Raw genomic sequence first — 53632 nt, forward strand, 5'->3', positions numbered from 1 at the left:
ACACACACACACACACACACACACACACACACACACACACACACACACACACACACACACACACACACACACACACACACACATTTATACACATACAGTACATCACTGGACTAATTAATCGAATCTCCCGTTTTAATCAGGATTAAAATCAGTTGCTCTGGGAACGCTGCCTCCATGGAAGCTTAAGGTAAAGACTGACTCCCTGTGCTGCTGCTGCTGCCTGTTATGACTCTTGCGGGAAGCTGACGGAGGGGGACAGATTCATAATACCTACAATGATTCAGCCGGCTGCTTTTCTCCCATTGCCTTTTTCACAGACGGACACATTTTTCTAGGGGAAGGCCTGAGGTGCCAGATCTGAACTTCAATTTGGGGCACGGTCATAAAGAGGAGCACACAAAAATCGGTGTTGGAAAAAAAACTTGGAATTGTGAAGGCTACTACCTTACTATGAAAAGGGCACATGTGTCTGCTCCAAAGGGGAGGTTCATGAATTGCATAGGCTCGTCCAATCGATCCCTCACGCAGGCCTGGCCATTTCGCTCTGAAAGTTTTCATGTGGCGGGGCGTGTAAAGGCACTTTTGCACAGTTCTCAAAGGCCGATTATGCTCGCTATTACCACAGCCTTGCAATTTGAGCCGAGCAATGGCTATTGTGCTCGCCTCGCACCATTGCTGCTACAGTATGTCTGGTGCAAGGAACACCATGCAAAGTGTCGTCACAAGAGCTCCATTAGTGATCAATAGGATATGTTTGTGAGAACCAGCTTAGTGCTTTCACTTTCTATCTGACTTCTCTTAGAGAAAGCCAGAGGAATCAATACGCCAACATTTCTGTTCATTTAAATCTGTCTGAGGAAATTATTATTCGTCCGACTGTAGAACTAGGAGTTTTTCCTTTTCACATTTCGATGATCAACCCTAAGTTTACCGTTAGAAGATGAGGACGAGACAGCTCTTAACTGCAGCAAACCTACAGAGCCTTTTCGTCTGCCCCTGAGTGTCTTAATATCAGCTCAGGTGAAGGCTGGACTTGATGAATTAAAGTAGGAGAGGATGCCAAGTTAAGCCATTAGGATACAGGAAACCCAGGCGTGTGTCTGGCTCGCTGGTTGTCATGGTTGCGGTGTTTATCACCTCTTTTCTGCCGACAGAAGCCCAGGGGCAAATCAGATTGGCTTCAGACTGAGAGACGAGAGAGAGAGAGAGAGAGAGAGAGAGAGAGAGAGAGTTGGTGAGTGAGGGGGAGGACATATTGGCACAGCGGAGGGGTGAAATGCCAACAGGCTGCAGAGGAGAGGCCGAGGAAGGGCACTGGACAAATGTCAACGGGGCTTATTAATGATAAGATTTTTCTTTTTAACCATTTGATTGTGATGTGAGGCTTGATGTGCAGTAGGCTACATTAGGCAACATATAGCCTATTTGTCAGTCTAATTGGGTACTTGTTTTCTCATCTGTACTGCTTTTAATGATTGTTATTTTGAAGAAAAGCTGAGCCTTTTTTCTAACTGTCTTACTTGGATGTCTCAGTGGATCACTAATAAAAGATTTGAGAGCATTAAAACACTTTAACTATTTTTTTAGAAGGCCTTGAAATTACAGGAAGAAATAGGCTACACTTTGGCAACACTTTAATCGGAGCATCTAAATCACAGCCCACCCTCAAAAATAATGTGTTAAATGTTGCCCTACATCCCTCGTGGCCTACTCCTGCCACCTAGCGGCTCTAGACTAATCATCCCTGTTAGGGGTCTTGCACAGGTGCATTAAGAGATGTGTGGGGGGTGCAATACCCATGGAGTACGGTGGCAGCCATATGGCAAGATGACAAGACAGTTCACATCCAATGCAATGCTTACCTGTTATATTGGCTGACGAGATTATAAAAATAAATAAAAGAACAATTGTGACACTTACAGGCAATGACAAGTGTTCGCTTGAACATCAATCTAGCAGTCATGATCATAAACAGATGGCTAGCAGATGCCCGGTACATCCAGGTGGCTATTTGTCTCCATCCCTGCAGCTTTCTCAACGTAACCACTTCTGACTCCTCACTGCCCACATGTAAGCACGCCAACCACGCCTGTTTAACTCTCCAGCCAATCAGAGGGCAGCATGGTGAAGTGGCTGAGAATTCTCAGCGAATCACAGCACTTGTTGTTGCGGGGATGCTCGTGTGCACATTTGAGGCCGCCTCGAGCTGTCAGCAGGGAGGAAGGTATGGATGCTACTTTCCTAACGCTACCGGCTTCACAAAGTACTTTTAAAAGTTTCGTTTGGGCTTTTCCTTGAATCACTAAACACGAAATTAACCTGCTAAATCTCAGTTTATTCGGATATTTTTAATTTGCTGACACGACATTCCTCTTGTAGCTTGTAGCAAACACTTTTGTATCTTTATGTGTGTGTAAATGTTGTCATTTCTTCGGGCTGTTTTTTTTTAAACTGGTCCCTTATTGTGGTGTCTATATTGCTGTGAGGAGTCTCGCTTTGAAAATTAGAGGTTCGGGTTTTGGTTTTGGTTGTTGTGGTGGTTTGGCCGGGTCTCTTTTTTTAGCTGACATCTGTGTGAATATAGTCGAAACCACCAGACACAGCCTGTATGAATAGCTGCATTGTGGCCAATTCAGGTTCAAACGTATAGGCCTCTCCCATAGACGGGGGCCTTGGGTAAATACCGTCTGGTTGTTGTTAACCTCACCAATCGGTTTTCTGAGCTTTATTTCTGCCCCGCTCGTCTGTCAGAAAGGGTCTTCATCATAGCTGTGTTCAGGCTGACACGGTGCGTCGCCGTGCTCGCGAGTAAATTACCGGTGACAGGGAGCTGTCCTGTTGTTTATGGTCGCGCCTTGCTGTCAGCCCGCAGTGCCACAGTCTCAACAACATCACCAGTCAAGCCAATGATGCCGCACACAAACAAATCCAGGAACACCCCGACGACGTCTGACTCCGCGGGCTCTGTCCAAGGAGGAGAAGATGCAGGAGAAGATCTAGGCCCGGTATACCAGGAGGAGAGCCGGGCTGCAGGGGAAGGAGGAGAGGACAATGTTGGAGACAGCGAGATCATCAAGTCCCCCAGTGACCCCAAACAGTACAGGTAAAAAGACACTTCTACTTTATACAAGTTAAAGGAGCAGTCAGCGATTCTGGACTGGCCATATGCTTTGTTGTCAAAATCACCTTGTGTCAAAATCAGTGATTATCTCCTCACAATCTGCTACTTGTCCATGCTGTGTGCACGCTGAAAAAATATCTGGTTTTATTTCACAGCCTATAGGCTCCATAAACTGGCATGTTACCAAAGGGTGGGTAAACATAGGGGTCCAACATGCCCGTTTACAGAGCCTAGGCTGTGTTTTAACACCAGATTTCTTTTCAGTGCACATATTACGGACAGGTAGTGGATCGTGAGGAGATACTCAATGATTTTGACAAAAAAAAAGTGATATTGTTGACATCAAGCATTCTCCAGAATCGCTGACCCCACCTATAACCCCATATTCAAGCTATCATACGAGATGTGACCGTTCTCTTGGCTATTAAAAGTATTACCATTAGAATTGAGCTGTTGTGACCCTGCTACATGATTTATCTCCTTTATTATACAGAGCAAAAATATAAATGCAACACTTTTGTTTTTGCTCCCATTTTTCAACTCAACAATCTAAAACTTTTTCTATATATACAAAATAACCATCTCTCTCAAATATTGTTGACAAATCTGTCTAAATCTGTGTTAGTGAGCACTTCTCCTTTGCTGAGATAATCCATCCCACCTCACAGGTGTGGCATTATCAAAATGCTGATTAGACAGCATGAATATTGCACAGGTGTGCGTAAGGCTGGCCACAATAAAATGACACTGAAATGTGCAGTTTATTGGGGGGGGGGGGAGTCAGAAAACTAGTTAGTTTTCTTTACAGTTTTTTTAACCTTTATTTATACAGGTAAATCCCATTGAGAACAGACACTCTTTTTCAAGGGAGACCTGGGGCATCTACAGAAAATGGTAAATGGACTCCACTTATACAGCGCTTTTCCCTGGTTTTTCACAGACTCAAAGCGCTTTACATTGTTTTGTACACATTCACCCACTCACACACACATTCAGGCACCGATAGCAGCAGCAGCAGCAGCTACCACGCAGGGTGCAAGCTAACTATCAGGAGCAATTTGGGGTTCAATGTCTTGCCCAAGGACACTTCGACATGTGGCGGGTAGGCGGGTATCGAACCTCCGACCCCGCACTCCAGAGGCGACCTCCCTGCCCACTTCGCCACTGCCGCCCCAAAAAGAAAGTCAAATCTCCTAACCTTTAAGCCTCCTTTACTTAACCTTTGTGGAAAACGTCATCGGGTCAAGGAGAGATGAAAAGGTGCTTCCTTTCGAACATAGGAAAAGACTTCAGGTTGTCGCCAACAGAGTGAGAATCATTTAGGTCGGACGTGGCCAACGGGAATGTTCTAGGCCACTTGAAGCCCAATTCACATGTGAAAAAAAGAGGTTACACTTAAAGGCCTACTTCACCGGTTTGAATATGAAGGTGAATTGAATTCTGAGATCCTATGTAGTATAAATGTGCAAAAAAAATTTAAATCGGTTCATCCTAGCCTGAGAAAAGGCAGAAAGAGTTTTTTTTAACCCTATATTTCTCTTTCTCGTGACATCACAGAAAGAGAAATATAGGGTTAAAAAAAACGTACTTGTAAATATTACTGTGATGTCACAGTAAAAGACATCACAGTAATATTTACAAAGTAATTTTTTTTTTTTTAACCCTATATTTCTCTTTCTGTGATGTCACGAGAAGGCCTTCTCGTGACATCACAGATGTCACGAGAAGGCCTTTTCTCAGGCTAGGATGAACCGATTTCAATTTTTTTCGCACATTTATACTACATAGGATCTCAGAATTCAATACACCTTCATATTCAAACCGGTGAAGTAGGCCTTTAAGCTATGTTGATGTTGAAATTAACTGCCCCAAGTAGTCTTTATTAAATGTGAAGTTGGCATTGTATTTTCTTATGGTGTAAATTATGGGCTACGAAAATAACTACTATGATGTTGGTCTTTTATGAGTTTATTATCTTAAAGGGGGCGGGGGGATTCTTCGCCTTTTCTCCATAATGTTTTTTGTTTTAGCCGAGTTAAATCTTCCTCTCTTCTCTTCTCTCTTCGTATTCACGTGGGGCCAATCCGAATAGTCCAATCTCCTAACCTATAAACCTCCTTTCCTATACCTTAACCCCTAAACGTCATCGGGGTTAAGGAGAGATGAAAGGTGCTTCCTATCGAACATAGGAAAAGACAGCACTGTTTCAAATGAATTCGACTCCACTTTTCCTAACCGACGTCATTGCGCGACGGCGAGTAGTGCTGACGTGAGTCACTAGCGTGAAACTACACTAGCCTATTCTCGCTCGTTTGATCCATGCGTTCTTTTCATATTGATTTTAATCAGGTTGTCGCCAACAGAGTGAGAATCACTTGCATATATCCCAATTCACATGTGGAATAAAAAGAGGCTACACTTATGTTGTTGAAATTAACTGCCCCCAGTAACTTCATTAAATGTGAAGTTGGTATTTTATTTTCTTATGGTGTAAATTATGTTCTACGAAAATAACTATTATGATGTTGGTCTTTTATGAGTTCTTTATTATCTTTATGGGGGAGGGGGGGGTATTTTGTTTTAGCCGAGTTAAATCTTCCTCTCTTCTCCTCTCCTCTCTTCTGTTTTACCTCTCGTTCGTATTCGTGTAGAGTCGGTAAACTCCGCCTGTTGCTTTAAATCTTGCCGCCATAAAGGATTATGGGATACCACTATCTCCTTTCCTTTCGCATAGGTTGGTCCGGAGTAACCTATGCTAAAGGAGGGTTAAAGGATGAATCGAGGCTCCTTTCCTATGCCTTTCCTAAGCATTTTGAGAATTCGAATCACCTATCCGCCGAGTACTTCCAGGTCATCTCCATAGGAAAGGAAATTTCGTATGCAAAAAAGACTATTCGGAGAGGCCCAAAGGCTGCTTTGAGGCACCTTTCTTAAGCATTTTATTCAAACCACCTTTCCACCATTTACTTCCGGGTCATCTCGTTAGGAAAGGAAATTTCCTATGCAAAAAACTGAATCCGAAGAGGCCCCTGTTCCCATTTACATGTTCTAGTGGCCAGAATAAAAGGCCACTAAGGCACACCTGTGCAATAATCATGCTGTCTAATCAGCATCTTGATATGCCACACCTGCCACAGGCCACAATCAACAACCTGATCAACTATATCTGTAGCGACTGCTCTCCAATAAAGGCCGCTAAGAGGCTTAATGGGCTCCAGGCAGTTACGCGTCCAAACAAATCTCCAACTCCGGTGATGGGTATAGTTTAAAGAGTTTAATAAATGAAAGGCAGAATTACAACGGATGAATGAGAACATGTAGATGGTGTTGAAAATAAACAAATAAAATATATACTGCTGTAATTGAAGGTTATTTGACGTTGTTGACGATAAGTTGACGGTAAACAGAAAATAAAACAGGTGCGCCACTAACCCCCTTTGTATCCTAACCCTCGCCCGCCACAAGTGCCCCGGTATATAAACCACACCCACACCCACATGTGTCAATCAAAACGGAAGTGTATAACTTTTCAAAATAAACAATTTTGGCCCCTACAATTCCGGCCCCTAATTATTATGTTTCAAATTCAAATAATAATTACACATTTGACATGACAATCAACACAGTAAATATATTTTCTTGATCTTCTTTCTTCATTATTTGTAATCCAAAGAAAGAGTGATTAGTCAAAGTCATGTCTCCAGGAACAAAGTCAAGAGGTCAAAAGTTTGTTTGGGTCAGTCAATGATCCTCTGCCTCCAGTAGTAGGCAGACTTTGTTGATGGGCCTGGTCAGAAATCTGGTCTTGGACTTGATCCGAAGCTGACGTACAAGTCCCTTTTTGTCCATCATGGTCTCCACAATCCTTCCAGTCAACCAGGAGTTGCGAGGTGCTGAATCATCCACAATGACGACGATGTCTCCTGGGGTGAAGTTGCGTCTTATGTTGGACCATTTCTGTCGTTCTTTTTTTCTTCTTCTTCTTCTTTTTTCTTTCTCTCTTCTCTTTTCTCTATCAGGGTTCTGAGGCCACTCTTCCTGAGGACCAAGAAGAAACGGAGGTCCGTACACCCACATTTCCTTCTTTAGGAAAGCTTTAACTTTCACACCTCTGGAAGCCATGTCTGCGGGATTGTCATTCGTGTTGACATACCTCCACTGATGTTCATCTGAGGCTTTGGCAATTTCAGTCACTCTGTTAGCCACGAATGTTCGAAATCGTGTGGTCCTGTTCTTTATGTACTTGAGCACAGAGGTGCTGTCAGTCCAAAATGTAGAGTCTGCTAGTTCCATCTGCAGCTCTTTCCTCAATATTGTGTCCATTCTGCCTGCCATGGTAGCAGCAGTCAACTCCATGCGAGGGATAGTGACTGGCTTCAAAGGAGCCACTCTGGCCTTTCCCATCACAAATGCACAATGTGTTTGGCCATGGTTGTCATGCAGTAACAAATAACTCACAGTTCCATAACCATCCTGACATGCATCAGCAAAATGGTGTAGCTGAGCAGATGTTACCGTTCCGAAGTTTGTAGGTTTGAAGCATCTATTGACTTTAAAGTCTTCCAAGTTATGGAGTTCCTGAATCCAGCTCATCCATTCCTGCACAAAAGAGTCTGGTATCACATCATCCCAACCAGTCTTTTCCCGACACAATTCCTGTAGGATCCTTTTTGCAGTCAGGACTACTGGTGCCAACATTCCAAGGGGATCATATACAGAGCTGACAGTCGACAAAATCCCTCGTCTTGTCAGTGGTCTGTTTTTGAGGATGATTTTGAACTTGAAGACGTCAGACTGAACACACCATTGTACACCTAACATCCTCTCCACAGGTAATTTGTCATGGTCCAAATCCAGATCCTTCATTTCTTTTGCTCTTTCCGTTTCAGGTATGGCAGCCAATACATGACGACTATTGCTTATCCACTTGGTGAGTACAAAGCCTCCCTTGGAGCAAATGGCTCTTAACTCGTGATAAAGAGCTATTGCGTCCTCTTCTGAAGCTGCTGAAGCGAGGCAGTCATCCACATAAAAGTTGTTCAAGATGGTGTTGATAGTTTGTGGGCTGAACTGGCCAGTGTTGTCTTCAGCACATTTCCTCAGGGCAAAATTTGCACAACTTGGAGATGATGTTGCTCCAAATAAATGCACCGTCATTCTGTATTCCACCATGTTCTGACTGTAATCTCCATCAGGCCACCAGACGAACCGTAGCAGGTCCCGATCTTCCTTTGGTACTTGCACTTGGAGGAACATCGCTTCGATATCCGCAGCAATGACAACAGGTTCTTTACGGAATCTAGCTATGACTCCAATCAAGGTGCTGGTGAGGTCTGGCCCCTGTAAGAGCTGAGAGTTCAGTGAAACTCCCCGATATGTAGCTCCACAGTCGAAGACTACTCGAAGTTTTTTCTTTTGTGGATGCAAAACTCCATGGTGTGGTAGATACCATTTTCTGCCATCACTACGTTCCAAGATCCCTTCTGGTACTTTCTCTGCATAACCCTTGGATATCATGTCAGACATGAAGTTGGTGTACTCCAAGTGATAGCATGGATCTCTCTGGAAACGCCTTTTTAAGTTTAGTGTCCTCTGTTCAGCGCAGTTCTTATTGTCAGGCAAGCAGATTTTCCTGTCCTTCAATGGTAAGCCAAAGCAGTAATGTCCATTTACCAGCTTTGCAGATGCTGAAACCAACTCCAAGAACTGCTGATCTTCTTTTGAAGGTTCTTGGTCATCTTTGACACACTCAGGAAAGTCAATCTTGTACTGCTGCTCCCACTGCTCATCAAGTGTAACAACTGATATCCTGTTAACACTGATGTCTGACTGCTCCTGAGCATAATCATCTTTTCCTCCCAGAGGTCCATTAACTGTCCAGCCGAGCAATGTTTTAACGGCATACGGTCCATCTCCCACACTTCTAATGACTTGAAGTGGTTCAAGAGCCTTTGGTACATCAGAGCCAATCAGCAACTCAATCTCACAGTCCAGTTCAGGTAAGTGAATATTCTTCAAATGAGACCACTGTTTGATGTCATTTTGATGTGGGATGTTTCCTTTGTGCACAGGCATTGTCTTCTGTGTGTACACACATGGGAGATCACAGAACTCAGTGCCATTCAGTCCTGTTACCTCTAGGCCTGAAACAATGCTGGTTTCCACGACCTTCCTTTGACCCATTGTTCTCAGAAGAATATTTGATTTTCTTCCCTGGAGATTGAGTTTAGTCATTAGCCCCAATGTGCAAAATGACGCAGTGCTTCCCGGGTCAAGAAATGCATATGTATGCACTGTTGTGTTCCCCTTCTTTGCCTTTACTTTCACAGGCACTATTGAGAGTTTGCAGTTGTCTTCACCGGCCCCAGTAAGACCACTTGTCTGTACCGAGGCTATGGCTCCGATGTCGGCTTCTTCTTTTGTTGGAGATTGATGTTTGTCCATTTCGTTCCTTCTTTGGTGGATATGCAGCATCCGAGGATGCTTCAAATTGCATATGTTGCAGCTGAGTCGCTTCCTGCAGTCCTTACTCATGTGTCCCTTCTGCAGACAACCAAAGCAGGCTCCATTTTCTTTTAAGAAAGTGATTTTCTCATGATGTGCTTTCTTTTCCAATAGGAAACACACCTCCAAAGCATGTCCACCTCCACAGAACGTACACCTTTTTACAGCCGGCCAACTCTCCATTTTCCTAGGTCCATTTCCATGTTTCTCATGTGCAACTGTCACAGTGGTAGCAAATGTACTTCCTTTGATTCTTGGATGCTGTGGTTTTGACATAAAACTCCTTCCATCCTTGCTTGGTGTTGGAGTGTCTCTGATGTCTCCAAACACTGGATCAGTTGCAATCCTCACTTGTTTTTCCAGGTAATTAACCAGATCCCTGAAGGTAGCTCTTTGTTTGTACCTTTCCTGAAAATCACATGCCACAGATCTCCATTTATCCCTCAGTCGATATGGCAGCTTCTTTATGATAATTAGCAGATTAGCAGACATGTTGAGCTCCTGCATGTTGTTGACATCTTCCATGGCATTGCAACATCCTCTTAGAAACAGAGTGTATGCTTGTAATGTTTTTGTGTCATCTGGTTTTATTGACGACCATGAAAGAGCCTTCTCCATGTAGGCTGTAGCGATTTTATGCTCGTTGCCAAAGTGCTCCTGCAGTAAGGACTTTGCCTTCCTGAATCCTCTTTCTGCTGTCATATGAACGCAGCTCCTCACCATTTCTCTAGGTTGTGCTTCTGTATACTGTTCGAGATAATAAAGACAATCTGTGGGGTTTGGGTTCTTGCTTTCAATATTGTGTTCAAAGGATTTTATGAATGTTTGAAATTGAAGTGGGTCACCATCAAAACGACGAATCTCTTTCTTGGGCATTAAAGAGAGACACTGTTGCTGGACCATTAATGCAGTGATGTCATTTTGCTTTTCCATGATATGAATCATATTGCTCTGTTCACCATTGTTTGGAGCAGGCAATGTTGTAGGTACTGTAACATTTGACTGTACTGTCACTGGCACTGTGGGGAGAGATTGGGTTTGCGTAATGTCTCCGTCAGCAGTGGCAATCATTTGTGTTCTATTTTCATGTTGTTTCTTCACCATATATGAGTTCATACCATCTGACGCTCTTGATCTGTGGCTACGCACACCAGATCTACTTGAGGCTCTGAGAATTTTCATTTTTGCCATTGTAGCAGCAAGGTTTCCATCCAGTTCCAGTTGCTCTTTTTTCCTCCTTAGCTGCTCTTCCTGCTTCCTAAGCTGCTCTTCCTGTGCTTCTATGGCATGTTTATCTTTAAGCATTTGTTGTTGCACAATAAGAGCAGCCATTTCAGCCTCAGCCTTGATGCATGCAGATGAGGTGGTGGACAATCTTGAGCATGAAGAATGTGATTTGTGACTCCGGTTTGTAATATTTGACACACTGTCACTTGGATTTATTTCATCCTGCATGTCAGATATCGCTTTATTCTGTTGGGAAGGAATGGCAGGTTGAACATCAGAGTGTGGTATATTTCCCTTTAATTCAACAGGTGCCTCCTCTTCAGTTGGAATGGGAAAGATGACTGATTGTGCAGTTAACACATCTGTAGTCACATTTCTTGCTTGCTGACAGGGTCCTTCAATCTCAGAGAGCCATGTTTGGACATCATCAGTGAAGTCTGTGTTGTGTTTTATTATGCGTCCAAACCATTCATTTTGTGTTACCTTTTCCTCTTTGGGAAGTAAAACCATCACTGACTCATGTGTTGCATTTGCATTTTCATGCAGTTGTTTGAGTTCCTCCAGTTTGAATTGCACTTTCTTTGCATTTTCATCACATTTCATGAGCCCTTTCATTTCAAGTGAGAGCTCTTTCATTTTTGTCACATTAGATTGACGTTGCTTTTGAAGAGTTTCCATTTTGCAAGCCAGCGCTTTGGCTGTAAGCTTGACCGTTCTCTTCTCCGTATTTTCCATTTCATTTGCGTCACTCATTATGCGAACTTTCAATTTTCACAATTCATCAAAGCACAGAGCAACAGACACAATGCAATCCGCAATGACATTGATTCAGCCAATATGCGATTTCCACACAACAGCACAGCACAGCACAGCGGCGGCCTCAGCTCACCACGCGGTCAAATCAGCCCAAACAATTGCCGATCGCGACAACCAAGCACGCGCAACACAAGCCAAAACAAACAGTCCCCAATGGACAAAACGGCAGCCTTCCAAACTGTGTTCAACTTCAAACAAATACACAGAAGGATCAACAAACATACCGTTTCTGATGGCTGTGATGCACTGCTGTCACTCGCGCGTTACACCGCTGCTGCAACTGTCAATTGTGTCTCTGATCCAAGGCGTCCGTGGAAAAGAGTCCAATGTTGCTTAGTTCGTTCACTCCAAAACATCGAGATCCAAGCGGTAAGAGCAACGTTGAATCCCGTCCATGCCGTGGTGTTTTTGGATTGTAGTTTTCTGTTTACTAATTGTAGCGACTGCTCTCCAATAAAGGCCGCTAAGAGGCTTAATGGGCTCCAGGCAGTTACGCGTCCAAACAAATCTCCAACTCCGGTGATGGGTATAGTTTAAAGAGTTTAATAAATGAAAGGCAGAATTACAACGGATGAATGAGAACATGTAGATGGTGTTGAAAATAAACAAATAAAATATATACTGCTGTAATTGAAGGTTATTTGACGTTGTTGACGATAAGTTGACGATAAGTTGACGGTAAACAGAAAATAAAACAGGTGCGCCACTAACCCCCTTTGTATCCTAACCCTCGCCCGCCACAAGTGCCCCGGTATATAAACCACACCCACACCCACATGTGTCAATCAAAACGGAAGTGTATAACTTTTCAAAATAAACAATTTTGGCCCCTACAATATCCGAAGGAGATGTGTTGCACTGCGTGAGGCAAATGGTGGTCACACCAGATACTGTTATGCCATCAGAACACCAGAACGTGTACATGGGAACACGTCTCCGGTCTCAATGGGATTCACCTGTATAAATAAAGGTTAAAAAAAAAGCTGACTGGTTTTCTGACCATTGCCATAATATGATTTTACGTTAGGATACTTTTTCTCCCGCTCGTAATCGGAAGCAAATGAGGCAGATCCACTAACCCAGATTCAAAGATTTCCTCCAGCTGGATGATGAGTACAGTATTATTGTAGTTCGATAGAACGATTTCATGCTATACGCGCACACCAGAGCCTCAGGCCTCCGTGGGGCTTACACACTAAGAAATTTAGTGTGAAAATGGATACAACAAGAGAGTCTCAAAAGTAAATTGGTGAATGGACTCCACTCATATGGCGCTTTTCACATAATTTCTCAGACCCAAAGCGCTTTACATTGTTTTGCCTTATTGACAAACACACTAACACACTGATGGCAGCAGCTACCAGGCAGGGTGCAAGCTAACCATCGGGAGCATTTGGGGCTTCAGTGGCTTGCCCAGGCACACTTTGTTATATGGCAGGAGGGTGGGGATAGTACTACCAACCCTTAGCCACAGGCGACCCAAGGTGTTAGACGAGACATTTGATTCAATGGCCAGGTCGAAAATGAAACGAGAAATAAAAACTACTAAAGCTGTAAAACGACACTGTCTCCAAACTGTCTTCTCTGGATGCAAAGGATCTGCTTCACCTTTTATGACCTTTCTCCCTCCAGGTACGTTGTGCTTGACAATGGGCTGCGAGCTCTGCTTATATCTGACTACAGCGGCCCAGCTTCAGAAGACTCTGACGGAGAGGAAGAAGGGGAAGAGGAGGAGGAAGAGGAGGAATCTGGAGATGAAACGGGGGACGAGTCTGAGGAAGACGACGATGAGCAGGGTGATGGTGAAGATGACGACTGGGAGGGGACAAAGAAGAAAGGAAATGCAGAGAAACAGGTACGAAGCATGGGCTGCTATGATATTCTGACGGTATGATAACCTTGTGCAAAAATACCATGGTATCACGGTGTTACGATTACAGCTCTCAAATGTGTTAGTTTGAAATGCCTCTGTGAAAAACTAATATTTTTTTTTTAAACATGTAGAATATTCTGAACATAAATAAACTTGTGTGAACAAGATTAAAATAAAAGCAGTCCTCTTTAAGTGAGCAGCTCGACATGGTTTTTAGAGACATGCTGACTTTCCACTTTTTAGTAAAAGTGGAAATAAACTTGTATGTTAACATCCTGTGTGTTCTAGTACCTTAGAACGGTATGACGGAGATAATGGCGGTATTTAAACCTTGACTTTTTCATACCTCTGTATACCCTAAAACCGGTTATTGTCCCATGCCTAAGTACTGCTAAGAACTTCCATCAGGCCTTAGCGAGTCAAGCAAAACCTGTTCATTGTTCCTTGTTTGACCAATTCTGTGATTACTTCTGGTTGTTTTTTCATGGGATTTGTTGCTAATAAGAAAAACATTAAGTGCATTGTCCGACTCCAACTTCACCTGTCCTGTGTGTGCATGCAGTGTGCAGCAGCACTGTGCGTCAGTGCGGGCAGCTTCAGCGACCCCAACGACCTCCCCGGCCTCGCTCACTTTCTGGAACACAGTGAGTAATCAACCAGAGAGAGGGGTCAAGTCATTGAGAGGGAGATGTTTCGTCTTTTTGTCACCTAGCAACTAGTCCATTAATTTCAGTTCCGACTTGCAACAGCTCAGATCACAACATAAAATAATTGCCTCAGAGTCTGTGCAACACGCATCACCCTGTGTCCTTAGACTCAACCACATTTTTTTTAGTGCAATCCTGGAGTAACTTTGCTATTTTTAAATTATTCAGTGCACCCTACTTTTTACTGAACTTGTTTTTATCAAGTTCTCCTTCAGTTAATAATATCTGGCATTTCACATTATACCCTCTGCCAAGAAACAAAGATCGCAAGGGAACTTGTTACATTTAAGGGTTATGTTATCCGGTCCAGAATAAAAAGCAAGAGTCGCTCTCTTCTCTTTAACTACAGCATATCTTTGGAATTGCAATCTGGTCTACACTTTACTGTCAGTGGAGAAATGGTGACATCCCTCTCCTCTACCGGTTGGGATTGTTTAGCCTTGTCTCTCAACGGTCTGTTAGAAAGAAACACCTTTCACATTCTCACAGACAGTGTTAACAGCAAGATTTAGATTTAGGAAAATATCATTCAATTCTGTTGTGTTTAAGGGGGCAATATGATTGCAACACTGTCTGTGTTCGGCCAGCAATACAGATAAAAATAAGATATCCAAGGACCGTACTATGATGGATCTTTTCATCTTAAATTCCTTTATTTTTCTGAACCTCTTCTCTTCTACTCCCCTTTCCCCAACTGCTTTCCCACTGTGTCTCAGTGGTGTTCATGGGCAGCGAGAAGTACCCCTCGGAAAATGGCTTTGATTCTTTCCTCAAGAAGCACGGCGGGAGCGACAACGCCTCCACCGACTACGAGAGAACCATCTTCCAGTTTGACGTGCAGAGGAAAAGCTTCAAAGAGGCTCTTGACAGGTGAGGGTGGATCAGAGTTTTTTTTTCTTCTTTTTTTTTTCAGGTCCTAAGAAGTGGACTTCACAATCACCAGATGATTTCTCAGGTAAACACAAAACATTGAAAGGAGAGAATGAACTGGAAAAACAACCACTCCAGACATTTTCAAACAGAAGAAGGTAGCTTTTTGGACACTTGTGTACTGGTATAACTGTCAATACACTGATTTGTATATTTTATTTTCATACAATGATATACAATCTTCCCAGTCCACATTGTTACGAAACAGTATTTTAATCATGTGTCAAGTAATATGACAAGTAACAACCCTAACCCAATTAATATCAGTTATTTTAATCTTTAAACAGGTGTTTTGCAAGCTGTCCTTGGTTTTCAGTCGGTTCAAAGGATGTATTCTGTTTTTGGAATTTTAGCTATAATCATGATGATGCAAATGATTCTTATCATTCTTTTTATCACATTTTATGATTAACCATTAACAAACCTAGAGCCCCCTTTTACAGCAGTGATCTCATTGTTGCAAGAATTTGTGGCTAAATAGCACGGGGACACTTTTCTTTTTTTGTGAACACCTATGGGAATATAAAATACCCCCCCAAAAAAGCCCCCTGATTTGTACCACAGGCTCGAGCAAACATTATAGGCTCAATCAGCCACCTGCCATTCTGCTGTTGTCCGTGTGATGCGTATCAGTCTGCATCTGATTGTCTTTACTGTGCGGGCTGGTATGTGGCCCCCTGATTATAGCCGCCCTCATCTGTCCTCTCTGTCCCTCTTAGGTGGGCTCAGTTCTTCATCTGCCCCCTGATGATCCGAGACGCCATTGACAGGGAGGTGGAGGCCGTTGACAGCGGTGAGTTTTGATGCTTCTGCGCACAGAGAAGTAAAGATTTTAGGCGTACTTGAGGTTAAACTTACTAAGACATACTTTAATGAATGTCTATCTTAATGTGTCTCTGTCTATTATATGTCTGTTTTCATGTGTAACATACCATGATCTAAGGAGAACAATATCTCGCTTCAATGTATGCCGAGTATGTATTGTGGTAGTGACAATAAAATAAAACTGATTCTGAACTTCTAAAGCAGCTCTTTTGCACACCAGTGATCACGGTCTTTTTCTTGCTCCTTTATAAAAAAAATTAAAAAAGTTTTCCCCCCCTTCCTCTCCTTCTGTCTTCCAGAGTACCAGCTGGCTAAGCCGTCGGACTCCCACAGGAAGGAGATGCTGTTTGGCAGTTTGGCCAAACCTGGACACCCTATGGGCAAGTTCTGCTGGGGTGAGTTTGGTAAACACAACCGCTGGGACACATAATACACGTACGGCCTCCTTTGGGGTATGTTCAGCAATAACAAGCAGGAGCGCCGAGAGAGATTGCCAAGTCTCCTTCCCTTTCTGTAGCTGATATCTCTGCTGTTTGTAAACTCGTTTTGTAAAGATGATTTTCTCCTTTCCGCTCAATTGATTTGCTCACTTTGTGACAACACCAGGGAATGCCCAGACACTGAAACAGGAGCCAAAGAAGATGAAGATCAATGTTTATAAGCGGCTGCGTGCCTTCTGGAAGAAACACTACTCCGCCCATTACATGACTCTGGCTGTGCAGTCAAAAGGTCAGCCAAAAATCTGTTCCATGTATTTTGCATCAAGAACTAAGTCCATTAGCAGTTTGATAAGAGATTTGATTGAGCTCAATTGATTCATTACAATAAATGAAATGATTAATCGAAAAAGCAATTCGTAGATTAATTGACAATTTAGACATTGATTAGTAGCAGCTCTAATAAGAATTCACTTTCATAGTGTTCAGTCAGCTGTGCCTAATCAGCCACGAATCTACTCAAATTGCACTATCTCTCTCAAAACAAAGTCAGAAACAAAATATCCAATGTGTTTCACAGAATATACAACACGACTAATTAACTACTGCTTACGAGTAATACTATGATTGGGCTTGACATTTGTGCTGAGAAAAATCATCCTTAGCCAGATAAAACAGCCTGCTGAAAGTGATGATATCTAGATCGATTTGAAACCACAAAGTATATATGCTTCACTTGGAAAAATGTATATAGCATTCAACTCCTCGTGAGGAAATATGAAAATTTTAAGTTTAAATGTATTTATCTCCTGACATGAGATTTAACTACGGTTATCTGAACTTTAATGAAAAGCGCCACTTTTTAAACAGCACTAATTGAATTTGATTACATTGGTGCAGTGCAACAAGCTGTAAACACAAGGTTGACACAATGTCACCTTAGAAAAAAGTTTGATATGCCGAAGTTGTATAATTAGACAGCCAGTGGCTATGGAAACACATTCATTATTTTTCGTGTCTAATGCTCACTTTGTTTTGGTCTCGGACAAACTCTTAGACCTGAGGCATATATCTGTCTCTTTAGCTGCTACATGCTCCATTATGTTTCACCAGCTAGGCGCTAACTCTGTCTGACTGCTGTTTGGTGCAGGGCAGGCAGACAGTGTACAATGGGTTCATGAGAGCTTTATTCACTGACCACCATAGCTGCTGGAAACAATGCTGATGAGGACGGTGTGGGAGTGAACCAAAACAATAAGCTAGATGATGCTAAAACACTCTATAGTCTAGTCAGTCTGTTAGGACTGATAGAACTGCAGAGGTGGGGCAAAATTCTCAGTTTTTTTTTTCACTATGACAAACGAGTTTCATATTACACATAGTCATTTGATCCATGGCTCATAAAGAAAGAGTGATTATTGCAGCTTTAGGCTATCATTTTTAAGATTGTAATGTAATACACTGAATGGTTATGGCAGAAGAAATGAAGGCCATAAATAATGTGTGAACAAGAAGGGTTGCCCTAACACCAAAGTAAAAAAAAAACTCCTATTTTTATGATTTTTTTATGAATGCACAGGCTAACACTTTTTACTCTTGTACTCATCAATAATGTGAAAAACACCCAGAAAAACGTGTATATTATTAAGTATCATTTGGTTGGAGAGTGCTCACTTAGAAAGTTCTGAGATGTGTTAACCTCCTTTTATACATGTGAATATAATCTATAATAATAAAACAATTTCAACAAAGCATTATACAGATAGGTCCTTTTTATTGGCTACATTTATTTGAAATGTAGTCAACGCTACAGCTGCTTTAAAAGCAAATGGTGTGCACTGCGCTGAATATTCCCCAAACCCAGAGTTATGAGTTTCCCGGCTGAATTACTGACACACACTTGAACTGTAATTTGTCCTCCTTCACTCGGTGTGTCCTTTATAGAGAAGCTGGACACTCTGGAGGAGTGGGTGAGAGAGATCTTCAGCAAGGTGCCGAACAAGTGAGTATTTGAGGAGAGACTCTCAGTCACTGTGTGAGGAGCTGCCGGTGTGATATAGATTGAGTCTGAATATCCTTTGAGACTTTTGCTCAAAATGTAAATGTCAAGCGTTCTCTCAGTCGGCCCCGTTTCTTTTGCTTTATCTCTCTTCATCTCAGACGGGGGTTCTTTTTTTCTCATTCACCTGACAGGGATAATTTCTCCCTAAAGTCAAGCTGAGTTAGTGTTTTCTCACAGAACTCCACTTCTGTTTGCTTTATGAGTCACTGTGGAAGCCCCCCCCCCCCCTCCCCAGACATGCTCATCACTGCAATGCAGAACAAACTGTGTTGGGAGAGTCCTCTTTTAGCTTATTCTAAAACTTAAATTAGTTTGTGTTGAAAAAAATTAATTGCAATTGCAGTAAATCAATCATTTTAAATAGCTTCTCGTACAGATATTTTTTTTTTATATTATGGAAGGACATTATAGTATTTTTAAGACATGTTTAGTGGTACTATCTTCAGTCATGCATCTTAAAATTCTGTTTTTGTGTCCGCAGTGGTCTACCCAAGCCAGATTTCTCTGGCATGCTGGACCCCTTTGACACACCAGCCTTTAACAAGCTCTACAGAGGTACTGATCTGCCTTACCACACAGCTCTAAATACTGAACACATCTGGTTATATAAAGCAGTGTTTCCCTAAATCTATTTATATATGTGAGGTGTCAGGAGGTTGTTGAAAGGGACGTGAAGCAGAAAAGCAATTTTTTTTTTATTATTTGTTTATCTTATACATAGAAAGATAGATAGATACTTTATTGATCCCGACGGGAATTCAGAGATTATATACATTACACCTCTACAAAAATAGGGCAATCTGGGAAAAAAAAATATTTTGGTCGAACTGCTTACAAATTAGATCTTGCAGGATCTCGGATTACAAGGCAAAAAGGTTGAGAAAATACAGCAGTAACAAGCATTAGTTGAGTTCATTTTCTATCATGTTGTTTCTCTTGACTTTGTGTCTGTGTGTTTGCAGTCGTCCCTGTTGGGAAAGTTCACTGTTTGAATATCACCTGGGCCATCCCCCCTCAAGAGGCATACTACAGGTGAGCTACGCACTCTATAAAGCGCATGGTACTGGCACATTTATGTGCCCAGTATTAGACAACCCAAACCAGACCGTCTTTTCAGATGAGTTTCTCACTTTTTGGTAGGGATGGGGCCAATCCGATATACATATTGGTATTGAGTCCGATATGGCTGCAATTCTACGTATCGGATATCGGACTGACAACTCCGATTTAAAATCTTTTTTTTTTTTTTTTTTTTTTTTTTTTTTTTTTAAAGGGACAAGCTTGGGTGGAGCTTAGACCTGAGTCTTCTGTTTACAAAACCATACCAATAAACGCTATAATGTAAAATATAGCCAGAGAGAGGAAGACTGTGCAGATAAACACACCATCACATATTTTAGTGGGGCAGAAGTGATCATTGAGAGGGATTATTTTTTTGTGACTATAATTTATATTTTCATTAGAATGTTGCATAGTCTGCCTTTCAAGATAAACCTAGATGCATTTGTGTATAATTCTTGCTCTTTTGAATTAGAATTGCTCTGTTGCTTAAGCTTTCCTAACCTTACACATAGCATCACCACAAACAAAGAAATGTATAATAATTAGTATATCGGATTGGACAGTATCGGTATCGGCCGATATCCAAAACCTGTATATCGGAATCGGATCTGAACTAAAAATAGTGGATCAGTTCATCCCTACTTTTGGGCCCCTTGTATCTATCTCCAGTGGTACTTCTTCATATAAACATAGAATTAGACCAGCCAAATATACCATGCTTTGCCCTGATTTATAGAGAGGGATTGCATTGAATCTTATTTTGTTCCTTCTTTTCGTGTTCTTCTCTCCCACTCTTCAGGGTGAAGCCTCTTCACTACATCTCTTGGCTGATTGGCCACGAAGGCACAGGAAGCATCCTCTCAGTGCTCCGAAAGAAGTGAGTGTTATTGCCTCCGTCTTGTTTGTTTTCCTGATTCGAGGGGCACTCTAAAACCCAATTAAAAGGTCTTCAATTTGCCGCGTGTACACAGGCATTTTCAAGCCCTGAGCGTGAGCCCTGAGTGTTGGGAGCCCAATCTTCGAACCGTACACTCTGTCAGCACACTTGACGATGTGATTCATCCCTGGATGTGGTTGTACAAGTGCATTTCGGCCTCTTGTTGCTAAGTGGCAAAGTGATTCTCTAAACCCCTCTGTAGTTCCCACAGTACCAAGAGCACATCCGATATTCACTTTACTATTTTCACCACTCGGAGCCTTTGATAGAATATTCCTATTTACTTAACTATGTGTTGATGAATGGAAACTCTTTAAGTCTGACTGTACTCGGTCTCAATTCCCAGTCGAAACAAACTGCTGAGGCAGTAGAGAGGTGTTTTTATTAAGTTCAGAAATGTGGTCTGTAGTCTGGCCACTGTTGTCCCCTTACTGAAAGTAGCGAATGTTCTGTCTTATCTGTTTGGAACGCTACTGATTATCAGATGCCCTAAAGTTTAAGTACCAGTGTTATATAGTGTAAAATACCTACTCCAGACTATTCCACATGCATTGTTCCTATCATTGGTTTCAGTTAATTCCAGTTCACTATGAAAACTTTCAGACATTTGAAACTTGCTTAACATTTTTTATTAAATAATCCAACCATGTCAACTTAATGTCTACTTGTTTGCTAATGCGGTGCAGACTCTTCAAACCAATCTTGGCCTTTAAGTGCATCATCACACCAGCAGACCATGTCTTCCTGCTGATAAAAGGATACACGATGTTCACAGAGACGGATTAGCCAGCTCAAGGAAGTCTCAAATCTCTGCAATTTGTTTTTCATTTTTAATTGAATTTAAAAAGGCTGCCTGAAAGCCAAACACACACACAGCAAAACGACACACACATTTTAAAGCTGTGCTGCTGCCTCAAAGGGACAACTACAGTGTTGTCTGCAATCAAGAAACATTAAGTGACTTATTTTCTATTTCCTTGCACATGTGTAAATGCTTAATGTGCCTTCTCCTTCCAGTTTATGACTGAGTAAATCTTTACCAGCAGTCTTATTTTAAAGTCAGTGTTAATTAATGGTGTGTCTGTGTGTGTGTGTCTGTGCCTGTGTGTCTTCAGGTGCTGGGCCCTGGCTTTGTTTGGAGGAAACAGTGAAACTGGCTTTGACCAAAACACCACCTATTCTATCTTCTCCATCTCCATCACCCTCACTGATGAAGGTTTCCAAAACTTCTTCGAGGTAAAGAGAATGAGTTTGTTTTCTTATGTACTTGAGTCTGTGTGGTGCAGACGTAGAAATGTTGACATCCTGGGTCGCATCATTTTTGGATTAGAAATAATTGTTGACGATTTAACATGAATCCGTATCGATTTGTTCTTTGAAGCAAGTTTACAATTTACCTTTAGAAAACACCTGTTTCCATAGCAACAAATCCTTAAAAGTGCAGGTTTTATTGACAGTCAGCTGGTTCATGACCATGACATTTTACGGTTGGTGTAATTACCACAATGAATTGATCAAATAATCAAAACAAAAAAAATCAAAGTTTGTACACTAAAAATGAACCAAACCAAATTTATTTTGAAAAAAAATTTGCCAAAAGATAAACTCAACTAAAATATTCTGACAGTAAAAAAAAAAGCCAACAGAACCAGATCATACGCCATTTGATTAGAAATTCAAATAGATATATTTCTATTTGAACACTAAAACACATAACGAGATTAACTTAAACTCACTTATCTGTAAATGATATATGCAAAGCTTCTTTTAAAAGATTTTGGAAAGCATTCATATTTTCAATCAAAAGTCTCTTGTACGTTCATGGGTGAGAACACCACCAATCATGTACCCAACATCAGAACTTATTTAATACCAATCAGTCTCTGTCACTGTCTTAAGTTCAACATGAATTAAAGTGTGGTGCAAAATGTAGGTGCACCGTTATTCCTTATAACTTCATCCAGGATTAAGTTATCAATATAATATACTAAACAGGAACATTTAGTCTGAATTAGTTGAGCCACATTGGAGAACAGAGACTGGTAGCAGTGTGTAAACTGGATGTAATCTGCATGGAGCCAGCGGGGGCCTATTTGCTTTGTTTGAATAATTACAACAGGTAATGTCAAGGAAGCAACATGTGTCATCAGTTGCCATAACAATGCTTGCGTTGAACAGGGACACAGTTGGTCATCATTCAACAGGATGATTGTTTGTGATCTGGAGTGCCTCATTGAAACATTTTTCAGTCCATAAAACCTGCATTGATCAAGGCTGTGTAAATGCTGCAACAGCCTTGAGGTTGTTTGCTGTGTGCCGGAGCTCTTCATCACCGACGCTTCCATTCAGAAAGGAATAGCCCAGAATTGTTTGGATCACGGGGCATTTGTTTTAAACTGATTATTTCCCTGAAGCTTTTTTCAAAGAATAGGTTGACGCTTATTTGCTCTCGTTCTTTCCTGGGTTAGATCTGAACAATGATACCACTCAAAGTGTCTAATCTGTCTGTGACATGCAGCCATTGCACCCATCACAATTATTATGATGTAGGGGAGAACGGGGTAATTTGTCACATGGGTTGGATGTCACATTCGTTATATCTCGCCACCAGAGCGCGCTAGCTCTGAAATGTTGATATAAAAAAGGTCCAGAATTGGGATCAGAGGTCACATACATATACTTCCTTGGAGGAAGACAGCTGCATTTCAGGTGAGAGGATGTTTTGTGTTTTTCATGTCAAATTCAAAATATTTTGCTTCTCAGTATTTTTCTTCTAGGCTTTTACACAATGGGTTTATAACAAAACACTTGTTATCCTCAGAAAGTGTGAAGGGTAAACTATAGTTTAGATTGTGGTTAGCAAGCTAATTAGTTGTCAGATGGTTGTTGGCCTTGATGCTAGCAAGAAATTCAAGTTGGGGTTGGTCGTCAAATTTTTTGGGGGGTTGGTTGTCACATGTTATCTCAAGGCTGCAGCCAGAAAAGGAACCCAATAACGAAATAAATTGTCAAGCTGTATCCTCACTGACACCCCAGAGAAGGAAAGAATAGAGCAGGAAAAGGCAGCTAGCAAGCAAAAGAAAAAAGGGCAACAAAATCAAAACAACCCAGTGCATCCCAAACTAGACCAGCTGCCAAGGCAGAACGTTATGTAGGCCTATTTGTCAACTTCACAATGCAATTAAACATTCAAATTTGGTTCTGCCTCCTTGCCTTCTTTTTAAGATTTTTCCCATTAAGATAACATTGTGACAAACAACCCCATAGTGTGTGACAACCGACCCCTTGATGGGGTTGGTTGTCACAATGTGTCAGAGTGTCTTTGATGGTAAATTACTTCTTCATTACAATAAGTTGGAAAAAAAGAGAGACACACATTTCTAGCCAACACCTTAAGCTTCAATTTAATGTAGGAATGGCTATTGACAGATGTTTTGGTAATGAGCAATTCTCACTAGAGTAAAAAGTGTGCCTACTTACCCCGTTCTCCCCTACTTCCCTTCCTGTAAAATTAAACTGATTTTAAGGACGTGCTGTTCAGTTAAACATGATTACCATAAAGGCAAAGGTTACATTTTCATTTATATGTTCAAATCTCCAAAAAGCGGGCAACTATAGACTCATTACTCTTTGTTTAGTATTTAAATAAATACCCATTTTTCAAATGATTGTCACTGCATTTTCTAATGACTGTAATCAAATAACCATAGTCGACAAGATAGGAGTAATTATCCCTCTTCTATAAAACTAACAGTACCTTCAAATAAACCCCATCATTATGAAAAAAGTTATTTCACTGACAAAAGTTAACACTACAATAAATCATCAAAGTTGAAGGAATTTTCTTTTTGTGTGTGTCTCTTTGGTCTTTCACAGGTGACTCACTTGGTGTTTCAGTACATGAAGATGCTGCAGAAACTTGGACCACAGCAAAGGCACTGACACACACACACACAGACGCATGCACGCACATACACACACACACACACACACACACACACACACACACACACACACACACACACACACACACAGAAGAAAAACTTGACTTTAACTAAGAAAAACTTTTATATTCTCTTTATGTTACTTTTTTGATACACTGTAATGCAGCAAGTAGTTAATACTGCATTTAACCGGATACTGACTATTTAATGTGCTGGGGGTGTTTGGTTGTTTGTTTGTTCAATTATAAATGTGTAGCTTTATTTATTTTTTTGTTATTGTTGTGTTCTCTAATCTGTCTTAAGGAGTGTTGATGTTGTGACAATCTGAGCTCCCGTCCTGGATGACTAAGGGTAGCCTAATATTTCAGTCTGTTTGTTCATGCCTTCAGAATATATGACGAGATTCAGAAGATTGAAGCCAACGAGTTTCACTATCAGGAGCAAGTAAGAATGCAAATGTTATTGTGCTGCAGTTTTCAGATGCTTTTTTGGACAAAAAATCAATTGTATTTTGTTTTTTTTCTTTACCACTGAGAATGATTTCCCTTCTGTCAGATTGATCCTATAGAGTATGTGGAGGACATTTGTGAGAACATGCAGCTGTTCCCTAAAGAAGACTTCCTCACAGGAGATCAGCTGATGTTCCAGTTCAACCCAGAAGTAAGTAGTTCAGTAGTCTGAGGAGTGAACCAGTTAAGGGTTTAATTCTTAATTTTTTTTTAAGAATATTTTAATGAATAGGTCTCTCAGAGGGTGGGAAAATAAAGACATGATTACAGCCAAAAATATATTTGCTGCAGTTGTTGGTACTGTTTTTGGTTAGTGGATAAGTTACTGTCTTAATTGCTCTGCATATTTCTTGTGATTGCCGTAACTTCTTTTCAGCTTTTATTCCTCTTATTATGATTGACAGCTAAAATTGATGCCACATAAACAAGTCATCTAGGAATGGAGGAGGAAAAGACAACTCCTCTCTTTTTTTGAAAAGTTCACTTCTTGTGTGTGTGTGTGTGTGTGTGTGTGTGTGTGTGTGTGTGTGTGTGTGTGTGTGTGTGTGTGTGTGTGTGTGTGTGTGTGTGTGTGTGTGTGTGTGTGTGTGTGTGTGTGTGTGTGTGTGTGTGTGTGTGTGTTTAGGTGATCAGTGCAGCTCTGTCCCTCCTCACCCCAGAGAAAGCCAACCTGATGCTGCTGTCTCCAGAACATGAGGGCCAGTGTCCCCTCAGGGAGAAGTGGTTTGGCACACAATACAGCGTGGAGGGTATGTTTCTGTGTGTGTGTGTGTGTGTGTGTGTGTGTTTACTGTCACTATAACAGCTCCTTCCCACAACAAAGGCATTCAGTGAATATATTGTCTTTTTCCCCTTGTGTGGTGATATTCAGCCTGATATAACGCAGACAGCCGGCAGTAGAAATGCCAGCATTTATCTCTGTCATTTCAGATGGCGAACACTAGTGTTCAAACAGCATTTTAAAAAAAAATAAAAAAAAATAAACATAAATAATATTTTTTCTTGGAATAAAGGTACTAAGTTCAAACCATGAATCTCAACTGAAACTATATCTTGTGTGCTAATATGTGTTCTTTTGCTCCACACAGACATCCAGCAGGAGTGGACAGAGCGGTGGACACTAGAAAACCTGGAGCTGAACACTGAACTCCACCTTCCTGCTGAAAACAAGTTCATCGGTGGGTGAATGAATTAACAGAAGTCTGCACTACGGGCCAAATAAATTAAAAAAGGCTTATTTTGGCCCAAAAACTTCTGCAAATATCTGGAAAGTGTCCAATGAGATGTCCATGAAGGAGACTTGGTCCAGCAGTTTTCACTACATTCTAGCTCTCCATTCATCCACCCAACAAAATTAAGTAATCAGATATATTGACCCAAACTTGGGAGATAGGGAGTGTTTTGGTCGATTGTATTCTGTCTTCTATAAAAACGCCCTGTTAGTTACTGACCTAGTGGAAGTGTTTTCTTATTCAAACCCAAATTAGTTTGCAGTGTAAAATATTTTTTTTCACACCGTTTCCGTTGCTCAGTCAGTGCACAGTTTGACAACAAAATATTTTGCTCACCTGCAGAGATCACTCGTCAACTCGTACGATGAAAGAAAAAAGCAGTTTCTCACATTCACCCGATTGATGCGTGAATACAAGTTTACTATTCTTCAACTTTTGAAAAGCTTGAAAATCTGACGCACTGCAAACATGTCACACAAATTCAGTTTCGTCTGCAGATTGCATAGATGGTGCCAACTGGAGTACAGTCATTAAGAGGTCAAGACTCAACAACTCAAACCCAGCTAACAGTGCCCCTCTGGTCCAATTCTGACACATTTTAAGATTGTTTGGTTATGTACTCTATTTGTACATTGTACTTTTTTGAAAGGCCATATCACGAAATGTGCCATGTCTACTAAAATGTAGAGGAAATTATATGTCTTTAGTTATTGGCCCAAGGGTTGATGAATCATTTATTGGGGGTTAATCTTTTACACTTTTGACAACCAGCTGTATGTCCTTCCCAAACTGGACATCCGGAATGGTTCACCCTCGCACATTATTTATAAGTCGCTGTTATTTTATGTGCATTTTTTCAGCCACGGACTTCACCCTGAAGCCCTCTGACTGCCCAGACACCGAGTTCCCTGTCCGGATAGCCGACAGCGACAAGGGATGCCTGTGGTACAAGAAGGACAACAAATTCAAAATCCCTAAAGGTGAAATTTGTTTGTGTGTGTGTGAAGATGCACTGTGTGCACCGTTTAGCATGCAAGATGTTTCCATAGAGACTTAAAAATAAAAATAGGTTTAGCGTTGACATTCGTTTGTCCTTTTTTCCTGCTGCAGCCTACATCAGATTCCACCTAATCTCTCCTGTCATCCAGCAGTCTGCTAAGAAGTAAGTTCAGGCTCCGATGTGACCTTGTGCAATGTTTGTATTGTTTTTTGCTGCAATACTGATTAACATCTTCTTCTTTTCTCTCATCCCTCAATCTTTTTTGTTATCTGTTCTCTCTCTCTCTCCCTGCTTCTACCTCTCCTCACTTGATTCCTTTCTTCCTTCCTTCCCTACTTCCATTTCTTCTCTTACCTTGCTTTGCTCCAGTGTGGTATTGTTTGACTTGATGGTCAACGTCCTGGGTCACAACCTTGCAGAGCCGGCCTACGAGGCTGACGTGGCCCAGCTCGAGTACAAACTGACGGCCGGCGAACACGGCCTCATCGTCAAAGTCAAAGGATTCAACCACAAACTGCCTGTGAGTAAATGCATCAGCGGGAACCACACGCACAAACAGATACGATTACATCTGTAAAACCACGCACTGAATCTGCATAAGTTGTACATTGTGCATACCAATGCGTATGCAGGATGTGCACTAGAGAATTCCAAATGTATAAGATAAAGCCATAGTGTGTCATGTGCCCCCTGGCCCATAAGACTTTTCTTCCTGTGTTGGCTACATGAGTATAAATGATGTTAAGTAGCCAAAATAGCTATCGGACAGCACTTTCATATTTTACTTTTGTCTGTAAGTTGTGAATAAAATCCTTATCGATGGTACTAAATCATTCATTTAAGCTATTATATATCATCATTATAGATGTAGACAATCATAATTTGCCCTTTACGTTCATTACTTTACATTTAAAGTGGCGGCTATTCACCATCTGGTATTTGTCACAACCTAGAAACTAAATGGTCATTATTGGCTTTATGGTGATCTATAAAGCATTACAGGAATGGTTCTACATTTGACATTATTTCGCTTTCATGCTCTGAGTAGGATGAAAAGATTGAAAGCGCTCTCACTTGGTCTGTATGTTAAATAGATAGCTGGAGCCAGGAGACGGTTAGCTCAGCTTAGCAATACGACTGGAAACAGAATATGCCTTTCAGCACCTCTCAAGCTCCCCAATTAACAAGATAAACAGACATGACACAGGAATCACATTCTCATTTAAGTCTTGGCAGGAAAGCAAATAATCTTTTTTTGTTTGTTGCCAAAATGCGAAACTATCTCTTTCAGAAATTCTTCATATACACTGTTGCTAATTGGTTTTTGAAACTGTCTTTTCAACAGACTATCTGTTACCCAGCTGCATGCATAGTCACATATTATTATTATTATTAAAGACGCAAACACACACAGACAGAAATGTGTTTACATTGTATTCATGTGTGCTAATGCTGGTGATTGGTATCTGTCTTATGTCTCTCTTCAGCTGCTGTTCCACCTGATCATTGACCACCTGGCTGATTTCTCTGCCTCCCCTGGTGTCTTCAGCATGTTCGCAGAGCAGCTCAAGAAAACCTACTTCAACATCCTGATTAAACCGGAGAAACTCGGCAAGTGAGTTGTTTACCTTCTATTTTTTATTTTTTCCTTTTCTCTCTGACATTTCATTTTTCCTTTGTGACTCATCGTCGAGTCTATGATGCCTTCTAGTGGTGAAATGTGTGACAGCTTCTGTTGTCCTCCTTTTTCTCTTCTCTTCTCTTCTCTCACTCCCCTCCCATCTCCTCTGTATCAGAGATGTGCGTTTGCTGATGTTAGAGCACCCTCGCTGGTCCATGGTGGAGAAGTACCAGGCTCTGATGGCCGGTCTCACCTGCCAGGAGCTGATGGAGTTCAGCCGGAGTTTTGGGGCCGAGCTGTACGCAGAGGGACTGGTGCAGGGCAACATATGCAGCACTGTAAGTGGATGGCAGGCAGGCACTCAAACAAGTGAATTGATTCACAATGAAATTAGCTGATTAGCCTGTGAATGAGTTAATGATCATGTCTGAACTTGCATCAATTGATTCTGAGAGTACTTGACATAGTTACGTACGTACATATTATTTCTGATTTTCTCTCCTCACTTTCCGTCAATTATTTCTACCTGGTCATTATCGTTTATTGTGTTTTCTCTCCACAAGGAGTCAGAGCAGTTCCTGCAGTACGTCAACGAGTAAGTCAGCCATTACACTGCATTCACCCCCTAATCAGAACACCAATGCTATACAATCAGATTGATTATTTTCTCCTGCCCATACAGTCATTTGCATCAGCTTCAGTTGTTGTATCCCGTGATAATTTCACCTTTTTCACTTATTCCCCTGTTGACCTGTATTGTTCTCTCTCCCCTTTTCTTCTTGTTTTGACCTCCTTTTTATTTATTTATTTTATTCTGGCAGTAAGTTGCAGTTCTCCAAACTTCCAGCAGAGGTGCCGGTGTTGTTCAGAGTGGTGGAGCTTCCTCTGAAGCACCATATCTGTAAGGTCAAATCACTCAGTAAGGGAGATGCAAACTCAGAGGTCACAGTTTACTACCAGGTACAACCACATGTGTAAAGTAAATCAGTACTTTCAGTTCAATCACTGACTAACAGCATCGTTTACTATACATACTCTACTTCACCTCCAGTTTTTCTTTCTCTCTTCTTTTAATTAGTCTGGCCTCAAGGCCTTAAGGGAGCACACGCTGATGGAGCTGTTGGTGGTGAGTGCTGAGAGTTTCCTTTACCTTTCGACCTAATCTTCTCCGTTCATTCTGTTCTTCCCCCGTGCTTGAATGAGTTGTGGTTTTCTTTCAGATGCACATGGAGGAACCCTGCTTTGACTTCCTCAGGACCAAAGAGACTCTGGGGTGAGTTTTCGCTCTAATATTTTGTTTCGGTTGTTTTAAAACAAAACCTTTGGAAAAAATGTAAATATGAATCGGTTTATATGGTTTTATGTTCCCATTAAACCTAGATTTCTAACTTTTTAAGAGAAAATGTAAAACTCCCCTTATCAACTTAAACTCTTACTACCTATAGTGTTCATTGTCATTTATGTACTGTCCATCGTGAAGCACATTGTATTTAATCTTCTTGTATATAATGTGCTATATATAATAGTTATCACTTTTATATTATATGTTCACTGATTAACTACTTTTATGCATAGTACATAAAATACTGGTTACATCATTTATATAGCCACAGTAATTCTGACTGCTTAATACCATTTTATAGTTGCTTTTCAATATGTCGTACTTCACCCAGCCCGTTTTTTTATTTTTAAGTTCTTTTCCATTTTTCTGCCATTTGCGCTCAACGTATTTTATGTGCTCGATTGAAGTTGTGGATGGAAATGTACTTGCTGTTGTTGCCTACATGTCTCTGTCTCGGACTTAATTGCAAGAATCCGCATTATCGACTTTATTGGCCAAGTAATTTGACTCTTTAAGTTGCTCTTAATGCACTTACACAGTTCCGCGAGCAATTTACTGGAGGATATAAATAAACACAGCTCAAACAACTGGATAAGCTGGTAATGTTCAAGCGTGTTCCCGTTACATTGGAACACAACCACATTTCACATTTATCCAGAGTTTAAATAGTTTCTTCTGTTTGCTATTATATGAGTTAGGTTTTCAATTATCTGCCTCTTTTAATTAAAAAGTGGGACATTTTGGACATTTCTCCTTTTTTATGCAATATATAATGTAATCATTTTTCTTTTTCTTTTTTTCATTTCCCTCTCTACAGGTACCATGTCTACCCCACCTGCAGAAACACCTCCGGCGTCCTTGGTTTCTCTGTCACCGTGGAAACGCAGGCCACCAAGTTCAAGTGAGTCCGCAGCTCTATCATAACCTTTCATTGGGCCAAAAGCAATACACAATTCATCTTAACCGCTTTCAAAGAACCAGGGTATAATAGATCTTACTGTTCACCCGAAACCAAGCTACAATTAATCTGTCTTGCCCTGGAAAGAGCAGCTAGTAGGACTGATAAATGATTAAAGGAATCAAATACACCCTTTAGCCATAATATATCTCTTACCTCTCATGAACTCTTCTCTTGCAGTACTGAATTGGTGGAGATGAAGATCGAAGAGTTTTTTGCTTCATATGTGGAGATGCTCGATTCGCTGACCGAGGAGGCCTTCAATACCCAGGTCTGTGTCTCTGTTGCGTATTATTTAGTGTATTTGCCACCTGTTTCCTGACCACAGTCTCACATTCACACCTGCTTGTCAAACACTCGCAGAGGTCAAAACACTGTTTAGAAATAAAAAATATTCTACCGCACGTGTGTGTTCTGTACAGGTGACAGCTTTAGTGAAGCTGAAGGAGTGTGAGGACACACACCTCGGGGAGGAGGTGGACAGGACCTGGGCCGAGGTGGTTACACAGCAGTACGTGTTTGACAGGCTCAACAAGGAGGTGAGGACAACGCGTGCACAGACAGACAGACACAGCTATGAGCTTAATAGACAAATCTAGAAAATAGACACCCTCTTTATTCTGTTGGGGACCACGTTTCGACTCTGGCAATCCTTCACATTTACATTACCAGGCCATATGTGCCCTATTCTTTTTTTCAGTTTTGTCAAAAATATTCAGAATATCAAACACACAAGATAAACCAGAACTGTAGTCCCACGTTTTGCACAAACACATATTGTAAATTCCATCTAGCTTACAACATTTTATGTCCAATCTAATTCCTCATACTAGATAGATAGATAGATAGATTTATTGTCATATGCACCGTTACAGCACAATGAAATTTGCCTTTTCAGTACACACCTCTCCAAGAAACATACAAGACAGTGACAATAACATGGGTGGACAGAAGATAGTGTAACTGCAGGGTCGCAGCGGTGCCGCGCCCCTCTTATTTTTTTTTTTTTTTTTTAATATTATATTATTACTAATTTAGCCGGCTATGTAAAGTCACTGCTTTATTGACTTATCCACATAGAGGTGAAAGACCTACACAGCATTGCCTTATTATCACGTTTTAAATATGTAATGGCAACAAAACACTGCTAATTTACACAAATGCCGTAGATGCATATCCCATCTCAAGAATGTAAGTCTAATATTGACCCTCTGTTTAGCTTTGGCTTGGTCTCCACCAAATTCTGAGGGACTTATCATTTAGCCTTTAGTTGCTCCATTTTCTCCTCCAGCTAGAACATGTGTCTGTTTACCATTCGCTGCTGTTCAGTGGGTTTATCTGAGGTTTTTTTTCTGAAAACGGCTACTGTGAACGGGGTCGATAAAAGCGATGAGACCAAACTATACAGTAAATGAGCCATACAACCAAAAGCCACAAGAGCGCAAAAAGTTGGGTTATTAATCTTTGTGTTCACGTCAATACGATGGACTCCTTTTTTACACAGTCGCCTTGTCATTCTCCAAGTGTTCTCACCCTCAATGTTTCTGTGTGCTTTTAGATCTATGCTCTGAAGCAGATGACCAGGGCTGAGATGGTCTCCTGGTTCAAAGAACATCGAGGAGAGAACAGCCGCAAACTCAGCGTCCATGTAAGTAGTATCTTGTTTGTGAGTGTTTGTGTTAGTGAAGGAGAAGGGTTTTTCTGCCTTTTTTCAACACACTGAATGTCTTTCTGTCTCCTGAAGGTGGTGGGATTCGGAGCTGAAGAAAATGATGAGGAGGGTGGTGGAGGAAAACAAGAGGGCAAAGAGGAGGATCTATGTGGCTCTACCTATGGCGAGGTGTCCAAGCTCACCTTCCTTCCCCCCTCTCCCAAAATGGCGGGCGCAATAGCCATCATGGACATACCCGCTTTCACACGAGACCTGCCCCTCTTCCCTTACCACAAGATACTGGAATGAACTTCGCTCTCAGACTTTGAGACAGACAGATGGCCATGTGCTCGGCCTCTTACTGCGCCCGGTTCAGGGACTCTGCCTCATTAGAGATGCAGTCACTAAATATGTGGAGGTGAACCAAGGTTAAACACAGCTTGGGCTCCTCTCTCCACCTGGATTCTGTCTCTGGGGCTCGACTGTAGTTTTTACCCACACTGTGCATAGGCAAAAAAACAGATAAAAGCCTTCAAGTGATGATATAGAGTTTTGTTTTAACTTAGTGATAATCTGATCTGCTTTCTCAAACTCATATATTTTACTTCCTCAGACAAAGGGAGTGTGATAATGAGCGCTAAATCTTTTTCTCAAAAGCTCCGCTGCTATCACATCCCTTTCTTTTTTTGCCAATGTTTGCATTGGAGCGCACACTGGAGTTTACTACCATTTTAAAAACAGAAATCAACTGTGAAAAATAACCATTTTAAAAACAGAAATCAACTGTGAAAAATAACAGATATGCTTACACCTTTGATCTCCAGATGTGTGTATTAGTGTGCTTGTGTGCTGGATTTCAAGCTCTGCTCTGTTATTACTGTAGCTGACCTGGGTCATGCCATGGTACGAAACTGCAAAGAAATAAAATCGATGGGTGATGAGTGAACGAACAAAGCAATGCACCGATTACAGGAAATATACTCAAAGCAAGTGAGTTGTCTTCATACTGGGAGTACACTCACATTATACAATGTTGAGGCTACAATACAGTTTATATTGATTGTGTCTAGTCTACCAGCTCATACCAAAGGTTTGATGGCATTTATATTTACACTTTTTAACATTTTGCATGTTTTGCAGATGAGAGTTTTGCTTGAATCCTCTTCAAGACAAGCGGCAAGGTCCTTTTTAAAGTCAGAAGTGTTTGGTGACTCAGTATGGAAGCAGCTGTTTAATTTGCACAGGTTTAATTTATGTGTAAATTGCACATTGCTCACCGACGCTGTGCCCTCTTGTCCCTGAAGAGAAGGTTGTTGCAGGGGATATTGTGCCGGGCCTGCGGCTGGTGACACTACACTATTGAATGTAATTAAAAACTAATCCTGGAGCCCAGCACAGCGGAGCGTGTTAACAGAATTGACTAATATGCCCACAGGGAAGCCTCATACTGTAGCAAAGTCTTCACCCGCAATAGCCTTGTGTATGATGATAACCTCGCTTACCTGTGTGAGGGCAGGCAAACCAGCTCATCCAAATGAAAAGTACAGGCTTTTATGGGTACACTATAAGCTTTAGGATATGACCCCAAAACATATAACCTATTTTGTAATGAATTTCTTTCTTTCCGAATAATGAGAATGTATATTTGGCTGTTACAGTTACAATGTGCGAATGCATTATTCGGCAAAGGAGAAAAGGTATGCAGAACTCAGCATAACAGCTGCGGGAGCAATTACATTCGATCATATTCCCTACTTTTCTGGCCACCTGGGGGCAGCAGAAACAATCGTTAAACACAACTTCTGAAGTAACATGTTTCAAGTAATATGAATTTGTAAGCAACCAGTTCTCAATTGGCACATCCGTAAGACACAGCATAACGGTAGGAGTCATGTTTCTGACCAACTGACTATTGTAAGTCCTTATATTTACAATTATTTTAGTTCTTTTTTCGGTCTCCACTAAGTGTTTAGGAAAACTTGTCTGGCTGATTTGTATATGTTTAGCTAACCTTGAATGCTGAACAATGTTCGTTAGCTAGTTCCTAACTGTATAATGTCTGCCTGACGATTGGTTGGCTAGCTAGCATAAAGTAGTTTCTTAGTGTTTTTTCTTTGAACACTTGACGGTGAGCCATAAGTAAAATCCATCTCTCTCTCTCTCTCTCTCTCTCTCTCTCTCTCTCTCTCTCTCTCTCTCTCTCTCTCTCTCTCTCTCTCTCTCTCATCAAGTGTAGCCTACACTATAAGCTGTAGTTTTTTTCTCTCTCATTCTGCTGTAGGCCTGCATACTGACTGAGTAAGGCAGGGTCCAGGGATAAGGTTCACTTCAGGTTAGGGTAGATAGAAAAGTTTCGACAGGAAAACGGGTCTGGAAAAATAAAATAATGAGATTAACGAGAACTCAAGAGTTGGGCCATCACCATACAGTCTAGGTCATCACTGCAAGCAACCCATATTTGACTGGCTTATAGCCATTTTCATTGCAGACAGTTTGATATGGCTGATTAGGTCAAACACAGGTGTCATTAATAACTATAATGAAGGCTGTGTTATGTAGGCCTATACCATTTCCAGGGTTTTGGTTTTGTATGTTCTCGCCCAATAGTAATGGAACAGAGCCATAGTTAATGATGTTAGTTCCTCCTGTGCTGTTACTGCTTTAGTTAAGTTGTCTGCTGTGAAAAAGAGTTATTGTAAATCAAAGCCCACAAAACTCAGACCAAAGCTACCTAAAACCAGAATGAGAATCCAATACTTTATTAATCCCTGGGGGAAAATTCGGTTGCTGGTCCCATTTAAAATAATGTTATAGGACAGAAATAAGATGAAAAAGAATGTACAACTATAAAGAATATTTCCCCTATAGCCTAACGCAATAAAATAAAATGTATCTAAATATGTAGGCTGCACAATACACAACAATAATTCAAATGTAAATAAGTCTGTTTCCAGGTAATACGAGATAAGATCCGCCACCTGTCCTACTGTGTGCACGCTGAAAGAAAATCCAGTGTTCATACAGAGCCTGAGCCTAGGATCTGTAAACTGTCTTGTTGCTAGCTACGGTGGCCCCCTTTGTTTACATACCGTTTTACAGAGCCTAGGCTGTGTATTAACACCAGATTTTGTTTTCATCGCACACACACAATACGGACATGAAGCAGATTGTGCCGAAATACTCACGTTTTTTCCAAAAAGTGATTTTGACAAGAGGCCTCGAGAATAGCTGACTCCAACTTTAAACTAAAGAGGACATTTGATATCGGTTCTTTGGCTGAGAGATAGGCTACAGTACTGTCTGTAGGGAAGCACCAGCAGTGCACAGTAACATTAAAAGAAGAGAAATGGGCTCATAAGGTGCTTTTCGGCATTAACACAGTACACAATGATTAAGAGACACATTAAAGGAGGCCCGGCTGAAAAGAAGTGGGATGGATGGTGGTGCAACACTCTTTAATGACACAATGTGGAATTCACTTGACGATTTGAAGTCCTGGGTATATGGTCGTGCCGTAGACTACTGTACAGTTCCACAGAAACATCCCTTGTGATGACAAACACATCTAATTAGTTTTCGGTTTACTGTGATCTAAGCTGTGCCTCTCTGCTTGATCAGCTACCTTACATCTCCTCTGTGGAGAATACAGGATATTAAGGATTGGACACCTGTCCTACACTAGACAAAAGATACTGCAGCAGCTGTTATGAACAAAATGGATTCTGTGAATTATGAACTAATACCAAGGAATAGAGGCCATTTTAGCCTCAGTAAAGCTTTGGTCCTCCTTGTGCTGCCTCCACACATCACCTTTCCTGTGTATAGTACAATCTGAGAAAATGCCAACAGTTCTCTGCAGGTTTAATATGTTTGACATCTGTTTTCACAATCCAGGATGTCGACAGCTGTTTCAATCTTGTGAGCTTTGAGGCCATATAACGCACTTGACTACGTTTGGTAACAAGAAAACACTTATTTTTTATTTTCTTTCACGTTCTTTTGTAACCTGGTGTAATGCTACCTGCATGGCATTTTTCTTATATCTTCAATTGAGCTACCCCCCAGTAAAAGCCTTTTTAATGCGCCATTTCCATAACTTCTGTCCTTCTTCAGTGGAGCCACTGAGAAAAGCTTTATTGACAGATAAATCAGTTTGTGTTTGTAGTAAGTATAACACGATTTACTGTAGCTATATTCTCCCTGTCTCTGTACCTTGCCGGATTGCAGCGGACAATTTTTGCCTGTCACTAGCAATAAAGGATTTCATAGATCCTTTATTCATAGTTTTCACTCTCATGTTGAGCTTGCCCTGAGACATTGTGACCACCTTTTCTTTTCAGAAATGTATGATAGGTTCCGTAAGAAACCCGTAGCCTTAAATATTTTGTTTGCAGATTTAATTTCCCATATAGATAGATAGCTAAATGGATGGAAAGTAGGTTAGTCAGTTAACATTGGCTTATTTACACACAAATAAAGTACCAGTTTCGCAGTAATGGTCATAAAGTAGTAAAAAAAAGTGTTGGACAAATGGACATTTTAACCTGATAGTGGCACTAGATCGAAAGTTGTGTGTCAAACAAAGATATGACAATTCATTTTGACAGCAATTACAACATCTGAGCCATATTTCCTTGCGATACATCCAGTAGTTGGTGAGACATTTCACTTTAAAATCAACTATCTCCACCTCATGGTGGAGCTAGAGAAAAAGTCAGGGGACCATCAGAATCAGTTGGATTCATCCTCTGGGGACCATGAATATCTGCACTATATCAGTGACTCACCGACATTGCCATCCACTGAGCTAGCTAGCAGGGCTAAGCATGTTTTAAAGGAAGAATATATCTCTTTATTTCTGTGCATAAGAGAGTGAAAGATTTTAAAATATATATTTTTTTTAACAACCAATGCAAACTTAAAATCTAGGATCGAGTGGATCATCCATCCGAAGACTTTGTCTTTCCCCTAGTCCGTCTGTTCAAAAGCCAACAGCAATGCCTAAGCACTTCTCTGGATGGTGAAGGCGTAATTCAGCCTTCAGGGTGTGTAACTGTGTCACAAGTAGTATTGCCAGTAAATGAACTCAGCCGGCGCCTTCAACTCTAACCGGTGGCCCTGCTAAGAAAGGCTTTGTGACTTCATCTCATAGAGTATTGCTCATGCTGTGTTCCGCTGTCAGAAGCCATTCTCTCTCATTGGCTCTCTGTCTCCATCTCTCAGACTGAGTACATACGCAAAGAGGAAGTGTATCGCAAATGCATGCAGACAAGATTACCCGTGAATCAGAGAAGATTAGATTTGTTCAGCACACACACGCATACACAGGCTCTCGACTTCACCCTGTACAAACTTTGTACTGCTACACTCTCTGTGTCGTGGCTGTTGTTGTTCTAATTTCATCTGAGGGAACCCTGCCAAGGCAATAATGAACTCAAGTTATGAGGCAGGGGACGGAAGATACATGGGGGTAAAAGACGGCGATGAATAGAGGAGCTGGCCTTGGTTTAAACGTGTTGTTTGTGTGTGTGTTTGTGTTTCTGTGTGCCGTGTATAACATTGTGCTGTTTTTTGTTTGTTTTTTAATTAACCAGTTCAGTGGGGTATATCATCTAAGCCGCTGTAATGTGTCGACTCCTTTATTCAATTTGAGCAGTAATCTTAGAACTCCCCACTGGCCTGCCTTCATCAGCCCCCTGCTACAAAACTAGCTTAATTTAGCCGGAGACACACAGATGCAGGGAAGCGCTAAAGAGAGATGAGACGCTTTTTCTGAATCAAGATTATACTTTAACAAATGTAGCCAGGCTAAATCTCCTCATTATGCGGGCCATTATGGTCAAAATGGATCATGTTCGAGATGGTTGGCTCCAGATGCTTTAGGGATTTTGGGAAGATGAAGAGAGCGTAGCAACGATGTCTGAGATTATCCTTTAGTTGCATGAATAATATGAGATAAAGAGATGACTGCATTAGTGTGTTTCATATCTCGTAGTGAACTTCAGCACCACGGACAGCAGCTTACACTCACCCAAACCGTTTTCCTTTTAGGCTTTTCTGTCCGGACCCTTTTGGTGAGGTTTATGGCCCCTTATCTTACCTTATCTAATGGTTTTATATGGCACTATAACGGTTATTAAATTATTCACTAATGCTTTATATATCAGTTATACCATAGATAAAATCTACAGGTAGCCATTAATAAACATCAATCAATCCTTGTCTTGCTTTCTAAGTAATATCAAGTCTTAATAAGGGATTATACATATTAAATGCCTCACTAATACATTAAAATAAGATCATTGTTTATGGACACTGCTTTTCTCATCAAAAGTTAGTAAGCCATCGACAATTTTAAGTCTTATTAATTCATTGATAAAAGGCTTTTATGATCATTGCAGTAAGCCCTGTCAGAAGGTCAGGGGTCAAATGGTCCATGAGTGCACTCTCCTGATATATGAGGACCTAAAAAAAACTGTCCTGCTGCAACCTGTTAACCCAAACTTTTCCTTCAAACATCAGTTAAAAACTGACCAATAGAGCATCAGCAACTCTTAAACATAGGCTAATTAAAGCTGCTATGTGGCTAACATATCAGGATTCTGTTGAACTCGGCAGCTATGCGTTTTTTGCATTTCTAATCTGAATTTTTTTCAATATATATTTTGGATTGTAGTTAGTTTTCCTTCAGTGTGGTCTCACCACCACGGTTCAAAGCTACTCCAGACCAGTTTTACGCTTTCCTCTGGCGACGACAACTGATCATTACCACCCCTACTACCCCCTCCCATCCTCCCGGTAAAGTGATATCACACGGTTCACAGCTGACAGCGTCGCCCCACAACGCTGCTCTCTCTCTTCCCACCCCTCCCCACCGGGACCGGCGCCCCAACGGGAGGGAGCCGCGCGCTGAGGACGCATCTATGCCGAGCGGTGCCACTCAGCAGCCGGACTGCCGCCTCCTCGTTTCGTCCGTCTCCAGCGCTCCACAAAGGGGGAGGATGCCATGAGATTTCCCACAGGCCCTCACTGGCACCTGGCTGTGAGTGAACCGGGGGGAGAAGAAGAGGGGATAACCGACCGCAGATAATGACGTGATGGTTCCGTTTGTAGAGCGAGCACAGTGGGGCTCCTGGCGCCTTTAATGAGCGGTGCTGGAGCGGAAATCAGCGGACTTTATTGTGTGTGTGTGTGTGTGTGGAGCCGCGTATAGCTTACCATACTGGACCCGAGCGCAGTTATCTAATATACACATAAAAAGAAACGGTCCCTCAAACAGGTTGCTGGGATTTGTTTCAATCTGAAAGGTAAGGAATTTTTACAATCACCCTTGAGCCACTTTAACGCCTCTGCGCACCAATGTATCCGCTTAATTGAGTAAAAATGAGGCTCATCAGTGATGTAACAGCTGCTAAATTGACCTCCAGCTGCCAATTCGGTTAACAGATTAGCTATGAGCCTATGACTTTATCTCGTTTAGAGGTAAAAGTGAGAGGTAATGTGGTTTGACATTACTTGCAATGATGTGTATCCTAAAGTATTAACATTAGCTGGACTGTACAGTGAAAAAGGTTAAGGATTACTTTCAATTGTATTCACTTCTGATAGTTTAATACAGCCTATAGTAGCCTAGGCTGTTTGCATTATATTTATAGAGAAAATAATTTGCATGAAATCTGCATTCAATCTGTACTTTATCTTGCATGACTAGCTTGCCTCTGGCGACTATGATTTATACATATTTATTTTAAGATAATTCATGTCTTTCTTTATTTTTTTGCAGTTGTGGATTTAATTTCATTCATGCTAAAGAAAATATGGTGCACTAAACTACAACCAATTTCTTCTTTGTGATACGTAACCTATGAGAACTGACAGAACAGTGAGTATGTGGGTGACGAATGATATGAGTGATTAATGAATGAATTTGAAAGAAGACAGAGTTCATTTCAAACAAGCAGGCTAATTTACTTGTATCTGCAGTGCTGACCTTATCGCTGCTGGAGCCCCGAGGCGTCTTTGTTTCAACTGATGTCATGTCTTTATTTCTTTTCTCTTTTTTTATTGCTTTTGCCGTCCCAGGGGGCTTTGCAGCACAGTCGAGGATGCTATCCCCCAGATGGTGACTTCTGCAGGTAAGCTGCTTGTTTGAGCATGCTTATTTGCAAATATCTCTCTCGGTACAAAGCACACACTGTTTGCCAGAAAGCACATCGGGTCAGAAAGAAGCCAAGTAGAAAGCTGTCTCTTTTTTTGCCAGAAGGTTGTTTGCGTGGTGTGTCTGATCTCTGCTCTGCACCTCAGGGATTTAGCTCTGGGCGAACTGTGTAACTGAAAGTGTTCACTTGTGTTTCAGCTCTGATGTCTTCATCTATAGATCTCTGCAGCTCCTTTGCATTTCAGTGTTTTTTGTTTTGTTTTGTTTTTTGTTAGTTTTTTTGCATTATCCACACAGAATTCCACCTCTGTTTAGACCACACATCCAGCTGCTTACCTAATCAACCACAGATGATCCAAACTAAATAACACTGAGGTAGCCTAATTATGAGACTTGGAAACCCCTCATAACACAAAAAGGAGACCAGAGCGAGTGTTATGCGGTTTTCTTATGGGTGAAGTGGAAGACTGAGTTTGATCGTTTAGACTATTTGAAAATGAAATCATCTACTTTTCCTCTCCCCCTCCTTTTCTTCCCCCTCTACTCTTTGCTGTCTTTGTTTCCTGCTGCTCCAGCCTCGGGTGTCTCTGTCCTAGATGTGGATGTGTTCCTCTCCTCACACGCTGAGATGAGTGCTTTCAGAGGCGGACAAGGCAGAAAAGTCCCGATTTTACTACCTGGCTAAATTGCCCCGTGATGGAAAAAAATTGTTATGGGAATGATACCTGAATAATTGAAGCCCCAGGGCCTTTTAAAATTGCAAGGACTCGCCCGTGATTTCCAGCGCAAAGTTAGAGGGCCACCTCAAACGAAATATTCACATCATTATTTAAGAATGGATGTATCAAGGAGCCACTCAGGTACCGCCACTCTCTCGCTCCATCTCTCTCTCTCTCTCTCTCTCTCTCTCTTTCTCTTTCTCTTTCTCTGTGTAAGGTCCCTTGTTCCCCATCCATCTACTGTTGTAAGATCATCTCTCAGCTTCTTCATTCCGTCCCTTTGAGATGAATTAAGAATCATCCACATAATGACTCTGTCTTGTGTCTAAAATCTTCTTAAATGGTAGCTCAAAATTAAACGCATATATTCATACTTTATATTATGTCCATCTGCAGTGACACAGCCTTAAAAGAATAAAGATGATCCGTCAGCTAAGCCTGAGGGATTGCCAAGAGATATTTTGATAGAATAAAATATGTTTTGAATAAAACAGAATGTAAGTGGAAATCGAACAGGTTGCAACAATTAGTCGATAACTTCATGAGCCAATTGAAATAGAATTCAAGTCGATTAATTGTTTAACGCAGATGCCAAACATTTTCTCTTTCAATGTTCTTGAACTGTGAACGTTTGTGGATTTTCTGTTGCATATCGTTGTTTATGGGTTTTTAACTATTTAAGACACGTTGGGCTCAAGGAGCTTGTGATGGATATTTTCAATGTTGTTGATGGATTGAGGCGGAGTTAGCTTAGCATAAAGACTGGATGCAACTCTGGACTTCATTCAAAGTTAAGAAAATATGGGCATTATTATGTGCTGGACCCTTTCTCAACCAAGCAACTTCCTGCAGTCCCTGCTGATATGCTAAGCTTACATTTCCCATCAAAGCTTTATGGCTCACACAGGCATCACATGGGAGAATAAGCTCTCTATTTCAGACGGTAATCATCACCTCATCATCCCACGTGAAACTTCTGACTGAAGCTGTGTTTTTACCTCTACAACTTTCGATTAGGGATATGTTAGCACTAGCAGATGGTTGTGTAGGTGTGTGTGTGTGTGTGTGTGTGTGTGTGTGTGTGTGTGTGTGTGTATGAGCATGTTCACATACACACACACACACACACACACACACACACACACACACACACACACACACACACACACACACACACACACACACACACACAAAAATCATGTGTGTTTCTGTAGTTAAGCTGGCTGCTAGGATCATTTCAGCTCCCACAGTGAAAACAAATTAAAATATGACACCTCTCTCAGCTGCCTTTCATCTACTGCTTTTCACTTTGTCAAGAGACGACAAAATGGATAAATATAGCTCTGCAAGTGGAGGGTGAAACCTCTCCACCTCCCTCAACATTTTAAACACTATGAAGGTCGAATAACTATATGATGCTGTGATAGCTTAAACAAAGGTTTAACCATCTCACCAATCAGTCAAACTGTTTCAGGAAAATGCTTGTGAGAGAATTTTTTTCCATTTTTGCTTAAAAAAAAACATTACTGAAATGATCGACTGATTCGATTATTTTGCAAATCTCTAAAATAACTCTCATAATAAGAATATGTTGATTGTGGTGAATTTCCATTATCCAGATAATATCAGGAATTGCATTAATGACCAGGGGCCGTATTCACAAAACATTTTATCTTAGCGCTAAGAGTACTCTTAAGGAGCACTAAAAGTTCTTAGTAAGGAGTAATTTCTTAAAACCTATTCACAAAGCTGATAAGACCAACTTTTACTAAGGAATGGGAGGGACTCCTAAGCTAAGACTAGAGGGCGGTGTTGACCCTGTTGCTATGGATGATGTCATGTTCATTCCTTCTATGCCCACAGTGATTGGCTGAGAGGGAATGAGAGCTAAGAGTGAATTTATGATGGAAACACTGTGGGAGATATCCATATCGTGTCGCTGTATTAAAGTAAAGAGTTTTTATATACAATTAATGACAAGTGACACTGATTTAACATGAAACCAAGATACTGCAGGGTTTCCCACACATTTGTTCACAATTAACCTACAATAGCGCCACATAGGTCTATTCATTTTAAATTTTACAATGATTTGAATCGGAAAAATATCCTCATTGAACAGCTGCACGCCATGCACTCTCACTGTATTTCTCTCAACGGCGACTATGCAGCAATAGTCAGACAGCGACAAACCAGGAAATTCACAATTTAGAAACAACAGCCGGCGAAATCGTAAAGTACATGCGGAAGGAAAAAGGCGAGACGCGCAACTATACAGTAGCGGATCTCTGGAACGGAGGAGATGCTGCGAAGCGCCATATAGGCCTCTAGTAGGAAATTAAACCCAAACGTGACACCAACAGTAACTTTCAGTGCATCATAAACCCAAAGCAACTGGAGGAAAATGAACTTAATAAATATTTTTTTATAACAATATAATAAATATAAATGTGTCTATACTTTCTAAATATAGCTTTACTAAGATCATTAAACCCTTACAGCTATTAAAGGTACCTTTTATAAAGCTCACTAGCATTAAATCTCTCCAAAACACCATCAAATGGTTGTCTGTGATTTACTCTTAGTGACTTAGGAGTCCTCTCGAGGACTCCTAGCTTTTTATAGATTTAGGAGCTAGTTTTAGCGCTAAAATGCTTTGTGAATTACACTTATCTTAAAAAGTTAGGAGTCCTAAAATTAGGAGTGAAACGCCCCTTATTTTTGAGAGTTACTCCTAAATCAGCACGTTAGGACCTACTCTTAGCCTTAAAATGTTTTGTGAATACGGCCCCAGGATACTAGTCGTGACATGACATGTTCATATCTTCGCATGGCTATCCAAAGCTAAAGAAGATCATGATGAAGATCAAATCTTAACTACTAATGTATCCTGTCTGGACTTTCTATTGTGATTAAATCAGTCTTATGGGGGCTGACACCCTTGGTGTGGGCCATCCTGGAAGCTTCCAGACTCAAATTAGCATTTATGTCATCCAAGAGCCAAACTTGATAGTTCCATTGTTATTCTACCTACTGTATCTGACCATGTCAACCATTTTGTATAAAGCAGCTCATTTTGTGTATGCAACTCAGACAAGACTCTGGCATTGCTCTGAGCAGGATGCTCTGGTCTTTGAATCTAAGTAAAGATTTGAAGTTTTCTTCAACCAAAAAAACTTCTTCTACAATGTGGTTCAACTGCCGGTCACATAACAATTGTCTTTGCAAAAAATTAACTCCTCCCGCTGGGCCCCTTTCTCACACACACACACACACACACACACACACACACAATATCGATGCACATTTCCTTCACCCATTCTCTGCCTCCTCTGACATTCCCCCCTTCATCCCTGACACATTTGAAACACTGATTGGATTTCTGACAGATCCTTATAACTCCTTCCAGGTCAACTGGTTGTTTTGTGATCCAAGGATTGTGATATGTGTGTGTTTGCACATATCAGACCACTCTGAACCCACTGAGGGTCATACATGAACTGAGCTGACTAAGATTCTGTAACATATTCCAGTTGAGTTTCACAACCTCTGTCACTTGGCATTTATGTTTCTCCGGTCTGTTGGAAATGGTCTAATCTGTGCCTTTACTTGCATAATTTGGTTTTGTGTTTCTAGAGAGATTCTATTGTATTAGCTGGTATACATCACGGAATACCATAATTTCTGCATAAACGTGCTATAGTAGCTCAGCAGTGAAGCGCAGGTCTTGTCATGCCGTGGAAGCAGAGGGAAATTAAAGGACTGAGCAGGAGGAAAAGGATGTACAGTGTGGTGAAAGAGGACTACATGGCTAAAAGAGTGAATGAGAGGCATAAAGGAGGACAGAGGAGGCATGAAGTAGTGAGTGAGCGAGAGGGAGGAGGTGAAGAGATGGAGAAAATGGGGAGCAAGAGAGACTTCACATCGCTTTTAACGACATTATCGTGGCCCGTGGTGTATATAATTTAGCACGGTGACGCAATTGGTTGGTACTGCATCGGTTGAGCTGTCTGGATGGGAGGCTCACATGCTCATTTCGACACACACACACAATTTTCACTCAAACATTTGTGGTCATTCAATGTTAAATGTAAAGATGTGTGACCATAACCCTATTTTGCAACAATTTGTAAAAGGTTATGTTCCATTTATCAGGCTTTTTTGTTTCTATTCAGAGAGGGAAAAAGGCAAAAGGACATACAGGAGGGGGGAGAGAACTGGCTTGATTTAACTGCAGGCAATGTGGGGAACATTTGGCTCCACAGTCAGGCAGCAGTCCAAACCACCCAAGCGCAAACCAGCATTTGTTTTTACCTTCTGGCGGAGATTTGACATTTATGACACAACAACAAGTGCCGAAACGTTTAAACCATTTCATCAGGCGATAAGACTATTATTTATATTCACTTTGATTTATAGCCGTAGGAGGCTTGTAGCTTTTAAGAAAATTACATTAATACACCAGCAATGAGGAAGAAGTTTGATTTTTTTTAATCAATTTAATTGGTATAATTAAATGTTGCTCTGTCGCTGAGAAATATCTGAATGTTTTCCGTTAATCACCTTGAACAGTTCATATACAAAGTTATCTGGTGTTGTAATTACTATAATTGCAGTGCTCAAGATGGGCCTGAACTCAACCATATAAATTAGTCTAAATTAATGTCAAAATCCTAACAAAAATGTATGCTGATGTATAAAAGGTCATCTAATTATGTGTGTAATATATCTAGATGTGTGTTTGGCATTTTACTGTGACTGCCAAGAAGAAGAAAGTAAGGCATCAAAACACTTATTCTAATCCTCTTGCACACAGCTAATGTCTTACTATCTGTCAGATAGACCTGTCTTTAAGGTCTGTTTGAGGCTACAGCCAAACATTGCTCTGCGTATGTGGAGATAATTACGTGCTTGGACTCTTTATTTATTTTCATTTAAACAATGTCTGCCCCTGTGTGGCTCTGCCAATCAGTGAGTCTGTCAGATTTGCATTCACCATTAAAACATTAAGTTGTGTTTATGTTTCAAACTGTGTTTTGTAATTGCTGTACCGCTATCCAGGAGATCATTACCATTACCCATGCAACTTTCAGAGGGGCCTTTGAATCCGTCAAAGTGAACCAAAAATGACAGAAAAGAGGCACATAAGAATCGGATTTAGTATGCTGAAACTGTGCTGCATATATGCATACAATATAGTGGCCATATGGCAAGTTTGCCCAGTAGGTCTTACTGCATTCGGCATGCTAATCTACGTCCTGAGGGTCCGTTTGCCATCCAAAAGTGGTCCTGTTGGAATCCACTCACGCTTTGCAGATGTTGCTTTGAATGTGAAGTATGGGAATAAGTTTTCCGCCTCGGTGATAATAGCATCATGCAGATTTATTTGCTTGCTTTGCCAGTAACTTTTATGCTGATTGTAGATGACTGCAGAATCGGCAGCATGAATGTATTGAAATGATTCCCTAATAGGTGTGGGGAAATGCGGAAAAATATGTATGAGTATTTCACACATCTGATTCCACATGAAACGGGATAGGGTGATATATACAGACTTGTGCTGAAACAACTAGTTGATTTAATCTGACATTAAATCACAATCAGTTAAAGAGCCTTAAGTAATTTAATGTTTGCAATCCCCACAGCCACAACAACCCATAAGCTTGTTCCAACTTCCCAAATGTTTTGATTTGCTGCTTTTCTCTGAATCAGAATCAACTTAATTCAATAATTCAGTTAGTTTTTTGCTGGCCGTTGATCAAACGGAACTGTTTGAAGTACATCTCTTGTAGGCTCTGGTAACTTGGAGCTGGCACCATTAATTATTTTAGACATTTCAGAGTCCAAACCATTACTTGATTATTTGAAGAAGAAAAAAGCAGATTAACCCATAATGAGAATAAGAATTAGCTGCAGCAGTGGTGCGAGAACTACTCAAATCCTTTACTTAGGTCAAAGTAGAAATACCACAGTGTAAAAAAATTGTACTGCTAGAAGTGAAAGTCTTGTGTTCAAAACTGTTAAAGTACAGTACAGTATCCAGCCATCTACTTGAGTAAAATGTACTGAGCTACAGTCTACCACTGAACTGCAGTCCTATATTTCCGTCATCCGTTTAACAGAACCTTATTTGTTTTCCTGCAGGTGTTCCACTGAGAGGAGGTTTTGAGAGTAACACTCCACAGGCCTGTCATGGTTTCCTACCTTCTCACACTCCTCCATCTCTGCATCTCCCGCTGTCTTCTAATGTAAGTGTCCAATTGTTTTCGTCGAGGGGTGAAATGATTTTTTCTGTGTTGTATCCCTGAGAATAGGATCATGAGAGAAGATTGATGCAACTCTCACATCTGTGTGTTAAGTACAGAGTTGTAGCCAAGGCAATTGGCTTAGCTTAGTTTAGAATAAACTTTACCAGAACATCTAAAACTTTCTAATAAACACAATGTATCGAATTTGTTTAGTATGTGAACATAACTAAGCATTTTTTGGAGCAATGTGTCAAAATGATTTGTGGTGACGTCAAGATTTTATTGTTGTAATTTCATGTATTTTTTCTTCTATTTATCATCCGTAAAATGTTTCTGAAGGGCCTGAAACTTCCCCAGCTGTCTGATAACAGCTGCATATAACCAAGTAGTTACAACAGGTTTCATCAGTTGATGTTACATCATGATGGTGCTAATTCACCCTACATTGGTTTTCTTTGCCGGCACTATAGAAACCTTTGTTAGACATAAGTAAGCTGAATATCTTGCAGTATATTCTTTTGTACCGAAATTCAGACGTCCCAAAGCTTGTTCTCTTTTTTGCTTCCCCCTTCTCTTTCTGTCTTCAAACTTCAATCTCTCTCTCTTGCTGTCCTCTCCCTCTGTCTCACTTTGAAGGGTTTGATGGGGAGCTGGTCGAATGTCAGCGGGAACTATCGTTATATCCGGAGGAATTCTCGCCGGAGTGATACTGCTGCTCATTGTAGCAGTTCTCTGTTACTGTAGACTTCAGGTATAAAGTGTCTCAATGTGTGTGTATGTGCTTCTAAGGTAATGTAAAAAACTAAATAAATGAATAGCATTCATTTGCTGATACATGTCATTTATGATCATCAAAGGAAAAAGGAGACTGTTTCAGAAATATTTAAAAGTTACTCATGGCACCTTTAATACCCAAACATGTTCACAACAATACATCGTGTTTTTTGACACAGTAACACCTCTTGGTGTCTCTTAGGCCTTTCACACCAAAATGAACCAAGAGTCAGTTCCAGGCTGGTGTTGGGGTCAGTTCAAAACTGGTTACAGCCTTATCCCAGTTATGAACCGGTTGGTTTCACATCGACCGGAGACAGCCATGGAGCCGGCAAGAGAGCAACGTCATGACGTCACTGTAAACGTGTGTGTACGTCACCCGACGCCGCTGCTCTTGTGGCTAACGCTAAAGCTACCGCTAGCTTTAAGCACAACAACAGCGGCGAATACGTCTTATTTTTACACTTGTTGGCTCTCGCTTTGCTTTCTTAAGCAAACAGGACCCATACAGCGTATTCTCGCCGGTCAATTTGATCGCTACGTTCGGTAATTATGTTATGTTTACGTCTCGTAGTAGCGGTGTTTTTAAATATGGCGGGCATGAGGTTTGAGTTGCTCTGGTTGGTCAGGATAATCCCTCCCCCAACCGTTCGCGCAAGCAGTTCTTATCAAACCCTGCTCAATCCTGGGGTATGAGTTCCCCCGGTTTTTACGGCCCGGAGCAGGCTCTCTGGCGGTGTGAAACCAAAACACTGGCTCTAACTCCGAACAAGCCCAGAACTAGCTCCGATTTTGCGGCGGTGTGAAAGGCCTATCTGTCCCCTGTTTTCTTTCCTCTGCAGTATTACTGCTGTAAGAAGAATGATTCTGAGGCTGACATGGGCTCCGTGGTGGGAGCCGACCCACTCTCTCACTTCCCCTGCAATGCCTGCAACGCCCTGGCTATGGACGGCGCGGCCATCACCCCCGTCTCGCTGGATCAGCTGGACACGGGTTCTTCTCACCACAACCACAACCACTGCCCCACTTGCTCCCCGTACTCCCTGCACTCCGGACACGCAGACGGCATGCGCAACGGAGGGGAGCGGCTGGGCTTCCACACATACTACGAGAACCCGTCTGTCTCTCTGCCGCTGTCCAGCAACCCGCAGGGCTCATCCCCTGTGAGTTACTACAGTCCAACGGACATGTTTCCTCCCCCACCACGCCCCGCCTACAGCACCCAGGTCTGACCTCCGCTCAAGACAGACACACACACATCCATTATGATGTATATATTTTCACATCTCGATGCCTTTATTTGGGACTAAATTCAGGTGATGGATTACAATACAGCACAATGTCACACATGCCCGCATTACTGTACACACTCACTTTCTGCCACGGATTCCTGACTCATTCATCCATGGGAGCGACCCATAAACAGAGCCCACTGACAGAGCCTCTATGTGGGCAGCAAATCCTTGGACTAACCCCCCCCCCCCCCCATACCCCCACAGACAGCAGCATAAAATAGTGTTACAACAGCAGGGGAACTGGTACATAACTCTGGTACAGCGTCAGTTCAGGGCCAAATCACATGTGGGACTATATTGTGTCTTTGGTAACCATGCATGATGTGTAGTGTGAACACTAAAGAATCCCCAGGCACACTGGAAGGCAGCCAGGTCAGTTTTCTTGTGTAGGTGCTAGGGGTGCAAAGTTATACCAATTCCCATAAACTGTTTTAATGACCAATTACTTTTTAATCACTAAAAGTTTATAAAATAAGAAAAACTCATATATTACCCTACGGAAGCTTAATTTGACGTGCACTGTTTCTGCACCAAGAACAGCATATATTCAATATCTTAATCATAGGAAATTAGTTTGAGTTTGATAGTAGTAGTTGAGCTTTTCTGGCTGTAACTGTCATTAAGTACGGATCAGAGGTAAAATATGAAAGAAAAAACCTGGGTCAAACCCATGGACATAAAGAAAACCCAAGTTTATATGTATCGATAATTAATTTATTATTGGTGACTTCATTCTTCAAAGACAGTCTTCAGTTCAATTGTATGCTTGACTGTTCACATTTTTTGCACATTCAGCTTATCTGCTGGCGCAGACTAAAGAAACTGTCTCTGTTACGCTGTTAATCAATTTATAAGACGTGTAATTTAACACACGCAATCTCTTTTTCCCTTTAATTAGCACTAAATTACATAGGTCTTTTTGGAATCTTATTAAGAAAGTATTACTTATTAGATATGCTTTGTAAATTAAGAACCCATAAGATAAAGTGTTACCCATGAAACTGCTCAACAAAATGACTAAGTTATAAAGTTATAGGACCTCGATCAAATTATGTAAGACATGTGATGCACTTACAAAGTTTAGTTCATCCTCTGTTGAAATTGACTGGGCTGGTTTCGGCATCCCTTGCTGCATGGCCAGACATTTATTTTTTATTTTTTTGCTTAGCACCCCCCATAGTTCTCTGCACATAAAATAAATGGAGATCTGGGAGGGGACATGAGGACAATTATTTTGATGGCAGGTTTTTAGCAGCGGTCTGTTGCAGCTTGGCCTTCATGGTCTGACTATATCTAGTTACATGATACAGCATGTGACAAGAACCAAGACCACCTCCTCTTTTAGTTTCTGTCTCTCCTGCATTGTCCCCCACCTCCTGTCATAAATAAAAGTATCAAGTGCTTGCTTGAAACCCCCTCCCCCCCCCAATCCCCTCCAGCTTACTGTTCATGAGGGCTAACAGTTTTTCTATTGGGTGTAGTTGTTTGCCAGCTACAGAAACTACTAATGGACCTTATTTGTTTTTGTGGAGGAGAGACCTGTTTGAGAAATTACAATGTTTAAGCTTTTTTTTTTTTTTTTACTGCATCTTGGAATTATTTGAGGGAGTTTAGTTTCAGTCTGTTTGAAAAAAATAATGGTACTAGAAAAGTATGACATTTGTTTGCTTATATTTTTCACTTCTGGTTAGTTGAAAGGAAACAATATAATAAAAGGAGGTTGGTTCTGTAGTGGATTCCATAGAAGTTGATGTATTTAACTTTAACATGTTTACAGATTGAGATGAATGAAAAGAAAGTAAAGCATCCTGAGATTCTAGAGATGGCGGTAGACGGAAAACAAGATATTTAGGATCACGTACCAGACTTTGCTGCTCTTGAAGTTTAAGTTTTGTATCTTATAAGCCATTATTAAACCTGTACAGTAACAAGATGCAGTGTTATTCCACAGTATATGCTTGAATATATATATTTTTTGTAGCTTTGTGAGGGATGTGAGGGGGTAAGTGTGCTTTAGAGTTCATACCAAATGTGAGTTTTCCATACTCTTCGATTATTGATCCTTCTCTGCATTTCTGGTTACAATTAAAATACATTAAATAACAGTTGAACACAATGAGTAGAGAATGGAAATGTACATTTGGAAAATGAGAACCTTAATTAAAAAAATATAGAAAAAACTTATTTATTCAGTATATTCTCACATCACATTGGTTCCACTGAGCTGCAAAGTTCATTAAAGGTGTAGTAAGCAGTTCTGTAGAAAGTGTGTTGTCACCAACTGCTACCTGTCCATAATGTATGTGCTCTAAAATGAAATAAATCTGGTGTTAATATACACAGCCTAGGCTCTGTTAACGGGTATGTAAACAAAGGGGCTCGAAGCAACCCACCATAGCTAGCAACAATGCTATTGATAAAGGCTGAGCTACTGATCGGCTTATATTTTGGCTTAGTATTTGGCTTCAATACCTATTTAAATATATTGGGTTTATTGTCACTTGCTACAGTAGCCATAATAAGCAATACATTTTAGCATATATTGATAGCATTGTTGACAGCTAAGGTGGGTCAGTCCGAGCTTCTTTGTTAAAATGCCCGTTTACAAAGCCTATAGGCTGTGAATTAACACCGGATTTCTTTTTAGTGCACACACAGAACGGAAAAGTAGGGGATTGTGAGGAGATATTCTCTGCAAAAAGTGATTTTGACAACAAGCTTTCTCCAGGATCGCTGACTCCACCTATAAACATATCGCCCATCTTTCCTCACCTCACATCCCACTTGTTGTTTAGAATTATGTGCTGAATTATACCTGTGAAAACAACCTTTTTTTGTGGTTAAAATAGATGTACACTCATCATTGGTGTTCACTGCCACAGAGCCAATATACAGTATTCACTCGGCCCATGTGGTCCACAAAGTTTGGTGAGAGGGGGTTTAGTTATTTTATGTTCACCGGTGCTGTGATGACCACCACCAAGAGCACCATTGCTGTATCAGAACTGACCTGTTATCTCTTAGTTTTTTCTTGTTCTGATCGTTGAGAATTGTATTTTTTAGCTCTTTCTGTATGAAACTATAGTAAGTTTTGGTATTCCCTGATACAGTGAGAGAAAAGAAAATCCACCAAGTTTCACAAAATGTTCCCTTTTTGAGGAGGAATAAATGTTTATATCTGCCTGGACTTTTTTTGTGGTTTCTCTCTTCACTTAACAGTGACTCAGATACTAGATGCACAAGATGTTGCAATCCCAGTTTCTTGTAAAGTAAAAATAAAAGTAGGAAGTGTTGTAAAAAAGCACAAAGTGACACAATTAAAAAGTAAAAATTAAAAGACAGAAGTAAGTAGTAGTAATGCCGACGCTTTAAGAAAGGGGAAGTGAAACTTTGAAAGAAATGAAACTTATCTGTCATGGTTGTCATCAACGGGCGGAGGTGGAGAATCAGCTTTGGTATTCTATTCTACCGCTTTACCTGCCGGACCCGTTTTCTCTCATGACAATACAGGTTGTGGGGCCTGTGTCTTACTAACAGCCCGGGGTGTTATCTCACAAATACCACATCATTGTGCTCCTTTCTCATACATCCGCAGTGATTACTTCACATGCAAAGGCATCTGTGCCAGGTAAGGTCACAGTGTGAACACAAGGAAACAAGGGGACCATAAATGGAAATAA

The 53632-nt window shown here is 41.0% G+C and overlaps 2 protein-coding genes across 2 annotated transcripts; both read left to right on the top strand.

Annotated features, from left to right (window-relative positions):
* The first annotated feature begins 2201 nt into the window (after positions 1-2201).
* Positions 2202-33685, top strand: LOC307261302 (nardilysin-like). Its single transcript, XM_080041807.1, has 32 exons — positions 2202-2224; positions 2866-3103; positions 13301-13523; positions 14104-14185; positions 14965-15118; positions 15898-15971; positions 16303-16398; positions 16610-16732; positions 18385-18442; positions 18984-19057; positions 19465-19534; positions 20364-20441; positions 21617-21737; positions 24378-24436; positions 24835-24889; positions 25001-25105; positions 25580-25703; positions 26043-26132; positions 27047-27166; positions 27297-27348; positions 27556-27706; positions 28674-28801; positions 28983-29145; positions 29371-29402; positions 29629-29767; positions 29886-29933; positions 30028-30080; positions 30967-31050; positions 31288-31378; positions 31530-31646; positions 32666-32755; positions 32852-33685. Exons 2-32 carry the CDS (start codon positions 2907-2909, stop codon positions 33065-33067), a joined length of 3267 nt encoding a protein of 1088 aa, XP_079897933.1. The 5' UTR covers positions 2202-2224; positions 2866-2906; the 3' UTR covers positions 33068-33685.
* Positions 33686-48541: 14856 nt separating this feature from the next.
* LOC307261715 (protein FAM163A-like) lies at positions 48542-49889 on the top strand (the record flags this gene model as incomplete). Its single annotated transcript, XM_080042293.1, has 2 exons — positions 48542-48634; positions 49500-49889. The coding sequence occupies 2 exons, from the start codon at positions 48542-48544 to the stop codon at positions 49887-49889; spliced, it is 483 nt and encodes a 160-aa protein (XP_079898419.1).
* Between the last annotated feature and the right edge of the window lie 3743 nt (positions 49890-53632).

This window comes from Ammodytes marinus (assembly GCF_949987685.1).
Source record: "Ammodytes marinus genome assembly, chromosome: 15".
NCBI classification, from domain to species: domain Eukaryota; kingdom Metazoa; phylum Chordata; class Actinopteri; order Uranoscopiformes; family Ammodytidae; genus Ammodytes; species Ammodytes marinus.

Bases quoted from the DNA above. Each gene is read 5' to 3' on its own strand.
- LOC307261302 (XM_080041807.1), top strand. From the start codon at position 2,907: ATGATGCCGCACACAAACAAATCCAGGAACACCCCGACGACGTCTGAC. The intron at 14,186-14,964 runs GTGAGTAATCAA...ACTGTGTCTCAG, and splicing joins CGCTCACTTTCTGGAACACA to TGGTGTTCATGGGCAGCGAG. The intron at 27,349-27,555 runs GTAAGTTCAGGC...GCTTTGCTCCAG, and splicing joins ATCCAGCAGTCTGCTAAGAA to TGTGGTATTGTTTGACTTGA.